This window comes from Vipera ursinii (genome assembly GCF_947247035.1).
Source record: "Vipera ursinii genome assembly, chromosome: 9".
Lineage (NCBI taxonomy): Eukaryota > Metazoa > Chordata > Lepidosauria > Squamata > Viperidae > Vipera > Vipera ursinii.
This window is the reverse complement of record NC_139523.1, coordinates 15,989,361-16,061,449: the sequence shown is the minus strand read 5'-3', so window position 1 is coordinate 16,061,449 and position 72,089 is coordinate 15,989,361.

The following is a 72,089-nucleotide window of genomic DNA, read 5'->3' as shown; positions in this document are numbered from 1 at the left end:
CTTCTTAGAAATGTCCAGTGTTGGAGCCCCCATATCTGGAGGCAAGTCGTTCCACTGATTAATTGTTCTACCTGTCAGGAAATTTCTCCTTAATTATAGGTTGCTTCTCTCCTTGATTAACTTCCATCCATTTCTTCTTGCGTTTGGAGAATAACTTCACCCCCTCTTCTTTCTGGAAGCCCCTTAGACATTGGAACACTACTATCATGTCACCCCTAGTCCTTCTCATTAGACTAGACATATCCATACCATTCTTCATATATGTTAGCCTCCAGTCCTTCTTTCTTCTAATACTTTAGCACAAAATGGCTCTTGACTTACAACATAGTATGATTTGTTATCCTTAAATGCAGCTCTGGCCTCCTCTTCCCTTCTTCCCAGGAAGTCCTTGATAGCACCAGACGTTTCTTCACCTGGAAGTACTAAAGGGGATTGTTGACTTTGCTTCAGGTTTGAGAATGGGAAAGGGACTTGGTCTGTGGACCAACTTTGAAGGAGTACTTTTCTCAACACCAGGCCCTTCTCCTTGTAGCTTGACGGAACCCTAAGCAAGAAGAGATCCATTCAACTGTTGAACAAATGGTTTTATATCTACATAACTAATCCTGATCTGCTCACCTAAAGTCAGAGAAAATAGCTCAAAGGAATATCCCTGGCAGGTGGGATGCTAACTTATTTAAGCAACCATGAAGCACCCCTCTCAATCATACAGACTGGAGCTTGGTTCTGTGTCCCACTGACCTCATATTTCCCCTCTCCATTGATACCACTCCATGATCCTCACTCATTCAATTTAAAACTCCCTCTTACCAGCTTTGGTCCTTAACCTTATGCTCCATAAAGCAATCAGCCAAGAGACCCAGGTGGGATATTAAATTAGATACTTAGACATCAAGTTCCTGCTTCCGTTCAGTTGTTTTTGGAAGACAAGCAAGGCTGCAGGAAGATACAATGTGGAGGTGTTGGGATATGGGATTGGGTGGCCATAGATCACTGTAAGTATATATCATGCCCTGACTATATATATCAAGGATCGGAGGGTTGTTGTTGTTGTTGTTAGCTGCGAAGTCGTGTCCGACCCATCGTGACCCCATGGACAACATTCCTCCAGGCCTTCCTGTCCTCTACCATCTTCTGGAGTCCATTTAAGCTCACACCTTCTGCTTCAGTGACTCCATCCAGCCTCCTCATTCTCTGTCGTCCTCTTCTTCTCTTGCCCTCAATCTTTCCCAGCATTGGGCTCTTCTCCAGTGAGTCCTTCCTTCTCATTGGGTGGCCAAAGCATTTGAGTTTCAACTTCAGGATCTGGCCTTCTAAAGAGCAGTCAGGATTGATCTCCTCTAGGACTGACCGGTTTATTTATTTATTTATTTATTTATTGCATTTACGGTATATACCGCCCTTTCCCTGAGGACTCAGGGCGGTTTACAGGGAGTTAAAAATCAGATCCATACAAAAGTTAAAACCCAATTTAAAAAATATTAAATCAACCCTGTACTATTAAAAATCCCAATTAAAATGAATGTCTCCTCAGCCTGGGCCCGAGAGCTCAAAGAGCCAGGTCTTCAGGCCCCGGCGGAATGATCGGAGGTCGGGAGCAGTCCTCAGCTCCACCGGCAGCTGGTTCCAGAGGTTTGATCGCCTTGCAGTCCAAGGGACTCACAGGAGTCTTCTCCAGCACCATAGTTCAAAGGCCTCAATTCTTTGGTGCTCGGAGGGTTGGGAGTAGTCAAATCAGCTGATTTGGAAGCTTTCATCACAGAAGCAAGTCTAAGTTGATTTGGTGAGACTAAACAACTCTCGCCATTTACCCCAGGCTTGGAGACGATATAGTTGGCTAAAAGATACTTAGTCACTTTCTGTCTAAATTCCATTGTCTTTGAAGTGTTGGAGAAGTAGAGTTGCTCCTTCCAATCTCCAAACACCTTATTCCATTCAGTCTCAAGAGCTTGGTTGCAGAGTTCAACATAGATTGAGCCTTTCTTTAAAATAATAATAATAATAATAATAATAATAATAATAATAATAATAATAATAATAATAATAATAATAATAATAATAATAATAATAATAATAAAATGTTTTTGCAGGAACCATCCAAGTGCTACTTTGGCAGTGTTCAGACCTGGGTTGTTGTTTTTTTAAAAAAAAATTGTGTTCATTCTAAGACTTTAATTGCATCAAAGATTAATATTGCATGCAAAAGTTGATCTGGAAGGATCGAGAAGGTTGTTCATTCAAGACGGATATTGCCAATTTCAGTTAATTTTAAAGAATTAGTAAATACACTGAAAAGACAAAGAAAAACTCTGCTTTTAAAAACTTTTTTTTAAAATGTTATCCTCCATATTTCCAATCCACCAACTTTTTTATTGCTAGTTTGGGAATTCTGGGAGTTGAAATCCACAGATCTTAAAGGTACCAAGTTTGAAAAACACTGATTTAGATGAACTAGGAAAGAATACTGGGCAGAAAATGTCAGGTTATTTTTTTTTAATTATCAGTTCTCATTCAATTTGATTGAAAAGGAAGAAGAAGAAAAAGTAAGATGAAATTAGAGATGAATGGCCATGGAATTTAATGTGAATATGAACGTCCTACCTTTCATTATAGAATGTTTCTCTGGCAAAGTTCAGACTTCCAACCTTCCCAATTCTTCACAAAAGTTGTGCAAGAACATCAGAGCTCACTGTGAAATTTTCACCACCGTTCTGTTTTTCTTTGAAATACTTTTTGAAGCTAAATTCCTGATCATCGGGCTAAATCAGAAATAGGAAGAAATTGTGTGTGTCTCTCTCTGTGTATGTGCATGTATCCTTAATTCTTTTACTACAAAGATAAGAACTTTTCTTCCAAGCTTTAGAATTTCATCAAAATTCTCTTCTCCTTGAAATAAATTTTGAAAGCATATCCACAATCACCACTGACTGAATGAGAATCTTCTGGAAAACGCATACCTGCCCTTAGAAATGTAAAAGATTCAGGCTGAGGAGAGAAGTGCTTCCTCCTTGTAGGAATGAGAATCTGGTGGAGGTCTATCGATCATGTACACTTCAGCTCTATATACTGTACCAATAGAAAAGAATATTTATTAATTTATACTGTATATATTTTGTCTGTATACTGTATTCCCACTGCTTGCCTGCCATTTGAATGTGATCCTTCAATCCTTCAGAAAGCCATGGTAGCACAGTGGTTAGAATGCAGTATTGCAGGCTAATTCTGCTGACTGCCAGCAGTTCAATTCTCACCGGTTCAAGGTTGACTCAGCCTTCCATCCTTCTGAGGTCAGTAAAATACGGATCCAGATTGTTGGGGGCAATAGGCCGACTCTGTAGGCCACTTAGAGAGGGCTGTAAAGCGCTGTGAAACGGTATATAAGTCTAAGTGCTACTGCTATCCTTTCCACAAGTAGCTGTTGAACTATTAGGATACCAACTTGAGAAGTTCAAAGCAATGGTTATGGGTATACAAGGCAAGAATGACAACTGTACATGTGAGAAGCAAAATCTCATATGCTGGAGACATTTATATTCACTTTGCAGATGCCCCAGACCTGCTTGGTTTCTTGTTGCTGTTCGGCTGTCTCTTGCCATGGCACACCTGACTTTGCTGCATCAGCTTTCTTCCCCCAGTTCTCCCATCCCTTTGCTGAATTCTCGTATCTTATTGGTAACAGCCACTTGGTGCACAGAATCATTCTCTGTTTTTTGGTCTGAAGGTTTCGCTGGCGGTCGTAATTCTCCTTTATTTCAAAGCACTTAAACATCCAGCTCTGTAAATTCCTATTACCCTGGATCAGAGAGTGCTCTTTAAATACTGCTTTGAATTAAGGTCCTCAAATATGCATTCAATTTCCCTTTTAAAGGGGTAGTTAACGTATGTTACATAAATAGCTATTATTAAATATGGTCGCTGAAGATTAGCAACCGCTGAGAGTAATGGATACATGTCTAACTCACATGATATATACCGCATTTCCTCATTATGTAGCTGCTGGGTGTGTTTCTGCAGGAACCCTTGAGTAGAGCTTGCATGTGAATACGGGTGGAGAATGGAATATCTTCAAGCTTCCTTTGTTTGTATGTATGTTTTTTCTTCCTGATGGAAACTTGGGTAGAATGCAGCACAGTGTTGCCCTTCTTGACAAGCTGGTTATTTAAATGATACTAAGCCTGGCTCTCCATTCCAGAAGTACAATATTCACTTAATGCATCGGTCAAAATGAAGACAAAAGAGACACGTGCATCTAAAATGTAGAAATGCCAATGAAAAACTATAGATGTGCACTTGGAAAGAAAACAGACAGTGTCAATTATATCCTCGAGATACCTGGGGACTATGGACAAAGGTCGGGAATCATGGATTTTGTGGTTGTAACCTATCTGGATGGGTCCCAGTTAGGAAACCTTGTTTGAAATGGCTTCAACCCATTGAGGAAAAGTGTCACTGACTGAGCATTGTGGCTGCTTAATCTCCTGTTGAAGGATTGAATTTGGGCGGAGGAAGAGAACAAGCCTCTGTTGTTCTTGGGAGGTTTTTTCCCATGCTTTTTCTTGATACATGTTGGAGTTCTAATTAAAATAAAAACTCAGTGTAAATCTTATGAATTATAAGCCTATCTTTCTTTGGTCTATGTTTCTTGGCAAGGGATCCTTGCTATTTCAAACAAAGAAATCTCCCCAAAGATTCTCCTCAAAGAAATGGAAATGCCCTTGGTTGGAAAATATGGGGCTAATCAGAAAGCAACCGTAATCTCCTACAAGAACAGATCAGAAGACAAACAGAATTAGTAAAATGAAACAATATCATCCAATCTTGGATACACTGGACTGGCTATTCTCGTTAGCTCTGGGTCTAGTCCTTCATAGCTGACAAGTCCAAAGAAGAAAGAACAACCCAGAATTCAGAAAGGTGTAAACTTTATAATTTATATATCCTTGTGCTCTGACACTGGAGGTTTTTAAAGAAGAGACTGGACAGCCATTTGTCTGGAATGGTATAGGGTTTCCTGCCTGAGCAGGGGGGTTGGACTAGATGACCTCCAAGGTCCCCTCCAACTCTGTTATCCTGTTATTATGCAACTCTGGGATAAAGGTAGAGCCCTGGAAACTATAATGGGGATGTCCTAACTTCCTTTATACTGAGTTCATTAAGGTGGAGCTTCCTTGAATGTTTTGAAATGCTTGTCCCCAAATCTTTTTTCCTCCTGACCTGTTGCCATTTATCAGATTCTTTATTAATTCCCTTCCCACTGTTATCTTTTCCCCTCCCTGCCTTTTCCATCCATCCTATCCTGTTTCATACACTTGTGGGAACGGGCTCCAGATTGGAAAAGTCTGACTAATTACTCATTTAGATACCTTGAGTGAAAGAGAGAGAGACACCCCCCCCAAACCCTAACCCCCCCCAAACCCTAAGCCAGTAGACATAAAATGGAAAGATCAGAATAATAAAAGAACACGGAACATGTTGCAGAACTGTAAATCGGATGAAGAAATGTTAAAAAGAGGGGAAATCATCAATTAAGTCAAATTCAGAAAATGTCCTTAGTGATAAAAGAAATAAGGCATAAGGCGAAAACCTAGGCAAAATTACAGTAATTAACAGCGTTTACCGTGCTCTGCAGTGGTAAGGAAGATTTCCACATTATACTGAACAATACAACAAACCATAAACTCTTAGTTTTGAAGTATTAACCCATTTAATAGTAACCCATTTTAGGGACTTAAACAATACAGTTGTCTATAACCTCTTAGTTTATGATTTACTGCAGGGGTCTTCAAACTTGACCCTTTTATGACTTGTGGATTTCAACTCCCAGAATTCCTCAGCCAGGCATACTGGCTGAGGAATTCTGGGGGTTGAAGTCCACAAGTCATAAAAGGGCCAAGTTTGAAGGCCCCTGGTTTACTGTGTTGTATAAGTCCCCAAAATGGGTTAATTCAGTAATCAAGCTATGTGAACAAAACAAAACATAGTGCCCCAAAAAGAGTCCATTTGGGAGAAAGCTACATAAATTTCATTAACAAATAAAATAAAACTGTGAGCAGATCGATCCCACAGCATTACATAGTCACTAAGAGATAGTGACACAATGTCACTGAGAATAAATATGGCGAATTGAGAATGTAAATGGTTAATCCAGTAACATTTAGATTAGTCTGGGTGCAGCTAATCAAGAATCGTGAATTAAGCAGGTTGGCATTTTGGTGTGAAGCAGGACCACTGACTTTGTTATAGGGCTGTGCCAATGAATGAACACTGTATAAAAACCAGAAGAGATACGGAATATAACTAGGCTGCAAAAATGCAGATGGCCCGTTAGATGGCAACAAAGAGTCAGGATTTTCTGAATCTCTTTGCTGCCATTTCTGGAGTGCCTGGATTTGTGTGTTGTGATTCAGGGTCAGCCTGTGGGTTCGGCAGTTGGGTCGGATGACTCAGAGGAGGAGGAGGGGGGTGTTGAAGACCTTGCTGAGGGGGTTGAAGATCTTGCTGATGAGAGCCCTCAGCCAGGCCCCTCCCACTTGGTCACCATGGAGACCCAGCTGTGTGAGCCTGACAGCGTGGATGAAGATGACCCACAGCTGGCCCTGTTCAAGGACGCCCGACGCAGGAGGCAGTCAATTAGGAGTAGACAGAGGAAGGCAATGGGGCTTCTCGGAAGGAGGCAGAGAGAAGCCACGCCCTGAACTCTTTATAAAGGGAATGTGTGGGGAGGGCTGGTTTGCTGAAGGCAACCGCTTGGATAGTTCGTGTTTCTTAAAGCTCCGGTTTCTTGGTTCGTGTCTTGTTTGTTTTTGTAGTAATAAATTTGGCAGGCGTAATTCCAGCCTCTTGCCTTATTGTAAAAGGGGTTGTCCCTGCCTTTTCTGCAGGGCCGGTAGCAGGCTGGTACAGAACATTGTGCATGTTTGATACAGGCAGTCCTCAACTTACGACCACAGTTGAACCCAGAAGTTCTGTTGATAAGTGAGAGATTTCTTAAATGGGTTTTGCCTCATTTTACGATCTCTCTTGCCTCAGTTGTTAAGTGAATTACTGCAGTTGTTAAGTTTTTAACAGTTGTCAAATGAATGGCTTCCCCATTGACTTTGCTTGTCAGAAAGTTGCAAAAGGGGATCACATAACACTGGGACACTGCAACCGTCATAAATATGCGTCAGTTGCGAAGCAGCCGAATTTTGATCACATGACCATGCAGTGGTTGTAAGTGTGAAAAATGATATAAGTGACTTTTTTCAGTGCTGTTGTAACTTTGAATTGTCACTAAATGAACTGTTGTAAGTCAAGGACTACCTGTGCTACAAAAGATTGAATTCAAACTTATATTTTGATATTAAGAAACCACCCTAATTCATCTGAGACCAATTCCAGGCCTCCAATTGGACTTAAGGCCCTGATTGGAACAGCTGTGCCTTTCATTAGGCAGAACTCCACGCAATTTATTCGTCTTTATCAGACAAACAAGATAGCAGTATTTCAATGAGTTCTAAAAGGTGCACTATTAAATGTAATCCTAGCATATTTAAATTACTTAAATATGCAAAGACGTATTCTGCATCACAGAGAACTCTAATCACATTTCCTGAACATATTATTGTTCACCACCAATATTTAGAAAGACAAAATCACTAAACACGCACAGGAGTAATCCTAATCACTATGCGTAATTAATATTGTGAAATTCTATGTCATTTTAAGTCAGTTTAAAAGTTTTTTTTTCTTTTTTTGCCCCGATGCTGCATCCAATACAAAAGATAAGTGCAGTGCTCAACCCTGAAAAATATGTGCAGCCTGAATAGATTCCAGCTACTTCTTTTATCCTTATTCGGACAAAGTGAAGTGGTTGGAAAGTGGATGGAAAGTCCTTTTGCTTGAATTTAATTGAATTTCAATTTCTTAGGAAGCCAGTGTCCTCGGATCTATGAATTATGGCTCTAATGTATTTAATATAAATTCTCCTCATCTACAGAAGAGAGGCAGTGCTGTTTCCAACTCATTATAGACAGCTGGGGTAGATGTTTGAAGAAAATTGTGACTAAATCTTCTCAGGAGTTGGGAGCTTGCAAATGTTGCTTTAAAGAAGCTAGTGGACTACAGATAGTGGACAATGTACTCCATTGGCCTTTTGAAGCACACTTATCCAGTCAAATGTTCCTAAACCGGAAGTTAACATTTATGACAAAACATGCACTTGTAAAGTATATTAGTGCAATTTGCACCTCCTATTTAGCCCCCCTTCCTCAAAAGTGTGCAAATCTGTATTACGCTAGAATAGAAATCAACAGGATTGTTGTTGTTTTTTCCCAAGTTGCACAATTTTAGAATTAGAAAGGACTAGAAAACCTGTGACCCACTGGGTCATCATTTCAGAGGTATAACGGTACCTTGGTACTCAACTGCTTAAAAACTCATCAAATTTCATGCTCGACACATTTTGACGTGAAAATGCAGTCCCAGGACTTGGCGTTTGTTTAGTACTCGATGTGCTGTGATAGGAAGAGGGGGACAGCTGTGGAGGACAGATAAGAAGTTGGCCATGCTGGGAAGGTCAGTGACATAGGAAAAGGGACAAACAGTAAGTTATTCCTGGTCTAAACAAAGAGTCACATGATAAGTCACATGGTTTGTTTGGGATTCATCCTTTTTAGGACTTATCACACCTCCTGGAACCAATGAACAAGGTGTTTAGCAAGGTGCCACTGTATTTCTTTACCTAAACACAGAAAAATAGAATGACTATGGTTGGGCAAAAAAGCAATGGAAGTGGGATTGACTTCAGCTTCCCCATTGATTTGTAGGAAACCAATGGAGACCATTGAAAATTATGATCATATGATCACAGCTAATCAAGGCAGCATGAGAGTAGTCATAACTTTGCCAAATTTAAATCTTATGGAAATCATGTCCCAGATTTTGGATGCATTCTGCAATTTAGCCCATTTGAGCTAAGCTGATTTAAAAATTGTTGCCCTATGATGCACTGTTTTGCCCAATTGAAGGTTACAAACAATCAGACACAAGAATTTTAGTAGTATATCGATTCTCATACAGACTGTCTTATGGGAACAGAGGAGTTTTATAACAGGAATGGAAAATGGGACAAGCAAGCAGATATTTACCTTATTACAAACCCTACTAGGTTTGGAATACATAATAGTCAATATGACCAATTTTCAGAGGTCATAGTTTACAACCTGTCTCCCAAAACACATTAATGTAATAGAAACTAAAACTGCAAAATTTAAAAACAAACCAGAATACTGTAATATTTCCTAATGCATTGGTTCCAGACAGCAGTGTAGAGAAGGAAAACTGTGTAGACATTTCTTAAATTAGAACTAGATTCAGTAGGTACTTGTGAGGTTGCCATACAACAGTTGCAAGCATGCCTTGACATCCTGATTGGTACTGAGGGATGCTGAGAATCATGGTTCAATGAAATGACACAGCTGTCCACCTTCGAACTAGCTGACATCATGCTGAAAATTCCATCAAGCCAACAATATTCTGCATAGGCATACTTAATGAAAGTGATTTTTTTTTATGAATTCCTCCTACCCAGTAGGTCTGATCCACTAATGTAGAGATCAGGGCATAGCTGGTGATCAGGTTTCACACTTTGACAAATATTTTGACACTCTTCTCAACGGCTTGTGTACATGCACAGAAATACCTCTTTGAGAGAAAGCACGCATATAAATACTTCTTCTAGCGAGTCCACATTTAGATACTTATTTTGAGAGAACCTATTAAAGAACAAATAAAGTACAATAAAGGAAAGAGGATACAAATATGAGTGAATAATGACTAAAGCAAAATAGGCTCAAAATAGACTGTTTGCCCAGCCCTCAGAAACAGATCTGTTAGGACTTCATTGCAATGCAGCTTTTGTCTGATGGATGGGAAAAGTCGGGCATTGAAATCAACAAATACATGAGTTCAAAATCAGGAAGGGTTGTTATTGTTCTTCCTTTCAGTGTAATAGAAGGTTTAGAGCAGGGGTGTCAAACTGCCGGCCCGCAGGCCGGACGTGTCACGACAAAACCGCGCCCACCCCATTGCCGGCAATGGGGGAAAAGCTCCGATACGTCGCGCGACGTCACGTGACGTCGCGAGTTTGACATGCCTGGTTTAGAGCATCTCAAAGTTGCTTTTCCAAAAGGCAACGGGACTTTTTTTTTGGGGGGGAGGGGTTCTTAAAGAACTGAAGAAGCTTCTTGGATGAGAAGCAAAATGTTTTCAAGGAAAAAAAAACAAGAATATCCAGCTGCCTTTTGGAAAAGCACCTTTGGGACAACTATGACCTGGATGATTGAGAATCTCCGTAGACATTTAGAGTGACTCCTTTTGCTAGGCCTCTTTGCTTGATGCCACTAATGGTTTCACACCATTGTTCAATTTGGTTGCTCTTTATAAGTTTCTTTCAGCTAATTTAGTCTTTGGGGATCCAATTTTAGTTCTTTCCTCAGCTGCCATTACTGGATAGTGTAGATGTGAAATCTGAAAAAATTTAGGAGCAGCCCCTGGTGTTTTAACAAATAAAAGATTGGCTTACTCTGACACTTACCAAAGAGTCCTTGAATTCTTCTTTAGGCTGATTGGAATGTCCATGTGTCTGCTGGTTATTGAGGTAGACCTAAGCAGAGCATCAGCTGAGATGATTCAGTAATAAACCTTTATTGTCAAAGTACAACATGTGTACATTGAGATTAGCTGAGCCTCCCCCCCCCCCGTGCTCTCTCCCCCCAACACACAGTGACAACAAACCCTCCATCCTACCACACCATGTGAACCAACTACACCACACACCAGCCTCCCAAGTCAATTCTGCATAAATTCACAAAGATTATATCCCATTTAAAAGCCTAACAGCCCACGGATAAAAGCTATTTTTCAGCCTGTTGGTACGGCTGGTTATACTCCTATATCTCCTACCGGATGGTAGGAGAGTGAAGAGATACCGTCCAGGGTGTGAGTCATTCCTGAGAATCGTCCTCACTCTTCCAAGGCAACGAGCCCTGGCGATGTCATCCAGTGGTGTCAGGGAACAGCCCACAATGTCTTGTGCTGTGCTCACTACCCTCTGTAATACTTTCCTGTCTGCGGCTGTCAGACCAGCATACCAAACCACAATACCATACGAAAGGATGCTCTCTATAGTAGACTGGTAAAAGAGGGTCATTAGCTGTTGTTCTACCCTGTTCTTCTGCATGACCCTAAGAAAGTGAAGCCTCTGTTGGGCCTTTCTAGCCACCTGGGTTGTGTTAACTTTCCAGGTCAGATCTTCACAGAGATAGACTTCCAGAAATTTAAAGGAGGAAACTCTCTCCACACAGTCCTCCCCGATGTAAAGTGGGGCAGGTTCCTCCTTTTTTCTCCGGAAGTCTAACACCATCTCTTTCGTCTTGCCGATGTTTAGGTGCAAGTTGTTGTTACTACACCATATGGATAGTTTTTGTACCTCCGCCCTATATGCTGTCTCATCCCCACCTGTAATAAGACCCACCACAGTTGTATCATCTGCAAACTTGATTATCGCAGTGGGTGGTTCAGATGATACACAATCATAAGTGTATAAAGAGTACAGGTAGGGGCTAAGCACACAGCCCTGTGGCGTGACGGTGCAAAGCTTCAGGGGGGGTGGACAAAGCAGACCCGACCCTCACTGTTTGTAACCGATCCCTAAGAAAGTCTTGAATCCAATCACAGATGGCGGGGGAGAATTTCAAGTCAGTCAGCTTCTCGATGAGAATGCCCGGCAAAATGGTGTTGAAAGCCAAGCTGTAGTCAACAAAAAGCATCCTGACATAACTTCCAGGTCTCTCGAGATGACTTGCTACAGCCTTGAAGCAAATATTTATTCTGGAAATATTTATTTGTTGATATAGGGGTGGGTAGGGCAGGGGGAGAAGCCCAATTGCATTGTTGTTTTTTCCTCCTTTTCTTGGTAGTCTTTGAATCCTTAAGTATTCATTCTTTTTCAGTTTCCTATTTGGGGCACTTTTAGTTTTTCAGAAAGGCAATAGAATCAGGAGAGGAGGCGATGGTTTCCAAGCCAGAAGGTTTCTGGCTACCAGGATATCACTGAAAAGCTGCTATTGCTTCAAATAAGTCTGCTACCAGTTTTTGGCAGTCTTTTTCCAAGAGGTTGGGGAAATGCAACACGCACACGCACACACATGCTCAATGTTAGGCTTTAAAGAGGGATGGGAGATGAAAATAACTTACTGAGGCACTTCCCATGTGTTGAGAAGATCAAGCGCTAATGATGATTCTGGTACATCGGTGACAGTTGTGTCTGTTGCGTGTATATATGTTTTTAACTGTGAGACCACATGGGAGGCTGTTGATACAGCCAGGGTGCCTTTGACAGCCGCTGTGAACACATTGGATTCTATCTCCTGGCAAAAAGAGTCATCCCATTAAAAGCTGTCGATAAAGGGAAGGGAAATATCAAGGGCGCTTGGAAGGGGGGGGAGGGAAAGCAGCAGCAGGAGGAGACAGGAGCTGCCTCTGCCAATGTCATTACTGGGAATGAGAAGGAGGTTTTGTATAAATGCACCATGTGTTCCATTAACGGCACTAGTGAAGAACTGCTTTGCATTGGCTATGCTTCTCCTGCCCGGGAGAAGAATGAAGGATAAAAGCAAATGCACTCTGTTGTGACTCGGATACAGGAGGGATGAAAAGTCTACTTTGGTAGCTGGCTTCAGAGGTGAGGATAATGGTAAATATAAGATCTTTGGGGAAAAAAACAAGTATCAGACCTGTCTCAACTTGAACCTCTAATTAAGAACCATCCTTACCTCCATTTGTTGAGAAAGATATAGTTCACTAGAAGTCAAGTGAACTCCAGTAGCGCATAGCCAGAACTGAAAACCGTACAACAAAATCCCCAAGCCTGACCCCCCCCTTAGTTGCTTCCCATCACTGCCCCCCCACCACATGTCCAATCATATTCAAATACGATGTCTTCAGAACAGTCACTTCAGGCATATGTATGGTATGTAGATATGGTATCCTGTTTCCAGCTGGTTGAACTTGAAGCTCCTCTCAGAAAGATATAGTGAACTTTTGTTTCTCTTGAAGCATCCCCTCTCCCATCTAGTCCACTTAGAGTTCATGGCGGCTGATACTGAATGGTTGAGAAGCACAAGGATGAGGTGGCAGCTGACATCAAGGACCGGAAATCAAAGAATTGGAACCTTCCCCTAATCATGTTGTTGTTAGTTGCGAAGTCGTGTCCGACCCATTGTGACCCCATGGACAACGTTCCTCCAGGCCTTCCTGTCCTCTACCATCTTCTGGAGTCCATTTAGGCTCACGCCTACTGCTTCAGTGACTCCATCCAGCCACCTCATTCTCTGTCGTCCTGTTCTTCTGTTGCCTCCCCTAATCATGAAAAGGTAAAGGTTCCCCCGCACATGCGTGCTAGTCGTTTCCTACTCTAGGGGCCGGTGCTCATCTCTGTTTCAAAGCCAAACAGCCAGCGCTTGTCCAAGGATGTCTCCATGGTCATGTGGCCAGCATGACTAGACGCCAAAGGCGCACGGAATGCTGTTATCTTCCCACCGTAATGGTCCCTATTTTTCTACTTGCATTTTTACGTGCTTTCGAACGGCTAGGTTGGCAGAAGCTGGGACGAGTAACAGCCGCTCACTCTGTTACGTGGCACTCGGGATTCGACCTGCCAAACTGCCAACCTTCTAATCGACAAGCTCAGCATCCTAACCCACTGAGCCACCGCGTCCCTCCCCTAACCATAGGTCAACCTAAAGTTGTTTTCAAAAAGGAGCAGGAGAAGAATGCTTACATGTTATTCAAAAGCATGGTTTTCTTCTGATCAAAGACCCTGATATGAAGGAATTTGGTTCTCTCCCTCATTATAAGGGAAAGAGAAATTTTCATACTTGCTATGAAAAAAGTTCCCTTTTATCCTGTGGTTCTTGGGCATCTTTGGTATAATACTTAGGGCAGCTCTCTTAAGCATTATTACAGAAAGGGCAGTCCCCTTTAGGAAGTCATCCTCTTTTGAGTTCAACACTTGTCTGTCTATCTATCTATCTGTCTGTCTGTCTGTCTGTCCGTCCGTCCATCCATCCATCCATCCATCCATCCATCCATCCATCCATCCATCCATCCATCCATCTATCTATCTATCTATCTATCTATCTATCTATCTATCTATCTATCTATCTATCTATCTATCTATCTATCTATCTATCACATTTGTTTGCTGCCCATCTCACCTCAAGATGACTCTGAGTGGCTTACAATCTTAAAAAGAATGAAAACATTACAAAAACATGTGCGTTACAAAAAAGATGGAGAGGGAAGGAGCAGGACAAGCAAGTGGGGGGGGGAGGTGAGATCTGTTATTAATCTATCAGCCACCTCCAGCGTCACATTCTCTCATTGGAGACCCAGGCCAACTGGCAAAGCCAGGTCTTAAATGCTCTTGCAAAGGTAAAGAGGGTGGGAAGTCCGGAGGGCAAGATGCTCCCAACAGCAGAAGCAACAGCAGAGAAGGCCCTTTCCTGGACCCCGCCAGGTAAAATACCCTGGCTGGTAGGACCTGCAGCATGCTTCCTCTGCTGCATTTTTTTGGGGGGGGGCAATCCTAGTGGAATGAGACATATGTCTGGGTGTGGCCAATATCTAAAAGGAGGAAGTGGTGTTAAGGACAGCAGATGGAGTAAGAGGGAAGCTGTTAATGGTAGCCCAACTTCAGATTCTCAGTTATGTTCCTTGATATTTTGACCCAGGATTTCCACAGAGGATAGAAGCTGTCCCTGAGCGGTGAGAACACAAAGGCCTCTAGGAGCACTTACAATGCTCTCTACACTTCCTGATTTATGAATAGATGATTATTATTATTATTATTATTATTATTATTATTATTATTATTATTATTATTATTATTATTATTATTGATGGGACTGCTTTCCTATAGTTTCATTAAGAATTTGTCATTGATCAATTTTCCCGAGCAAGGGCTGTGAGCAGAGCTTTGCACTTCTTTTCATAGCTTTCCTTTTCTCAATTTATTATTTATTTTTCAAATTTATATAGCTGCCCATCTCACAAAAAAATAGCTCTGGATGGGGGACATTATTAATAAAGGAGAATATTTGTAGCTCAAGGCTGAAATGAGGGGTCCTTGGGGCTCTCTCAGCTTGGTTGTTTTCTTACAGACATTTCTTTACCCAAACTAAGTAACATCATTGCTGGCACTAATGATGTTTCCTAGGTTGTGTAATGAAATGGGGGACAATATTTTTTGTATCCTTCCTCTTTTTATATTGATTATATTATTATCCTCATTAATAAGCCAGTGCAAAAGTACCAAAAAAATCCCTTCTGACAATATATTGTGACTGGTTGTCCTGCATTTTGCTTAGAATTTTGTTCAGGGTACAAGCACTTGATCAAACCTTGTTAAAGGTGATGTTGGTATAAATGTAAGTAGGGTTGGGTTATGATGCCATATTGAAAAACTTTCCTGATTTACAGAAGTAAATTGAGCATCATCTACAGCTCTGCACAAAAAGAGGCTGATTACATTTATGCATATGCTTGTACCAAAGTAGGGTTGTTGTTTTTTGCCAGCACATATGATAATGTGGAGAGAGATGGGGAATATAAATTGCACATGATTCATTTAATGTAGATATTCCTTTAATTAAAGCTCTATTTGGTAGGGTTGGAAAGCATGCCACTGTCATCAAAACAAAGAAAACAGGTCAATGCCAAATTCACAAAGCACATGCAGGACACACATGACTAGTTTACCAAGATCTAGTAACACTGACTTTAGCCCCAGCTCAGATAGTTGTGTGAACACTAAAACTTATGGATATTGATGAATGATTATCCCCTTGGTAACTGATAAGACTTTTCTTTTGCCTTGCAAATAAGAGGCAAAAGTACTAGCTGTGAATCTTGACTAAATGCACCAGGATAATTTGCAAACCTCCAGGCATGCCAATACCTGTTCTGCTTACTTGCAGGTAAATTGATACACAGGAGGGTAAGGGATACTCTCTCAGGATAAAGAATCTGTTGGCTCATTAAAAAGATGATGCAACAGTATCTCCAAGTTACATTGTGCAAGGCACCTCCTGGCTTTCAAAATGAATAAGCAATTTAACTGCAGTGTAAGACCCAGGTGTCCAGTTACAAGCCCACAATATTTTCCAGATCTTTAAGGTAATTTGGCATTTACAGATACCGGTAGTAACAACTTTGGAAGGTTTCTATGGGTTGCACTCAAAGCCTTGGAAAGCCATGTGTGTCCTTAAGTTCTACCTTCAATCCAGGAGGGTACATAGGGTATCTGTCAAAATTTGAATGAAGCTGATGAATTGTCTATGGAGATTTCAGTCATCCAGATCCTGGTTGTCCCAAAGGTGCTTTTTCAAGAGGCAACTGGACTCCATAAACATTGAGCTATGCACTTTGGGATGAACAACCTTCAAGTGGTGTGGGAATATGAATGGATTTCCAAGCTGATTAATTGTTCTGTCAGGAAATTTCTCCTTAGTTCTAGGTTGCTTCTCTCCTTGATTAGTTTCCATCCATTGTTTCTTGTCTTGCCTTTCAGATGCTTTGGAGAATAGGTTAACCCAGGGGTAGGCAACCTTGGCTCTTTTATGACTCGTGGACATGGCTGGCTCAGGAATTCTGGAGTTGAAGTCCACGAGTCATAAAAGAGCCAAGGTTGCCTACCCCTGGGTTAAACCACCACCACCCTCTTCTTTGTTTAGCCCCTTAGATATTGGAAGACTGCTATCATGTCACCCCTAGTCCTTCTTTTCATTAAATTAGACATATTGTTGCAACTGTTCTTTGTAAGTTTTAGCCTCCAAGCCCCCTAATCATGTTTGTTGCTCTTTGCACTGTTTCCAGAGTCTCAGTATCTTTTTTACATTGGGGTGACAAAAACTGGACGCAGCATTCCAAGTGCGATATTACCAAGGCATTATAAAGCGGTACTAACACTTCACATGTTTTGATTCTATCCCTTTGTTAATGCAGCCTGGGACTATGTTGGCTTTTTTGTCAGCTGCAGCACACTGCTGGCTCATATTTAAGTGATTGTCCACTAGGATTTCAAGATCCCTCTTGCAATTACTGCAGTTGAGCCGGGTGCCACCTATTGTATACTTGTGCATTTGGTTTTTCTTGCCTAAATGTAGAACCTTCCTTTTCTTGTGCCTAGCATCTTGCAGATTGAGTGAGTGGAGCACTAGTATTTCCCTCCAGGAATGTGGGGGGAAAGCTATAAAACTGTATCAATTGCTCCCTGTGGTAAGGAAGGATGGCTAAAAACAGGAACAAAGATTCTAATTCCAATAACTATGGTTGTACTTGAAACAAATGCTTAAAAGACCATGAAGGAGATGTTCAATTACAAACAGAAATGCAAGGAATTAGTTTGGGGACTTCCTATCTGACATTGGCATTACACTCTGCTTAGGATGATTGTAGCCATTAGGTTTATTTTCTTCCACATTCTCTTTCTTTTTTCTTTTTTCTTTTTGGTAAATTCTCAACCTTTTTCTATCCTACTGATGAACAGATGACCTATATCACATTTCTCTATTTCCCCTCCTGTCCATTTTCCTGTTGGGTCTAGTGGTTATGGTGCAAGGCTAGAAACCAAGAGACTGTGAGTTCTACTGCTGCCTTAGGCATGAAAGCCCGCTGGGTGACTTGGAGTCGGTTTCTTCCTCTCAGCCCACGATGCCAGGCTCTGGTGACAAGCCAGTCAGTAATTCAGCCAACCCCAGTAATTCAAAACAATCCCAGTCAGGGGCTGCCACAAAGAAGAGGGAGTCAAGCTGTTCTCCAAAGCACCTGAAGGCAGGACAAGAAGTAATGGATGGAAACTAACCAAGGAGAGAAGCAACCTAGAACTGAGGAGAAATTTCCCGACAGTGAGAACAATTAATCAGTGGAACAACCTGCCTCCAGAAGCGGTGAATGCTCCAACACTGGAAGTTTTTAAAAAGAGACTGGACAGCCATTTGTCTGAAATGGTGTAGGGTTTCCTGCCTAAGCAGGGGGTTGGACTAGATGACCTCCAAGATCCCTTCCAACTCTATTATTATTATTATTATTATTATTATTATTATTATTATTATTATTATTATTGTTGTTGTTGTTGTTGTTGTTGTTGTTGTTGTTGTTGTTGTTGTTATTATTATTATTTGTTTTGTTGTGTTGTTTGTTGTTGTTATTATTATCAGTATTATTATTCCTATTGCAACCAATTCAATTGATAAAAATGAATGAACGAATGAATGAATGAATGCAGACCCTGCACTTGCAGAAAAATTCCAGGAAGGAAAAAAAAATCTCCTATCCTCTTGCTCCATATTAGAATTTGCCATCCCCATTAGCAAGACTGACTACATCATATAAGCAACCAGAAAACAATATTTTCCCCTGCACTGATGATCTTACCTAGCCTGGTAGTAAAATGTCTGCAGGAAAACCACCAAACTCAGAGAACACCAAGAACAACACAATTCTATCCTGAGCTACATACTGTAAGTCATCTACAGTTGAAATCTTAGCTACTGTATCCAACCCCTACTGTCCCTTTGTGATCAGTAGATCAAGAGGTGCTAAAAAGTCAGTGCACTGGATTCACACCTCCCACAGACTATACTTCTAGTGTAGTTATCAGAAATCGTTGGCATAGATTCCTGACATATGGAACATAAATAGCAAGTTATATCCTAAAATAAGAACAGTAGTTTTTTCACAATGAGCCCATCCAGAATGAAGTCTCCAAACCCAAGGGAATCATCCAGAAAACTCTTATCCTTTTCCATATGCACTCAAAGGCTTTGCATCATTGCCTCTTCCTTGCTCTATTCCAAGGGTCTTCAAACTTGGCCCTTTTATGACTTGTGGACTTCAACTCCCAGAATTCCTCAGCCAGCATGCCTGGCTGAGGAATTCTGGGAGTTGAAGTCCACAAGTCATAAAAGGGCCAAGTTTGAAGACCCCTGCTCCCCCACTTCTGCGTCACCAAAAGGATGCTCAGCCAAAGTGTCCCCCTCTTTTCTCTCTCCCTCTCTTTCCCCCTTTGCCTATGAAACCCCCCTGCTTGGGTTAATGGGCATTAAATAATTGTGATCATAACTCACTGCAGAAGATGCAAAAGGTCACAAAGATACTCTGGGAATATCAAAACAAATTGCATTTCCATCAGCTGGCATTTTGAGTTCTCTTTCTGTAGTCGTGGCCTGATGGAATAGGAGGGATAAAAGGAGCTGAAAAGAAGAAGACAAATGGAGGATGCAAAGAAGATCGCTTTGTACTGCTTTCTCCTGTGTCATTGTTAGATGGTATTTGGAGGGACTTCATGTAAATCTAGAACAGGGGTCTTCAAACTTGGCCCTTTTATGTCTTGTGGACTTCAACTCCCAGAATTCTTCAGCCAGCGCGCCTGGCTGAGGAATTCTGGGAGTTGAAGTCCACAAGTCATAGAAGGGCCAAGTTTGAAGACCCCTGTTCTAGAACTTCACTTACTCCAAGAAGACCAAGAGCTTTCCTGGCTAGAATGTGCTGAAAACTGTCGTTTAAAAGTAGTCCTCAATTTACAACCGTTTTTTTAGTGATCATTCGAGGTTACAACAGCGCTGAAAAAAGTGACTTATGATTATTTTCACACTTACGACCATTGCAGCATCCCCAAATCAAGTGATCAGAACTTGGATGTTTGACAAGTGGTTCATACTTATGACGGTTGCAGTGTCCTGGGGGTCATGTGATCACAGTTTGCAGCATTCTGACAAGCAAAATCAATGGGGAAGCTAGATTCACTCAACAACCATGTCACTAACTGAACAACTGCAGCAATTCACTTAACATCTGTGGCAAGAAAGATTGTAAAATGAGGTAAAACTCACTTAACAACTGTCTCACTTAGCAACAGAAATTTTGGCCGAGGACTATCTGTAATTGTTTTCATTTCGGCGAACATTTCTTTTCCTGTGAATAAGCCAGGGATGGTCTGCTAATTTTTATTCTTTAGGTTTTGGTGCAAACATTTCATTGAACTTTGTGTGTGTGTTCTGATGTAATTTCACCCACCATGCACTTTTTGTTTTGTTTTGTTTTGCTTGCAGTTTTACTTAGTGTAGACAATTTGGTAAGCCCATTTGCCTCCTAAAAGGCAATTTTGTACCGACAATACGCTAAAAGGTACATGTTTAAAAGTCTGGTAAACGGAAGTGCAAAATTCAGAGAACTTCAAGTTTCAGGTGACAGCCATTTGTGTATTGGTTCAAAATTTTTGAAATAAAATTCTCCCCCATTCCTAATCTGGAAGATCGCAAGTTCCCTAGCCTTGATGTAAGAGGATCAGAATGGCTTTCAGCCATTGTAACAATGAAAATATTGGAAGTTTACCAACAGAAGTGAATTGAGAAAAGGGTCACTCCTCACTTTGTCTCTGTCTCTCTCTCTGTCTCTCTCTGTCTCTCTGTCTCTCTGTCTCTGTCTCTCTCTCTGTCTCTCTCTCTGTCTCTCTCTCTCTCTCTCTCTCTCTCTCTCTCTCTCTCTCTGTCTCTGTCTCTCTCTGTCTCTCTCTGTCTCTCTCTGTCTCTCTGTCTCTCTCTCTCTCTCTCTCTCTCTCTCTCTCTCTCTCTCACACACACACACACACACACACACACACACACACACACACACACACACATGTACATGTTCTTGCCAATGGGGCTGTTTCTTGTTACCTATTGGAAGCAGTTTCACATCCTTCAAAACATTGGTCCTGCTGGTGCTTGTTGTTATTGTTATTATTGCAGTGTTCCCACTGTGCCTTTTGAAACACACACACACACACACACACACACACACACACAAATCATCCTCTCCTTCCCATTGTGTAGCTCTTCATCCTTGAAACAGCTGTGAAGGCTCTCAGTTAACATCAGGATATCAGATGAACTGAGGTTTCCCCTTCTCCAGAACAAAGGGAGCAGTTTGTTATGTCCAAGATGAAATATCTCAGGGAGAAAGAATAGCAGACATGGGGAAAAATTAAATTAAAAAATGTCTATCTCTCCACTCACTCCATCTCTTCAAAAGCAAAGCAAGCACTCAGCAGAAAAGCGAGACAGCTTGAGGCATCAGGTTTCTGAGACTAAAAGAGCCATAAGAGGATGCCTGAGTTAGGAGGAGAACTCTGTCAGTTTCAGGAATTCTCTGCTTCCCATTTTTATGTATCTGTCAAACTCAGTTCACCACACCTCAATAGTGTATTTTTAAAGTTTCCACTAAAATGGGTCAATATTGGTGCACGCTTCTTCCAACATACAGCTTTTGGGGGGTTTGTTTGTTTTTTGATGTTTTGCCCACTGCAGAAAGGTTTTTGCCAATTATATTCCCCCGATATAGTGCAGTTTTCAACATTTTTTTGGAGATAATTTAATTGTAGATTTATTTTCACAGGCTTTTGTGCTGCTTCAACTGGAATGAATCAAGGCATTTTTGTATGTACACACACACACACACACACACATGTTTTTGTAGATTTTCACGGGTACAGGTATGTAGGTCTTGGTGTATTCGGGTCTTTTCCCGTGTAAGATTGAGGGTGTCTTGGCGATGTTTCGACGAGGTCCCACTCGTCATCTTCAGGCTGGTGTCTTCGGCTTATATGGGATGCGGTGGCTCAGTGGGTTAAGACGCTGAGCCTGTCGATCAGAAGGTCGGCAGTTTGGCAGGTCGAATCCCGAGTGCCGCGTAACAGAGTGAGCGCCTGTTACTCATCCCAGCTTCTGCCAACCTAGCAGTTCGGAAGAATATAAAAATGCAAGTAGAAAAATAGGGACCACAATGGTGGGAAGGTAACAGCGTTCCGTGCACCTTTGGTGTCTAGTCATGCTGGCCACATGATCACGGAGACGTCCTCGGACAAGCGCTGGCTCTTCGGCTTTGAAACGGAGATGAGCACCAGCCCCTAGAATCAGAAACGACTAGCACGCATGTGCGGGGGAACCTTTATATATATATATAACCGCAAATTTGCAGATAAGGATAGGGTTGAGTGATAGCTAAGACTGAACTCATGTACTTCTTCAAAAGCAAGAAACCACAGCCCTTCTGAGCCAGAACCAACTTATATATGAATTATTCACTGGATAAGTAATTTCACATATAATTTCCCAGTGATCAAGTAATGAAACAAAAAATGTAAGAGCAAAAACTGAAGCTTCTAAAATGTTGCCAGATTACATTTCCTATTTTGATTATCAATTAATGGTAATTGATCAAAGCTGGAGGACAACAATATTCAAAGTGTCACAGATTCCCCGAACCTTCTGTGGGACCATATCAAGCCGATCAAATGCAACTGATGTTATAATATAGGCTACCCAGCAATGATTTTCTAAAAATAAATGTAATTGCTTATGCAATTTGATGTAGTGATAATTTGTCTGGGTAAATTGCAGCGTTGATAACATCAAATAATATTAGACATCAAGAACTTCTTTTTCTTTCAGGCAAAAAGATTTTCTAAGAGAAAACTAGGACTTTGTGATGATGACATATTTGCACCAACTTATCTCTTAGATCACAGGAAGGAATCTATGCTCCTTCAAACGCTTCTACACCAGGGGTCTTCAAATTTGGTCCTTTTATGACTTGTGGACTTCAATTCCCAGAATTCCTCAGCCAGCATACCTGGCTGAGGAATTCTGGGTGTTGAAGTCCACAAGTCATAAAAGGGCCAAATTTGAAGATCCCTGTTCTACACTATGACCCATCCAGTAGGGCCAATGTGGCTGTAAATCAAGAGATGTTTGAAGATATCTTCTCTCTTCAGTGGGTTGGAAATAGTTTGTGGATATGCAAATTAAGCCTCATTTAGTACAGAAGCAGTCTTAGGTTCCACAGAAGACTTTCCAGAAGGAACAGCAAGCAGATTGTTAAGCCCACTTGGCGACATCCTTCATCCTTTCCAAACCTATGACTATACAGTATGATTTGGAAATCTAGCTGTTTTTTATTAAGCTTACTTCTATCTTTAGCAAGACACGCAGATTATTTGTCAAGTGAAAAATAAGAGGAATCAGTGAGCATACAACCTTTATATTCCTTCACTGCAATGACCATGGTGCTTTACTGAGAAAATAGCTAAAGAATGATAAGCTCATTCTGATTGAATTCAGAAAATTTTGTTAAGTAACTAGTGGTGTCATTCTCCACCTCTTACAGCACATTGAAATGCACTAAATAGGCACAATTCTGGTTTCACTTGCTCCATTTCAGACCAGAGTAATGTTTTAAGAATTGATTGTTGGTATAAGATTCCAGGGCTTTTTTGTCATAGAACGCTCAGAACGGAGTTCTGGCACCTTTTTTGGATGGAACCTTGTAGGGTAGGCAAGGCGGGTTGTATGACATGTGTGAGTTCCGGCACCTTTTTCTTTTACAAAAAAAGCACTGAGATTAACTAGAGTCTATAAGGAACAGCTGGTCAAAATATTGGGTTGATGCTAATGTTCTCAATATTTCAAAAGGATTATTTGAAACTTTGTTCCCAGTACAGTTCTGGACCAAACACAACACCCTTGATGTCCTCCTCAAGGGGTTAGACCACAAAACCTAGCCAGCTTAGATACTAACTCCTAGCCAACATAGATACTTGAAGGACTCTTATAGGAGCTGCCTTCACCACATAGAGGGCAACAGGTGAGGGGAGACTGATTTGATTGCTATGTAACTCTTCCAACCTCAAAATTATTCTGGATTCTCCCACTCTTCTTCATAATTAATCCAATGGAGAATAAATTTCTTTTGATTATTTCAAAGACCATTTCAGTGCTGGGATCCCTACCTATTCTATTAGATTGCCACTTTCAATCTTAGTTAGTGGAGGTAGATGGAATTCATCACTGCCACTTTCTGTCAAACTCAGCTTCTCCTTTGTAACACAATTATGGTGACCTATCTTGCTGGATTGTGAGCGCCAACCTAATAACAATTTCAGAGCCCTTTGGTCGGGTGTGAGTCTCTCCTACTGAGATACGGCCCAGGGGCGCAGTTGGGCCTGCTGCTGGCGTACCTACCACCTAATCGTGCAGCGGCGGCCCTACCCGAGCTACTCGATGTCCTCTCAGGGTTGGTGGTTGAATTCCCAAGACTCATGGTCTTGGGCGACTTTAATCTACCATCCCTGGGAGGATCGTCCGAACTGGCTCGGGAGTTCATGGCTTCCATGGCGGCCATGGACCTGTTGCAAATAATTTCTGGGCCGACTCATGAGAGAGGCCACAACCCAGACTTGGTGTTCTTGTCTGGACGGTGGCGTGATGATATCAGTGGGGGTGCCACAACTGTTACGCCCCTGTCATGGACCGATCACCACCTCCTGCGGCTAGACTTCCCCCTTGCCACCCCCCACCGTGGGTGCACGGTGCCAGTCAGATGGTACCGCCCTAGGCGCCTAATGGACCCTGATAAGTTCCAGGCAGCGCTTAGGGACACGCATGCACCCCCTGCTCACAGCCCGGCGGATGCCTTAGTGGAAGCCTGGGAAAAGGCAGCCATGGAGGCTCTGGACCGAGTTGTACCCTTGCGGCCTCTGACCCGGCGCAGATCCCAGCGAGCCCCATGGTTCACCGAGGAGCTCCGGGAGATGAAGCGTCGGAGACGGGGCCTAGAGAGCCGTTGGAGATCCAGTCGATCCGAATCCGACCGATTGCGACTAAGAATCCTCACCAGGTCTTATCTCGCTGCGATAAGGGTGGCAAAATCCAACTACTTTTCCACCCTCATCGCGTCCGCAGATAATCGCCCGGCTGCCTTGTTCAGGGTGACTCGCTCCCTATTAAACCAAGAGGTGAGGGAGGAACCCTTGCAGGGTCGAGCCGAGGAATTTGGTCAATATCTGCTGGATAAAATTGCTCGGATTCGAGCTGGCCTGGACTCCAACTGGGCTGAGATGGAAGAACAAGACATGGACAGTCTTGTCGACGTCATCTGGGAAGAATTTGATCCTGTAACTCCTAAGGAAGTGGACAGGATTATGAGAAGGTTGAGCTCCTCCACATGCTTACTGGACCCGTGCCCTTCCTGGCTGGCCTATGCAGCTCGAGAGGGGACGCGAGGCTGGTTCCTAGCGGTCATCTCTGCTTCTCTGAGTGAGGGTCACTTCCCCACCGCCTTGAAGGAGGCGGTGGTGAGACCTCTCCTCAAGAAGCCCACCTTGGACCCATCCTCTTTGAATAACTTTCGTCCAGTCTCCAATCTTCGCTTCCTTGCGAAGGTTGTTGAGAGCGTGGTGGCGCACCAACTTCCTCAGATCCTGGATGAAGCGGTTTATCTAGACCCGTACCAATCGGGTTTCAGGCCGGGCTACAGCACGGAGACGGCATTGGTCGCTCTGATGAATGATCTCTGGAGAGCCCGGGACAGGGGCCATTCCTCTGTCCTAGTCTTATTAGACCTCTCGGCGGCTTTCGATACCATCGACCATGGTATCTTGCTGCGACGCCTCAGGGGACTGGGAGTGGGAGGCACGGTTCTGCGTTGGTTCTCCTCCTTTCTCCAGGGTCGCTCGCAGTCGGTGCTGACAGGGGGACAGAGGTCGACCCCGAGGCCTCTCGCTTGCGGAGTCCCTCAGGGGTCGGTCCTCTCGCCTCTCCTGTTCAACATCTACATGAAACCGCTGGGTGAGATCATTCGCAGTTTTGGAGTAGGGTACCATCAGTATGCTGATGACACCCAGCTTTTTATCTCAACTCCAAACAATATCAGTGATGCCCTAGACGTGATGTCCCGCTGCCTGAAAGCGGTCCGGGAATGGATGGGGAGAAACAGGCTTCAACTGAACCCGGACAAGACTGAATGGCTGTACGTACCGGCAAGCCAGGATATTCAGAACGTCCCACTGCTTAACATTGGGGACAAGTTACTTCCCCCTGTTGATAGGGCCCGCAACCTGGGTGTCCTCCTAGACTCGCAGCTCTCCCTGGAAGACCACATAGGAGCTGTGACCAAGGGGGCCTTCTCCCGGGTTCGACTAGTTCGCCAACTACGGCCTTATCTGGACCTGGATTCCTTACGTACAGTCACCCATGCCCTTGTGACCTCTCGCCTAGACTATTGTAACGCTCTCTACATGGGGCTGCCCTTGAGATCCACTCGGAAGCTTCAACTGGTGCAAAGTGCGGCGGCACGGACACTCTTGGGAGCCTCCCGATACTCCCATATCACACCTCTCCTCCGTGCGCTGCACTGGCTTCCGGTTGCCTTCCGTGTGAAGTTCAAGGTGCTAACAATGACATACAAAGCCCTACATGGCATGGGTCCGGACTACCTACGGGAGCACCTTCTGCCAATGTCAGCACCCCACCGTCCTGTGCGCTCCCACAGAGAGGGCCTCCTCAGGGTGCCACCGCTCAAGGAATGTCGGCTGGTGGCCCCCAGGGGGAGGGCATTCTCAGTGGGTGCGCCAGCCCTCTGGAACAGCTTACCAACCGAAATCCGGATGGCCCCTGACCTCCGTACCTTCCGTCGCGACTTAAAAACTTTCCTGTTCCAGCAGTCCGGCCTGGCATGATAGCGTTAATTGGGGTCCCAGTTTGTTTTCATTAGTGTTTCTTATTATTTTTATTGTTCAATCTGTATACATTCCTTCCTCTGTACACCACCCCGAGTCCCTCGGGAGAAGGGCGGTTTATAAAAACTAATAAATAAATAAATAAATAAATAAAGCAATCCATGCCCCTACTCCTGCTAAGATAGCATCAGGAAAGCAGCCATGGGGTATGAGTGAAGAGCAAATCTTCCATTCTTTAAAATTATAGCAGGGGGTCTTCAAACTTGGCCCTTTGATGACTTGTGGACTTCAACTCCCAGAATTCCTCAGCCAGGGATGCGAAAAAAAATCATTTTTCCCCATCCCCATTTATATCACTTTCACACCCTGCAATTCTTGATATGCTGCCCAGATGAGAAGGGCAGCCATCATTTATTTATTTAACAAATAAGTAAATACAGACACCATTTCTTCAGGTTTCCTCCACTTTTGGTGCTGGTGGACCCATGCTGCTTCTTGCTAGGTCAACTTATAGAAGAATACAGGTACAATTAGTCTTTGACTCACAACCACAGCTGAGCCCTGTATTGCTAAGCAAGACAGTTTTGCCTCATTTGATGTCCTTTCTCACCACCGTTGTTAAGGGAGTGTCTGTAGTTCTTAAGTTAGCAATATGGCTGTTAAGTGAATCTTGCGTCCCCACTGAATTTGCTTTTCAGAATGTTACAACAGGGCAGGGGTAGGCAAACTTGGCTCTTTTATGACTCGTGGACTTCAACTCCCAGAATTCCTGAGCCAGCATGGTTCAGCTTACTGTAGAAACCTCTCCCTTTTCCCTCAGCATGGCTGGCTCAGGAATTCTGGGAGTTGAAGTCCATGAGTCATAAAAGAGCCAAGGTTGCCTACCCCTGCAAAAGGGGATCACATGATCCCAGGACCCTGCAACCATCAGAAATATATGCCAGTTGCCAATTCTCTGGATTTTGACCCCACGACCATACACAATCCTAACTGTGAAAAATAAACATAAGTCACTTTTTCAGTGCCATTGTCATTTTAGATGGTCACTATATGAACTGTTGTAAGTTGAGGATTTCCTGTAGTCTTCACTTAGCAAGTTTGAAGATAATGATAATAATAATAATAACAACAACAATAACAAAATACAAAGACCTAAAAATAGAACAATAGATAGAACAAATAGATAACAAAATACAAAGACCTACAAATAGAAATAGGAAGACTGTGGCAAAGGCAAGCAAGGGTAGTACCAATAGTAATAGGCGCTTTGGGTGCAATCCCAAAACAACTGGAGCACCACTTGAATGCAATTAGCATTGACAAATTAGCCATTAGTCAATTGCAAAAAGCAGCCTTACTAGGAACTGCTTCCATCCTGCGACGATATCTGTAATACCATCAAACATGCACATCTCCCTATCCCAGGTCCTTGTAAGGACTCGATAGGTAGACAAAAATTCCAAATCCAGTCTGAACATCTGGCTGTGTGAATAATAATAATAATAATAATAATAATAATAATAATAATAATAATAATAATAATAATAATAATGATGTTGGAAGGAACTTTGGAGGCCATCTAGTCCAACCCCCTGCTCAGGCAGGAAACCCTATACCATTTCAGACAAATGGCTGTCCAGTCACTTCTTAAAAACTTCCAGTGTTGGAGCATTCACCACCTCTGGAGGCAGGTTGTTCCACTGGTTAATTGTTCTAACTGTCAGGAAATTTCTCCTTAGTTCTAGGTTGCTTCTCTCCTTGACTAGTTTCCATCCGTTGCTTCTTGTTCTGCCTTTGGGCGCTTTGGAGAATAGCTTGACTGCCTCTTCTTTGGGGCAGCCCCTGAGATATTGGAAGATGGCTATCAAGTCGCCCCTCATCCTTCTCTTCATTAAACTCGTCCTTCTCTTCGTTATGACAGATCTCCCCATAGCTTCTTATGGTTGCACGATTGGATTTTGGGTACCTGACAGTCAATTCCCATTTACTTCTGGTTTCCAGCAAAATAAATGGCCATTGGGGAAAAACTGCAGTGTTTGCTTAAAGACAGCCATGTTTGCTTAACAACTGCTATATAAAAGTCCTAAACCAGGTGTGGTCATGTGGTGCTTGCTTAATGACCACAGTGATTTACGCTCACGCTAAATTACAGTTATAAGTTGAGGACTACCTCTTAGTAGTGAGAGGGTCCATGACTACCAGGATTATTCCTTTGGGCAAGGTCTAGTTAGAGAACAAAGACCAGTGTCAAGCATGGGAAATCAGAACTCCAGGTAGTACAAATAAATATAGATTTTTTTTTCTTTTTACAGCTCTGTAATCCCTATATTCAGGGTGGAGTCAGGGCATTTACTGGCTGGATGCCCTTCCTGACGTCTATGCAGTATATGCAGATGTTTTTCCTTTGTGCTCTAATAGAGAAAATCTGTTGCTGCCTAGGATTGAACTCTCAACCTTCCGAGTGGGAGGCAAGCGTCTTTACCTCTAGGCCACCACACCACTCACAAATGAGTATGGATTTATTGCACTTTAATGCTCTTTACAAGAATCTGAACTACCAATGGTCAAATGCAAATTGGCAGTAGCTAAGAGTCAGTGGAATTCAAGTGACTTAGATCTCTTGCGGGCAAAAAAGGACTCCAAACTGATAACACATTTGACTCCTCCCTTGGGCTCAGCCTGGTCATCTCCTACAGGCAACTTTTAGGGATACTAAGCAGTGGTGCACTCTTGGTGCTTCCACCTGAGGATCTACATCTGAAGGCTGATCTTAGTAAATGATGAATTACACATCACTAGCCTGCTGAAAATACAGCCAGTGTGCCTCACCATCTCTAGCCTGGGATTGATGGAACGCTAGTTCAGTCTCATGTTCCCAGATGGGCATTTGAGTCCAGCAAACGGCAAATTGGAACACAGAGTTGGAAACACTGGGGCACAGATCATTTCATTAAAGAGAGATTGTGGGTCTCTGGAGCCTCTCTGTGCTGTTTCCTCCTCCAAATCCTTGATGCAAATGAACCTAAAATTCCCAAAAGAACTACCATCTTCCTTGCTCTCCTACAATCACCTCCCCATCCTCAAACAAAAGTCCTGTCACACACACACACACACACACACACACACACACACTCACACACACAGCATGTTACTTTGGAAAGAAGTTACCATAGTTACTGGCTGCTCACAGCAGCAGTCAGAACTCATTAAAATGATTTGACTGGCTATTCTGTAATCAAGGCATGTGGGCAGGAAGAGTGCCCTAACCATACTCCTGCGATTGACCGAGAACCTGTCCTTCCTTCAGCAGTTGCCCAAGTGTTTGGCAGCACCTGTTACCTGTGCACAGTGCCCAATAGGCACCTGTCCCCTTTCTTGCTTGAGCTTTGGTAAAAGCAAGAACAGGATACCCAGATAACACAGGCAAATTATATCCTGGCATGTAGGAAGTGGCAGCATCTCTTGGCACCTTATAGATATGTTGTTAGAGTATAAACCCAAGCAAAATACTAGCAAAATATCCTTCCATGAAAACTGGGAGGAGGGGGGAGGGCTTGAGAAATGCCCAGTGACTGGACTTCTGATGAGCTGTTGTTTTAAAATGTTTGGTTAAGAAGTTAACCCAAGTATCAATGGAGATTCTCAATCATCCAGATCAGGGTTGTCCCAAAGGTGCTTTTTCCAAAAGGAAGCTGGACTTTCTTGGTGTTTCCCTTGAAAATGTTTTGCTTCTCATCCAAGAACTGAAGAAGCTTAATGGATGAGAAGCGAAACATTTTCAAAGAAAGTCCAGTTGCCTTTTGGAAAAAGCACCTTTGAGACAAATTAACCCAAAGTACTTATTTCAGAACATGTTGCAAAGCCAAATTTAAGCATGACATGCAAATCTTTTGCTCTAGCTGGGATTTTGCATACATGCAACTCTAGGCGCAGTTAATACTGCCTTCCAGTTTTCTAAGAATTTTGTTCAAAAGTTGCTGTTGTTTTTCCTCTTGGTTCTCTAGATGCTTTAGAGTTTCTTTGATGGGCCTTTGAGTTGACTGTAACAGGGAGAATAGTTTGTTTTCTTCCTTTCTTTCTGGGTGTTGGAATGAACCCTCCCAAGCTGCCTACACTTCCTGATCTGAGAAAAAGCGTGTCAACGCTGCTAACATTGGATGTTTTTTGCTTTGACAACATATGGAGATACAACCATATTCCCTCTTATGTTTTACTCTTAGAATTAGAGTTAGAATTAGATGATATTGGGGGAGGGAGAGGAATGTGCATGGGAGTTTAGTTAGACATAACAATACTGCAACTAGTGTGAGAACCAAGGTTATTGAAATAAGAGATGATAAGAATTGGCGGGTTGGAGAACTGCAGGGAAAGCCTGCATTTCAAAATAATTGGAGAATGTGATTTATGACTGTAAATTAGAGGGGGGAATTGTGCTTTGATCAGAAGGTCAGAAGTTTGGCAGGTCGAATCCCGAGTGCCGCGTAGCAGAGCGAGTGCCTGTTACTTGTCCCAGCTTCTGCCAACCTAGCAGTTCAAAAGCACGTAAAAATGCAAGTAGAAAAATAGGGACCACTACGGTGGGAAGGTAACAGCGCTCCGTGCGCCTTTGGCGTCTAGTCATGCCGGCCACATGACCACGGAGACGTCCTCGGACAAGCGCTGGCTCTTCAGCTTAGAAACGGAGATGAGCACCAGCCCCTAGAGTTGGAAACAACTAGCACGCATGTGCGGGGGAACCTTTACCTTTACCTTATGTAAGTGCCGATGCTATGCTTCTCAAAGTAAACAATGCCTCGAAGTTCTTTGAAGGGTTTCATCTGTCGGAACCATGACAAAAGGAGGGAAGAAATGTTCTTGCAAGGCCTTTCCTGAGGGAATGGAAACATGGGGAACCAAGCAAGGTCTGCAGACCCAGAGAAAGGGAATTGACATCCACTTTGGACTTACAGTGAACATTATAATCCCACAATCTGAGTCATGACAATTTATGTTTCTCTTGGGAAAATATCTATGGAGATTCTCCGTCATCTGGGTCACGGTTGTTTTAAAGGTGCTCTTTCAGAAAGCAAATGGATGTTCTTGATTTTAAACCAAGAAAATCCCGTTGTCTTTTAGAAAAGCACTTTGGGATATCGTGGGAAAATACTTCATAAATTAATGTCGCTCGCATCACACTTTAAGCACAGTGCTAAGTAAAGGATGGAGTGCAGGTAATCCTCCATTTACAACGGCTTATTTAGTGACCATTCAGAGTTACAATGGCACTGAAAAAAGTGACTTATGACCGTTTTTCCTACTTATGACCACTGCGGCATCCCCGTGGTCACATGATCAAAATTCAAACGCCTGGCAACTGACTTGTATTTATGACGGTTGCAGTGTCCCTGGGTCATGTGATCCCCTTTGGTCACCTTCTGACAAGCAAAGTCCATGGGGAAGCCAGATTCACATAACAACCGTGTTGCTAACCTAACAACTGCAGTGATTCATTTAACAACTGTGGCAAGAAATGTCATAAAATGGGGCAAAACCCATTTAGCAAATGTTTCACTTAGCAACAGAAATCTTGAGTTCAATTGTGGTTATAAGTCAAGGACCACCTGTATTTCTTGATCATGGCTACAGCAAGTACGGACAGGTGTACAGTGGTATATTTGGAGATGACTCTTGCAAAGGGTGCATTGATTTCATAATCCACTTGTAAATTAGGAAAATTCACTAATTCACTAATGTGTCTGAGAAACACCGGTCTGGCCTCAGTGGGAGAGCATAGCTGCAGAAGGGCCATCCTTACCCTGATCATATTCCAGATCTTTTCAAATCGGTTATTCCAAGAATCTTGGAAAACTGACTAGACTAAATATTGGCTGAATGATCTAATGTGATTTGTCATCCCTATGCAGTATTTTAGGGACGATGGGGGACTCTTATTCCCTCCTCATTTTAGCAATGTACAAAAACAATCTCCCATATATCCAAAAGAAAAAACCCAACAACCCTCCACCAACATTAGCCATTAATGACTCCTGAGGCTGCTATCAGATTACACAATTCTTTTGTCCCTTTTACCCTTTAAAAAATGGACTGAAAGCTATTCTGGTGATTCGAAATGAAAAAAGACCTCATCAAAGTCTTGTTGTATCCAAAGTGGAGCTGAATACCAATGGCTTTCAAAATTCTCCACCAAATTAGTGGGCAGAGAAACAGGGTGAACGAGTTCTTGAAATGTCTCTTTTTCAAAATAATAATTTTACGGAAGATCACAATTAAAAATGACTGCATTTTAGCCAGTCTCAATGAAAGTGGGTTTAGCATTCCTATGACATTAATTTCCTGGTGTGGTCGACCTAGTAGGGCTCACCACTATCTTGGCATTGTCATAACAAGTTGTGTGAGCCAGGCAATCACATTGGACTGCAAGATAGTTTGAGCATTGCATGTTGCAAGTACACAGACATCATCTTTTGTTAATCTGAGTTTAGCGTATTAGGTGAACCCAGCCTTAAAGAGTATTGATCCAAGGAAAAGCTCATAAAAGGAATTTCTTAACAAGCACAATGACAACAGCAGAATAAATGTGATTCCCTGAAAATTAAACAAAGTTGTGCGGTAGTAGCATTTGGCAGCCTGTGCCACTCTGCCCCCCTCCCTCCCTCCACCCACCCCCCCCGCCCACACACACAGAGACAGACCTTCTTAGGCAGCCTCAGCCAAGTCCCATTCCACGTGGAAGAAAATGTCAGATTTTAGATTCCTACTTTTCTCCAACCTTCCTGCCAATCTCTTCTGGGCTCCAGAATAGCCTTGATCTTGGTTCTCCTGCTGCGCAAAGAGCTAAAGGACAAAAGACAATCATTTACTTCCCATTTGCCAATGATTTATTTTATTAAAAATAACTTTGGGAATGCTTTTGTAATTTTTAAGAAGAAGGGAAGCAGCACTTTGGGCTAATTTCAGCTCCCCTACAGAGGCATTTTCAAAGTTCCATAATAGGCACTTAGGAAGTGAGTGGTTATTTCTGTCCCTTTGAGACGTTTGAGAAACTGATGCATTTAACTGGCTGCTGACAAGCTGGCTGAATGCTCAGGTACAGGTGAAAGCCCATTAGAGGTGGAAAGCCAGCACAAGTCACTGTATTTTCAGTTGAAAAGAACCACTTTGGAATATCCCAAAAGGCAACGGGACTTTCTTGTGGTTCCCCCCCCCACTTCTTTGAAAATGTTTTGCTTCTCATCGAGGAAGCTTCTTCGATTCATTTCAGTTTAGTTCAGTTCATTCCTCAGTTCAGAACTGAAAAAGCTTCTTGGATGAGAAGCAAAACGTTTTCAAAGAAGAAGAAAGAAAACCCCAACAAAGTCCAGGTGCCTTTTTGGAAAAGCAGCTTTGGGACAACCACGACCTGGATGATTCAGAATTCCCATAGACCACAGGTCTGCAACCAGCGGCTCCGGAGCCGCATGCAGCTCTTTCAGCCGTCTCCTGCGGCTCCCAGTCCTCTGCCATGTGCAGTCCAAAAAAAAAAAGTGGGACTAAAAAAGTTTAACCAATCAATTCAAATATGCAGGGTAGGTGCATATCTCGCCTTGGCTCCACTCTTCAGTCAAACCCTGTTCTGCGCACGTGCGCATGTACTTGCATGGGCACGCATTTTTTGCGGCTCCCAGTTTATCCTTTTGTGAGGGAACCGGTTCTGAGTGGCTCTTTCTGTTCTGTACCAGCCTGCTACCGGCCCTGCAACAAAAGCAGGGACGACCCCTTTACAAACGGCAAGAGGCTGGAATAACGTCTGCCACATTTATTACTACAAAAACAAACAAGACACGAACCAAGATACAGGAGCTTTGAAACACTATCCGAGCGGTTGCTTTCAGCAAACCAGCCCTCCCCACACATTCCCTTTATAAAGAGTTCAGGGCGTGGCTTCTCTCTCCCTCCTTCCGAGAAGCCCCATTTCCTTCCTCTGTTTACTCCTACTTGACTGCCTCCTGCGTCGGGCGTCCTTGAACAGGGCCAGCTGTGGGTCATCTTCATCCACACTGTCAGGCTCACACAGCTAGGTCTCCATGGTGACCAAGTGGGAGGGGCCTGCCTGAGGGCAATCATCAGCAAGGTCTTCAATCCCCTCAGCAAGGTCTTCAACACCCTCCTCCTCCTCTGAGTCGTCCGACCCAACTGCCGAACCCACAGGCTGACCCTGAATCACAACACTTTCACTGTTTCAGGTTGCTGACCCCTGCCATAGACAATCTGGAACAGGTGGCCATCAGCATGTAACGATTCCACAACCAAGGAGCCTCTTTCACAATCTAATTCCTAAGCCACACTTAACATCCAATTGTTCTAGCAAGAAAATAGTAAAACTATGTTTAGCAACTTTATTTATTTATTTATTTATTTATTTATTTGTTTTTATAAACCGCCCTTCTCCCGAGGGACTCAGGGCGGTGTACAGAATAAGATAGGCATACAGAATGAACCGTAATGAAAAACAAACACTAGTAAAATACAAACTGGGACCCCAATAAGAGCTATCAGGCCAGGCCGGACTGCTGGAACAGGTAAGTTTTTAATTCTCGCCGGAAGGTGCGGAGGTCGGGGGCCATCCGGATTTCGGTTGGCAAGCTGTTCCAGAGGGCTGGCGCACCCACTGAGAATGCCCTCCCCCTGGGGGCCACCAGCCGACATTCCTTGAGCGGTGGCACCCTGAGGAGGCCCTCTCTGTGGGAGCGCACAGGGCGGTGGGGCGCTGACATTGGCAGAAGGTGCTCCCGCAGGTAGTCCGGACCCATGCCATGTAGGGCTTTGTATGTCATTGTCAGCACCTTGAACTTCACACGGAAGGCAACTGGAAGCCAGTGCAGCGCACGGAGGAGAGGTGTGATATGGGAGTATCGGGAGGCTCCCAAGAGTGTCCGCGCCGCTGCACTTTGCACCAGTTGAAGCTTCCGAGTGGATCTCAAGGGCAGCCCCAAGTAGAGAGCGTTACAGTAGTCTAGGCGAGAGGTCACAAGAGCATGGGTGACTGTACGTAAGGCATCCAGGTCCAGATAAGGCCGTAATTGGCGAACTAGTCGAACCCGGGAGAAGGCCCCCTTGGTCACAGCTCCTATGTGATCTTCCAGGGAGAGCTGCGAGTCAAGGAGGACACCCAGGTTGCGGGCCCTATCAACAGGGGGTAGTAACTCGTCCCCGATGTTAAGGGATGGGATGTTCTGAGTATCCTGGCTAGCCGGTACGTACAGCCATTCAGTCTTGTCCGGGTTCAGTTGAAGCCTGTTCCTCCCCATCCATTCCCGGACCGCTTTCAGGCAGCGGGACATCACGTCGAGGGCATCACTGATGTTGTTTGGAGTTGAGATGAAAAGCTGGGTGTCATCAGCATACTGATGGTACCCTACTCCAAAGCTGCGAATGATCTCGCCCAGCGGTTTCATGTAGATGTTGAACAGGAGAGGCGAGAGGACCGACCCCTGAGGTACTCCGCAAGCGAGAGGCCTCGGGGTCGACCTCTGTCCTCCTGCCAACACCGACTGCGAGCGACCCTGGAGAAAGGAGGAGAACCAGCGCAGAACCGTGCCTCCCACTCCCAGTCCCCTGAGGCGTCGCAGCAAGATACCATGGTCGATGGTATCGAAAGCCGCCGAGAGGTCTAATAAGACTAGGACAGAGGAATGGCCCCTGTCCCGGGCTCTCCAGAGATCATTTATCAGAGCGACCAATGCCGTCTCCGTGCTGTACCCCGGCCTGAAGCCCGATTGGTACGGGTCTAGATAAACCGCTTCATCCAGGATCTGAGGGAGTTGGTGCGCCACCACGCTCTCAACAACCTTCGCAAGGAAGCGAAGATTGGAGACTGGACGAAAGTTATTCAATGAGGATGGGTCCAAGGTGGGCTTCTTGAGGAGAGGTCTCACCACCGCCTCCTTCAAGGCGGTGGGGAAGTGACCCTCACTCAGAGAAGCGGAGATGACCGCCAGGAACCAGCCTCGTGTCCCCTCTCGAGCTGCATATGCCAGCCATGAAGGGCACGGGTCCAGTAAGCATGTGGAGGAGCTCAGCCTCCTCATAATCCTGTCCACTTCCTTGGGAGTCACAGGATCAAATTCCTCCCAGGTGACGTCGACAAGACTGTCCATGCCTTGTTCTTCCAACTCAGCCCAGTTGGAGTCCAGGCCGGTTCGGATCCGAGCAATTTTATCCAGCAGATATTGACCGAATTCCTCGGCTCGGCCCTGCAAGGGTTCCTCCCTCACCTCTTGGTTCAGTAGGGAGCGAGTCACCCTGAACAAGGCAGCCGGGCGGTTATCTGCGGACGCGATGAGGGTGGAAAAGTAGTTGGATTTTGCCACCCTTATCGCAGCGAGATAAGACCTGGTGAGGCTTCTTAATCGCAATCGGTCGGATTCGGATCGACTGGATCTCCAATGGCTCTCTAGGCCCCGTCTCCGACGCTTCATTTCCCGGAGCTCCGCGGTGAACCATGGGGCTCGCTGGGATCTGCGCCGGGTCAGAGGCCGCATGGGTGCAACTCGGTCCAGAGCCTCCGTGGCTGCCTTCTCCCAGGCTTCCACTAAGGCATCTGCCGAGCTGTGAGCAGGGAGTGCATGTGCGTCCCCCAGCGCTGCCTGGAACCTATCAGGGTCCATTAGGCGCCTAGGGCGGTACCATCTGGTTGGCACCGTGCACCCACGGCGGGGGGTGGCAAAGGGGAAGTCTAGCCGCACGAGGTGATGATCGGTCCATGACAGGGGCATAACAGTCGTGGCACCCCCACCGATATCATCGCGCCACCGTCCAGACAAGAACACTAAGTCTGGGGTGTGGCCTCTCTCATGAGTCGGTCCAGAAATTATTTGCGACAGGTCCATGGCCGTCATGGAAGCCATGAACTCCCGAGCCAGATCGGACGATCCTCCCAGGGACGGTAGGTTAAAGTCGCCCAAGACCATGAGTCTTGGGAATTCAACCACCAACCCTGAGAGGACATCGAGTAGCTCAGGCAGGGCTGCTGCTGCACGATTAGGTGGTAGGTATGCTAGCAGCAGGCCCAACTGCGCTCCCGGGCCGTATCTCAGTAGGAGAGACTCACACCCGACCATCTGAGGGACAGTGATCTCTCGCGGGCTAAGGGATTCCCTGATGATAACTGCCACTCCCCCGCCCCTCCCGTGGGTCCGAGGCTGGTGCAGCACCTGGAAACCTGGCGGGCAGAGGTCAACCAGAGGGACACCACCCTCTTGGCCCAGCCAGGTTTCCGTGATGCAAGCCAGGTCCGCGTGCTCACTCTCCACTAGGTCACGAACAAGATGTGCCTTGTTAGCTACGGACCTGGCATTCAGGTAGACCAGCCTCAGCATAGGAGGCTGCACACCTTCGCTCCCGGGTCCTCCGGGGAAGTACAGAGGGTCGGAGCGTCTCACCGCTTGTACAGAGCGGAGATGACACTCCCGGTGATGATGCGGCCCTCTGTTTGTGCACCTTCTGCCGTTCCCCACCATCCTGGGAATAGGATGTTCGTCAGTGCACCTTTGGATATTGTCGGCGACTGGTCCTCGTTTCTCACCAAGCCTGGCCTGCGTTATGGCACTCGGAAGGCCTGCCTTCCCCGAGCAGCCATACTCTTTTCCCGCCCCCCTCCCTAACCCAACAAAAAACTTAACAAGAAACTTAACCAGGGGCCTCTTGTTGGTCTTGTAATGGAGGCCCCTGACCCTGCCTGGCCATCTCTCAGAGGCCCAAAGGTCGGGCCCGTCATCGAGGTTTGATGTAATGAAGGCAGGACGAACCCAGGAGAGGGGGGAACTCCTGAGGGCGAGAAGGTCTATGCAAGAATATTGAAGATGCATAGGGAGCATCGGGGAGCATTGGGAAGGCGGTCCCCTGGGTGGAGCATTAGAAGGAGGGTCTAGTCGGGTAGGTGGGTATCTGGACCGTCACCCAGCCACTGCCACTTGGCTGGGTGAACCGCAGAAGCAGGCCACTCCCCCATCCTCTCACGATGGGTTGTGATTCTGCTTCTGGGGGTGGTCCAGGACCCACTCTGGGTGAAGCATACCCCATAGAGCTCTCACCTCTATGGGGCTGCAGGTGTAGGACAGGCCACTCTGCCACCGTGGCTTGCACCCAGGCCCATCATGTCCTGTGGGGCGAGGGAGGGCAGGGGGGGGTTCGGAGCTGGAGGAGGCCAGATGTTGATGGCCTCGGTTGTCTGGTCGCCGTCATCTCCAACGATCAGCTGCATCCTGGCGTCTTTAGGGGTGTTGATCGGCACGGAGATAGTGTCGGCACCCAGGGTGCGGGCCGTGGATGCCCCGCCGCATCTAGTGGTGCTGCTGTCGAGGGGTTTCGGTGAGATTGGGTGACCGGGGCCTGGAGAAGTTTAGCGCCGCTGTCAAAGGCCCCTCGGTGGTGGTCGATCGGGTCCGTACAGCCGGCCTGCGGCATCTCCTTGATCCCAGGGAGAAGCCGCCGTTGATCAGGAGCAGGCCAGGAGGTCGAAGCAGGGCAACGACTCCAGTCCCGGTTGCTGCGGCTGTCTCTTCCGCCGCCTAGCTGATCCATTTGATCCGCGGGGTCTTTCCTGATTCCTGAACATCCCTGACGTCGCTGTTGTCCAGGGAGGCATAATAGGGAGCCGAGGATGGAGGCACCGGCCCCACTCTGGATGGCTGCAGCAGTTGCAGCGGCTCGGGGGCGTGTTAGAGGCGCCCCATCGCCACTGCCCCCGCCGGTGTTCGGGCCCGTGGGGAGATGACAGGCTAGGGCCCCGCGGGGTACTCGCCGTCGCCGCTGCCGACGATGCCGCCGCCTCCGCTACCCAGGTGGTCTGCAGCGCCTCCGTTGGTCGTTTGGGGAAGCCGCCGGAGTCGAACAGGTACGGGGGCTGGGGCAGGGCAGAGATGTTGCCGCAGTCGCCTGGAAGCCGGTCAGGGGGCCGGGGCAGAGCAGAGCCTCCGGCCCCTCCTGGATGCCCGCCAAGGGCCAGGGGGCGGGCCTGGGGAAGCCCTGCCGCCACTGCCATCGTGGCTGCCGGCTCCCCGAATAGGCGACCGATCCTCTTCCATGATCAGGAACTCCAGGTAGATCATTCCTTCCTCACCAGCCTGGTGGGACTCCATGCTGGCTACAGAGAATGGGAAGACACTCAAGGGACACATTTTAAAGGTGTGTGCATTAAAAAAGGAAGGTAAATACTCTAGAATCCTGAGACAGAGATAATGATAATGATAACTTTATTGTCACTTTGAATGTACACCAATCGGCATACATCAAAATGAAATTTCATGGCATACAGCTCTCAAAGGGTCACCACCTCCGATATATACTCCTTGTTCGGGGCCCGCTCAAATTTCACATGGTCCATTTTAGTCTCTAGGGAGTGAACGATGGCACACAGGACAGATGGAAATGGGGCTCCATGTGGATTAGCCCTCAAATTCGCTTGTATTCTGACAACCTCGCCTTCTTTCCTTTTTCTTATCCTGACTCTTCCACCTTTTCCTTAAAGGGGCCTTGCTTCTTTTCGCCCCTGGAGCACGCTCCTGCTGCCGCCACCGACTCCTCCAAAAGCCCCACTCCCTTTCTCTGGGCCAGCCGACAGCCTCATCCAGTTCCTTCGCTCCATAAGCTCCAGGTCGTCTCTGCCTCCTCTGGAAACAGCCCTGATTTGCAGTAGAATCCATCACTGGGCCAGCAGTCAGATCTTGCTGCCGGTAGAACAAATTCAAACAGCGCCAACGACTTTTAACGGTCTCACCAACAGTTCCAAAGCAACTAGAAACTCGCCAGGCCAGCAAAGATTGTCGGTCGTATGTCGTATGTTACCTTAGTTCCACCATGTTGCTCAAACACATTAAAATCTTCCTGATCATGTGGCCTATAGCCCTTACTATCCCTCCCAAAACTATTCGCCTTCAAGAGCCAATGCAGCCGCAGCCATTCCAGGCGCTGCCATCTTAGAATGTCAAAATAGCAACAAGAAAACAAGCTCTTTCTTGAAAAAAATCATCTTTTTAGAATCTGTGTAGATTCTCAGTCATCCAGATCATAGTTGTCTCAAAAGTGCTTTTCCAAAAGGCAACTGGACTGTTTTTTCCTTGAGGAAGAAAAGGGGGGAGGGAACAAGCCATTTTTTTTCCTTCTCCAGGAAGTTTTTTTTTTCCTTCTTAAGGATTTTTTTTCCCCTCAAGGAAAAAACAGTCCACTTGCCTTTTGAAAAAGCACTTTTGAGATCTTCCCTTACCTCCTCCATAAAAGTCTTTAGAAGTTTGCTCCAATATCATGCAAATCACAGCGTGAGCGACTTATACAATATACTGAGCTAGGGCAAAATAGATATGGATAGTCCATGATTACGTCATTATGTGTGATAACTAGTGAATTGTAGGGACTCAGCCCATGTCTTAGTAAGTTGTGTGAACCAGGACATCGTATTAAGCTTTTTAATTCAGACAAAGTATGTTACGTGACATGATCTTGGTTTTGGCAACCCAGATTTAAGCTTTATTATTTTATTTATTTATTTATTTATTTTAATTCCATTTATATCCCGCCCTTCTCCGAAGACTCAGGGCGGCTTACAAGCTTAGCAGTAGCCTTCATTCTATGTCTATGCCTGTTTATTAGGGCTTTTGCCACCCCCCCAAGCGGCATTATTACAAAGTCAGCTTAATTGCCCCCAACAATCTGGGTCCTCATTTTACCTACCTCGGAAGGATGGAAGGCTGAGTCAACCTTGAGTCTGGTGGGACTCGAACCTGCACTAATTGCAGGCAGCTGGTGTTACTTAAGGAGGCATTAGCCCACTGCTCCACCAAGGCTGTGGCTAATTAAGGCTAATTATGTTGTATGCACCTAGGTAAAAGGCAGAGAATGATCATATTCCTTCCTCCCTCTTCTCCCTTCCTGTGCCTCTTTACACCATAAGCTAGGGGTCCCCAACCTTGGCAACTTTAAGACTTGTGGACTTCAACTCCCAGAATTCCCCAGCCAGCCATTCTGAGTGGGGAATTCTGGGAGTTGAAGTCCACAGGTCTTAAAGTTGCCAAGGTTGGGGACCCCTGTCATAAACTATGTGAGACATAGACCGATCCTGCCCTTTCCTTCTAATGGGATGGGGAGAGGAGACTAACCGGAGCATTTGTGAAAAGGAGGAGGTGAATGCCAGTGCAAAAATTGAATTAAAAAGCAATACAATAATGCTGGAAACAAATGAATCCACTGGGTCTCCTGAATCTTCTGCTCAAGGCAGGAATCTGAATCAAAATATCCCAGGCAGGTAGCTTGCCCAGAGTCTAATGGAACACATTCACTAATGGAGAGGCTACCACCTCAGTTCCTTAATCAAAATTTGTGCAATGCATTTGTGCATTTTATATATAACTTATGCCAATGATTCACCACCTCAGTCCCCCTTCTTGGTTCATTCTCTTGTTCCTTGTTGTGGTTGTTCAGTTGCTAAGTTGTGTCCAACTCTTCATGATTCCATGGACCATAGCATGCCAGGCGCTCCTGTTTTCCAGGGGGAAGTTTGGGGGTTTGCAGAAATTCATATTAATTGTGTCAGTCTCTTGTTCCTACTCTCTGCCTAATCTTCCTTGCAGGATTATTGTCAGTTGTACTTAGAATAGAATAGCAGAATTGGAAAGGACCTTGGAGGTCATCTAGTCCAACCCCTTGCTCAGGCAGGAAACCCTATATGATTTCAGACAAATGGCTGTCCAGTCTCTTCTTAAAAATTTCCAGTGTTGGAGCATTCACCGCTTCTGCAGGCAGGTAGTTCCACTGGTTAATTGTTCTAACTGTCAGGAAGTTTCTCCTTAGTTCTAGGTTGCTTCTCTCCTTGATTAGTTTCCATCCATTGCTTCTTGTCCTGCCTTCAGGCGCTTTGGAGAATAGCTTGACTCTCTCTTCTTTGTGGCAGCCCCTGAGATATTGGAGCACTGCTATCATGTCCCCCCCTCGTCCTTCTCTTCATTAAAGTAGACACACCCAGTTCCATCAACCGTTCTTTATATGTTTTAGCCTCCAGTCCCCTGATCATCTTTGTTGCTCTTCTCTGCACTAAATGTTGCTCCGAGGGTGATGTTGGATACTAGAAGGATAGCTTAAGAAGAGCTAAGAAATCAACAAGATAGGAAGAAAAAGTACATTGTATGAGGTCCAGCTATTTCATGCAGTGGAAGCAGTAGCTCATCAAATTATAACTATGCTGATATTTATAGCACAGGCTCCAGAATAGTTGATAGCTCAACCTGCTCTAATTGATGAACAGCTGCTACTTTTCTTTTTTTGTATTGGGGGGGGATGGGTTGTTTTTCCATCAGGTGTACTCCTTCACGAACAAAACAACACAGCTTTCACTCTGCAAAATGTTCTTTGTCTCCAGATAAAATCTTAAACGTATATTCAGGTCCATGGGTTCCTCAGCTTTCTGTTTGAAACAACGGCTTGGTGTTGCTCAGGTCACAAAGCTTTGGACCTTCTGTGTTTTGTTTTGTTTTTCTGATTGCAAACATCTTATTGGAGATTCTTGGTTGTTGGTCAATCTTTGGGGGAGTTTGGTACAACTTGTTTGTTAGGTGTGGCTGATGACTCCTCCGTATTTTAATGAAACACTACAAAGGATAAAACTTGCTATGATTGATCATCATATTTTATCATGGAACCGTGAGTCTTCGGAGAAGGGCGGGATATAAATGGAATTAAAATAAAATAAATAAAAATAAAACTTTCACCAATACACTAAAATAACAAGACTACATGAAGAAAATCACACACACACACACACAGAGAGACACAGAGACACACAGACACACAGACACATAAACCCACAGGGAAACAATTATCACATATTTGTGGGTATGCACTTTTTATATTCTCCACGCACAGAGGTAGGCAACCTCTGCTCTTTTATGACTCATGGACTTCAACTCCCAGAATTCCTGAGTCAGCTCAGGAATTCTGGGAGTTAAAGTCCATGAGTCATAAAAGAGCAGAGGTTGCCTACCCCTGTCCATGCCCATTTTTTAGGGTAGACTCCTATGTTCCTCCAGAGAATTGGTGAGAATCAGTCATGAGAAGCAGAACACTTTTTTTTCTGTCAGTGGGGAAGGAACTCAGGGATACAAAATAAGATGGGATGGGTGGTGTTGGAGCTAATAGAAGTTTTGAAATCGCAGGAAGAGACTCAGGAACAACACCCAGTTTTGCATTTTAAAGCAGGAGCTATTTTGCTTAAAGGAGTCTCAAAAGTGCTTTTTTCAAAACGTAACTGAACATTTTTATTATTTTTTTTTATTTTTTTGAGGGAAGAAGTAGACGTTTCACTTCTCAAAATATCTTCTTTTTCCTGGAGAAAAAAACAGTTCAGGTCTTGAAACTTGCAGAAAGAGGCATGAATCTTGCAATGCCTTTGAGGTTAACACATTTATTATGGCATAACCATTCAGGCACAGAAGTCCACTTCCTCAAGAGCACAAAGGCTGCCCTAAGTGATAAATACACAAATGTGTACAGTCAAGGCAGGGAAGGAGAATATAGAGAAATGGGTTGGGGAAATGAAATATCAGCACAAATGCACAGTGCAAGCTCTTTGTTATTTTTCAAGGCATCTGACCATCTACAAATCTCCAAATTTGTATAAAAAGAGCCTTGTTAAGAGTTAATAATCTGCCGTTTCCTTTCCTTTTGTTGCCAGTTGGCACATATCCTTCAGTAGCCAAAATAGCTTTATTGGTTGATTTTGCCTTCCACCTACTGGGCAATTAAAGAAATAACAAGTAGATCATTTAAAAAAAAAACAATGGGAAAAAATAAAAATAAATGTGGATTAAATTTATGTTTAATTCACAAAACTTGTTAAGCCCTGTGGGAAATATGGTATATGCACTCCTACAAAGGGATATAGACTGGTACAGTCCTTCTGTTCCCCAAGTAATGTGGACTAAGATAGATAATAACTACCATAATTAATGGATCAGGATTAAGGATGAGAATTTTGTTCAAGACATCTTCTGATAAAAAAGCTCTAAAACCCACAAAGTAACATGGAAGAAAGTATTTGAAGTTTTTCAAATATAGAAAAAAATGTCAAGGGCAGGTATTCTATTGTACTAAAGTGGTTAGAAAAAAGAGCAATTGATTGGTGTACCATAAACACAAAGAAGAAAAAAGGATTATATCTTTAGCAGTTCAGATTTTCTTGCTCATGTCTAGCAACCTGTGCAAAATCATACATGGTTCCCCAAAGTCTTATATAACCCTATTCAGAAGTCTTGGATAAAAGTCCCGAAGACTTCTGAATAGATTTATATAAATTATACTATTATAATTTAAATTATAAATAAACTTTTATAAATAAATTATACATATTTTTTTATTGAATGGAAAAAAGCGTAACCATATTTATTTATTTATTTATTTATTTATTTATTTATTTTATTAGCAATCATTTGTTTTAACAATATTTGAAGGTTAATGAAATAGACTGATTTACATTTTGTCCTGATCCCACCCACAGCTCTGTAGGGTGCAACTGTGGGCACTTGACTTCAAAGCTAAATATGTCCAATTTTCTACGCTCTTGTTTTGATCCTTCTCCAGCATCCATTAAAAAGATTTTGGATGGAAGCATTGACAATTCTGTGTCAATGGAACAAATGCTAAGAAAAGCATGTACTGTACAAGCAATCCAAAATAGGTCCCAATATCACAAGTCTGAGGTGTAGATCTCACTTCCCTCCCTCCTTTGTAAAAGAGAGATGGAGACCTCAGCTTGGCATCTTTGCTTTAATCTTAATTTTGCAAGGTCAAAAACATAATAAATAACACCGAGAGTGGTGCACTCATCCACTCTCTTTAATCTTTCTCTGTTGTTCTTTTCTTGATTTTTTTTGGCAACTACCCAACTGGTGCATATGAAATATTAATATTAGTCATTGATGCAAAGAACATGAATTTGGGCAAACTGCAGGAGACAGTGGAGGCCAGGGGACCAGGCATGCTATGGTCTATGGGGTTGCAAAGAGTCAGACACAACTTAGAAACTAAACAACATCAACCTGAAGGCAGGACAAGAAGCAATGGATGGAAACAGATCAAGAAGAGAAGCAACCTAGAACTAAGGTGGAATTTATTGACAATTAGAACAATTAATCAGTGGAACGACTTGCCTCCAGAAAGTGTGGGTACTCCAACACTGGAGTTTTTTAAGAAGAGATTGTATAATCATTTGTCTGAAATAGTATAGGGTTTCCTGCCTGAGCAGGGGGTTGGACTAGAAGACCTCAAAGGTCCCTTCCCACTCTGTTATTCTGTGTTTCCTGTCTCTTCCTCATCTGCATGTAGGGGTACCTTTTTGAAAGATACAGTGCCCTTTCTCCATCTTTCCTTTGAAAGCATATATAAAGGTAAAGGTTCCCCCGCACATGCGTGCTGGTCGTTTCCGACTCTAGGGGCTGGTGCTCATCTCCGTTTCAAAGCCGAAGAGCCAGAGCTTGTCCGAGGACGTCTCCGTGGTCATGTGGCCGGCATGACTAGACGCCAAAGGCGCATGGAACGCTGTTACCTTCCCACCGGAGTGATCCCTATTTTTCTACTTGCATTTTTATGTGCTTTCGAACTGCTAGGTTGGCAGAAGCTGGGACGAGTAACAGGCGCTCACTCTGTTACGCGGCACTCGGGATTCGACCCGCCAAACTGCCGACCTTCTGATCAACAAGCTCAGCGTCCTAACCCACTGAGCCACCGCGTCCCTATTTTAAAGCATATATACACATCTAAAAAAAAATCAAAGTTCTAAGAGTCATTTTGTTGTTATTCTTTTCCAGACTGTTCTATTCATCCATGAATAAGATATATCTTATCTCTATGGTATATCTTATACCATAGATCCCACGCAGTTCTTGGTCTCTTTCCTCACCAAATACTTGGCTACCAAAATATAGCCATCATTATCTTAGGTTGCCAATAGGATCAACTTGTTTGAAACATTAAACAAAAGACAACAAAAAGGCTACTTTGGTAGTCCACACTGTGCCACTCTTCTGGGATATCTCAGCATTACCATTTTACTTAGTCAAAACAACAACCCAGTGGTGTAGCGTGGGTTGTCAGCACCCGGGGCAAGGCAAGTAATTTGCGCCCCCTAACCCGTGGATTTTAGCACCCGAGTCTCTTCCACTAGCTCAGGAATTCTGGGAGTTGAAGTCCATGAGTCATAAAAGAGCCAAGGTTGCCTACCCTTGAGTTAGGTTCAAGGCAAAAAAGGGTCTCTGGAGAAGAGGGAAAATGCTAGTTTAAAACTGAAACAAGGCAACTTTAAGGTGCCTCAGCTGTGATTTAGGATGAGACAAAGAGAGGACATGGCGTTGAAAATGGTTAATGGGGCATGTTTGTTCCACTCTTAGTGGATGTCAAGATAAACCCCACGAGAGAATGACCTTACAACAGATGTGAATAGGCTTGGACTACGTTTGTAGATTGAGTGCATACATCACATGGAGCGATGATGGGCTTCATCAAGATTTATGATCCCACAATTGGCTAGTTTTCTCCATCTTGTCCTAAACCCTGGATACCAACCACGGTTTATGGCTTAGCATGTGGTGTGGGGTGACCCAACATGTTAGGCGACAAACAATGACTTCCAACTTACAATGCCTCAGCTTCCCAAGGTTATTCCAAAGCCGGAAAAGCCAACCAACCCACCCTGCAGCTTTGCCTGCTTAGGCTGAACCCCAGGAGTTCATACTTGCTGTGGCGCCCGACCTATTTTCTGCCCAGACGCTGCTTATCCAAGCCAAGCCGCCTCCTTCTCTTTGGCACCTCGCCCCAAAGATTCGCCGGACTGGCTGGAAACTCTCGCTGCTGGCGACGTGTGTCGGGGGGGGCGGTCCCGATCGCCTCCTGCAGGGGGAACCGAGTGGCCACAGAGAGTCAATACGGCAGGAGGAGGAGGAGGAGCAGCAAGCAGCCGCAGGTGCGGTGGCTGCAGTTGTTACCTTTACCTCCGGGAAAGGAGGAGACGGGGGCGGGAGCTGGGTCGGGGGGGCCGGGCTTGCAGGTTGAGAGCCAAGCGGAGGAGAGCCGCGGCGGGAGAAAGAGAGGGAGGCGAGACGCCGCCAAGCCTCCCCACCCCCACCCGAGAAAGGAGGCGATCCGCAGCCGCGAAAGGACGGGATCCCGCTCTGGCTGGGCACAGCAAATGCGGTTGCTTTCTACGCTCCGCCCACTCGCTCGCTCCTCCAACCCTCGGCGAAGCAGAATCGTCCCCCTCCGGCGAGCTTAATGGGCGCCCCCCCAGATGTTGCGCCCGGTGCGGCCGGCCCCCCCTGCACCCCCCACGCTACGCCACTGCAACAACCTGCCAGGATTTGTCCAGGATACACTCTAAAACATTTTGATTCAGCCAGCCTTGCTATTCTTAAAAACCCCCATTTGCAGAACATTCCCTGATTGTCTTCCAAATGCTGAAATCTTCACCAAAAGGAACCATCATTAATCAATGCTGGGACATCCATTTCTAGCCAGTCTACAGGGTCTTCATATCCTGTTTAATTGCAAAGTGACATTTGAAATCCACCATTGTGCAAAATAACTCCCACCCACAACCAAGGAAAACTATAATGAGAGAGTAGCATAACATTTTGGCACTTAATTTGCTGTAGGAAATAGGAAGAGCATCAGAGACCGGCAGGTTAAGAAATTTCACCCAGGGAACACCACTCTCTCTTAAGTTCCAGCATATCTGTCTGCAAAACTTGCCTTCCCAGGAATTCCCTTTGCACTGCAAAGCTTAATTGGTTCAGTAGCCCAAGACAAACAATGGCATGTGAACACAGAGGCACACCACCAATCTGGACACAGCACAAAGCAACTGTATGGAAACTCCCTAAGCTAAGAATGTGCTCACTCATCTAAATGACAGATGTCCAAAGTGGATGCCAAAAGAGTTCACTAGGAATCCATCTCTATTATTAAACACCTTTGTGCCTAGTAATTGCTCCACAGCCCTTGAATTTAAGGTACTTGAAAGCTCGCTCGCTCTTTTTTAAAATGGCCAATTGGAGACACAACTCACCTATTCATGTTCATTTCCCAACACAAATCAGTGGGAAATTGTGCTGTTTTTATAGGGCGCTTTGCTGACAAATGTTATGTCATGATTGTGGGGGCTCTCTAAAGCTGCAGAAAATAAGTCTGGGGGCTCCATCTGGCCTTGGGACAGTTGGCTGCACACTCCAGTCTAACAAAACAAACAAACAAACACACAAACAAACAAACAAACATGCAAACATCTCTGTTTTCCAACCCTGAAGAGAGAAAAATACTCTTTAGCTTGTGGATTCTTGTTGCTGTTAAATTCACTCCAAATCATGAAAGAGGAATACAGCAGAATTTGCTTCTGGGACTTTGATCCTAAGCAAGCTCAGTTGCAAATGAATGTCCTTTTTGAAGCAGCAAGCATAATTTTTAAACCAAGATGAAACATGACATGTAAGCCTCTAGAACAGAGGTGTCAAACTGCAGGCCCACGGGCTGGATGCGTCATGCCGAAACCGCGCTCATCCCATTGCCGGCAATGGGAAAAAAGTCATGATATGTCGCGACACGTCACGTGACATTGCGAGTTTGACACCCCTGCTATAGGACCACTTAAACATCCATCCCCACAATGAAATTAAGTATTCCACTACGTAATGACAAGTAATAACCATGAAGTTTGCTATTGCGTATTTCATGTTTTTAGATATTTACTTGGTCTCCCTTAGATAATCCTTCTGTGCCCACAGTTTCTGTATAAACCGCAGTTAAATGGCTCCAATCTCTCTGTTTCTGAATGAGATGTTTCCAACTTCTTTTCACCCTGATGAACATTATATCACTAGGATTGTCTGCCAGCGATGACTGAGTTCTTGTAAGGTCTGGCTTGTCTCTTCACTAATATCATCTAAGCCCCTGTGTTTTCCATAAGCCTCTCTTTTGATTGCTTTTAATTTTTTTCCGTTGGATCTGGTCCAATGCCACTTGCAGATATGTCAGCTGTAGCTTCCTTATCACTACTTCCAGCAGGCAATTCTGGTTCAACTTCATCTGGATTAAATGATGGGTTCTTCTTGAGGGCCTGTGTGTGCCCAACCAGTTTCTCCAATATTGCAGTTCAGAGGCGTTTGTTCTTCTTCATTCGGCTTTTCTTTTTATAGCTGTCTGTTACAACTGGCAAAGCCATACTAATCAAATACATGTTTTTTTTTGTTTCATCTGTTCAGTTAAACAAATAAAATTCTATTATTGTGTTATCTTTGCACTGGAATATTTTCTAGAAATATTATCTAGATTTGTCATAGACTTTGTCCCAGATAGATTCAGTCACCATTCCTGTGAATTTTTGAGTCAAGGAGGATAAAATGTGTTACCAACTCCCTGCCTATTTGCTTTTTGATAAGTTTGTCTTTGCCTATTGACATAACCCTAGAGTTTTTTTAAACTCTCTTCTTTTGCCTTTAACAAGAGAAGGTAAATCTTTAAATCTTTCTTGTTTCCAGCCATCAGGGTGGTATTCTCTGCATAATTACTGATGTTTCTACCAGAAATTTTATTTTCTATTCTTATTTCTTCTTTAATTCCAGCTCCTATTTCTTCTATATAGATAATTTCCCCATCTTCTCTAAATAGGTTTAATAATAAGAAAATAATACAGGACGGGTCACATGAAATGTAGTACTGCTTTATACTGCTTTGGCAAGACCACATTTGGAACTGGGTATGTCTAACAAAGAGAAGGCCTAGGGGTGAAATGATAACAGTTTTCCAATATTTTAGGGGCTGTTCCAGAGAAGAGGAGGGTGAACCTGTTCTCCAAAGCACTTGAAAGCAGGACAAGAAATAACAGATGCAAACCTATCAAGGAGAGAAGCAACCTGGAATTAAGGAGAAACTTCCTAATTGTGAGAACCAGTGGAGCAGCTTGCCTTCATAAGTTGTGGGTGCTCCATCACTGGAGGCTTTTAAGAAAATACTGGACAGCTACCTGTCTGAAATGGTATTGGACAGAGGTCCCCAACCCCCTGACTATGGCCCACTACTGGGCTGTGGCCCATTCAAAACAGGGCTGTGCAAGTGGCAGGCAAGCACATGTGCATGCACACAGCTCCATTTGCACAAGCATGCACACCTGCCACTCACAGAGAACTTTCCCCTCTCCCCCATGCTGATTCACCAAGCCAGAAAGGTTGGGGACCACTAATATAGGATCTCCTGCTTGAGCAGGGGGTTGGACTAGAAGACCTCCAAGGATCCTTCCAGCATTGATATTCTGTATACTTGTATTCCCCTGTCCCAATTTTGAACCATATACTTGCTACATACCTATTCTACCCTTGTTGGTTCCTGGAAATCATATAATTCTTCAATAGGCAGATAACATGGTTCAATACCATCACTTAGCCGTGGTGGCACACTAGTTAGAATGCAGTATTGCAGGCTAATTCTGCTGACTGCCAACAGTTCCATCCTCATTGGCTCAATTGTCTCAGCCTTTCATCCTTCTGAGGTTGGTAAAATGAGGAGCCAGATTGTTGGGGGTGATAGGCTGACTGCGTAAATCGCTTATAGAGGGCTGTAAAAGCACTGTGAAGCGGTATATAAGTCTAAGTGCTATTGCTATTACACCCATGTTTTGGGGGCTGGGGCATATTCAGTGAAAGTAAGAGTCAGTGTAGCAGTTGGGTTGGTACTAGAGGAAATCAGGTGCAAGACCACCCGTAGGCATGGTTCTGAACATTAGGGAAACTTACTAGATACATATACTGTAATATATAATTTCACTAGATCAGTTTTTCACCTTGAAGATGTGTCCAGCAGATGGCACTATAAGCTAGATTAATTTTCTAAAATCCTGCTTCAAATCATTTGTACCAAGGAAATGCAGGTGAAGAGACTGTGAGTACACAAACGCACACATACACAATTCCAGTCATTACATACTCCTCATCTAACTAGCATTGCAGATGAAATGACAGATAAATACAACTGAAGCTTAATCTTGCAAGACTACAAATCCTAAATTCCATTCCCTTAAACTCAGAAGTAATGCACATGCTTTTTGGAAGGAAAAAATATCCCCCTTAGATTAAAACAAAGAGAACTCACGCCAATAGGTGTCTCTAATTCAGAATTACCTGAACTGCAAGGCTAATGGCACACATCAGTTTTAGGACTGTCTACCTAATTCAATTTTTATGGTTCCCAGAGACTCGAATTGCCCATAGTTCAAGTGGAATGATTTCAGACAGAAAGATATTTCCTAATATTGTTTTTGCGGTTGTTTCTCCATGTTTAATCCCAAAACGTAAATTACACACAACCGCAGAAGCCAAACAAGATCATTGTTAGATCCAAATAATTCTGCCTTGCTGCCTTTCACATTCTCAATTAAAATTTAACCTGAATTAATCACTTCCCATCTGAAAGACAAAAGACAGCTTGTAGGTAGTGATTTTGTGCAATGGTGTAAGTTTAAAAGAAAGCATGCTTTTAAAAGAAGAAAAGAAACAAAATTGAAGGGCAGTGATCCAATAATGAGGCTGTAATTAATTCTTCAAAAGGGAAACAATTACCCTTTCAGTTCTAAATAGATTATGAGAAAAGGTCAGTAATTTGCAAAACAATAAAAGGAATAAATGGGAGTGGGAAGGGGGAATAAAAAGTTGTTTACGTGAAATTTTTCAGTTTTGGGGTCCTTGGAGAACCATTTCAATTACTTTTCTCCAACCTCTCCTGTTTAGACAATCAGAACTGGCATTGCATTAAATTAATTTCTGGGACAGTTTAGAATTTCTCCTGAATTTCTCTCAAGGATATTTTTCACGTTAAGAAATTGCTAAAGGAGCAATGGGTAAAATGTTTGTTTTGCTAGGGCACAATACCATGTTTTGTGGCCTCCCGGCAATCCTATTTGCCTGCTGATTTTATTTCCATTCCTAAAACGTCTAAATCGTACCTTACTGTACAGACAGCATACAATAAACATAACACAGAAATAATTAAGACATGTAACTATACCTACTCATAACATTAAAAGGGAATAGGCAAATTTCTGGAGGGCAGTCTAGCAAGGTAGAGGTGCTAGAATTACCACATTCAAGTGACCATTAGATGGCAGCAAAGAGATTTTCTGACTCCCTGCTGCCATCTAGTGATGATTTGAACTTTTGCAGATCTTGTACCTCTGCTTTGCAAGATGGTAACAGGATTTGGATTTTCTGTAGCTCTTTGTTTTCTCTGGTGTTTTACAATTCAGCTCCGGTAGCCCTAATTAAGGGCTATTAGAGTCTCTATTTCTTGCTTGTGGGCACCTCAGAGGCATCTGACTGGCCACTTAAACCAAGATGGAGCTTTGGCTTGTGATCCAGCAGAACTATTGTTATGCTTTTTTCCACATATCTTTGTTCCATCAGCTACACTGTGAGATGCCGTGAAGCAGCACAGATTGGGGTGGGGTGAGGGTGGGGGTGAAGCAGAACTAAAATGTATGTTTATTAACCTTATTATTTTGAAATATATAAAAATTTATATTTGTCTGCCTGCCTGTCTGTTTGTCTGTCCATTCCAGCTTGTATGATTTATGGATAGAAAGATAGCTTTAAATTGTGTGTGTGTGTGTGTGTGTGTGTGTGTGTGTGTGTGTGTACTTATAATTTAAAGCTACTTTTCTGTCCATGAATCATTCAAGTTAGCTACTTGCTATTAAAAAAGTCTGAAACAAGCCCAACCCCTAAACCAATGATTAATCTCAAAATGCCCAGCAAATCTGAATTCTTGTGCTGGAAGAAATGAGGACAGAAACCAACAGAATTTCTGAAAGAGTGCATTTCCACACTGGGTGGTGGCACAGGATGTTTTCCAAATTCAGAATACCTGCATAAATGCCATCCCTTTAAAATAAAGGAGAGTAAAGCGAGTAAAGTGACACATAGCAGGGTGTTGTGATTCAGGGTCAGCCTGTGGGTTCGGCAGTTGGGTCGGACGATTCAGAGGAGGAGGAGGGGGGTGTTAGAGAGCTTGCTGAGAATAATATTGAGGCTCCGCAGAGCCCTCAGCCAGGCCCCTCCCATCTGGTCACGACGCAGACCCAGCTGTGTGAGCCTGACAGCGTGGATGAAGATGACCCACAGCTGGCCCTGTTCAAGGACGCCCGACGCAGGAGGCAGTCAATCAGGAGTAAACAGAGGAAGGCAATGGGGCACCTCAGAAGGAGGCAGAGAGAAGCCACGCCCTGAACTGTTTAAAAGGGGAATGCGTGGGAGGGCTGGTTTGCTGAAGGCAACCGTTTGAATAGCTCCTGTTTCATGGTTCGTGTCTTGTTTTGCTCTGTTTTACGTTAATAAATTTGGCAGGCTTAGTTCCAGCCTCTTGCTGTTTGTAAAGGGGTTGTCCCTGCCTTTTCTGCAGGGCCGGTAGTAGGCTGGTACAGAACACAGGGAGACCTGCTTTCTCCTTTACTAAAGCTAAGTAAATTCAGGTAAGATTATTATTAAGATCATTAAGATAAGATTCATTATTCAGATAATTTATCTAAATAAATCCAGACAAGGCTAAATATCAACAATGGGACGTTTTGCTGACAACGCTTGAGAAACAGGCCATAAGTTACTCCTCAAAGTGGCTTGAACTGCACCCTGTTCCCAGAATAAATAATAAGAGGGATTTTTAGATTCAGAAATAGAGGAGTCACAAACATCTTTCTGGGAACAATGAAGTCTCTTTGTTTTCTTACAGTTTTCTTGAAACCCATATTTTGCAGATGCCAGGAGTATCTGGAATATCAAAACACAAATATTTGCCACAGCCATGTGGTCAAAGCCCCGCCCTTTTATTATAGAAGGGGAGGGGCTTTAATCACATGACTGTGGCTGTTGGCTTTAACTTTTATTTATTTATTTATTTTTACAACTAGTCCATCTGGCTTCCCCACTGACTTGGCTTGTCAGAAGGTCGCGAAAGGTGATGGTCACATGACCCCTGGCACGGCAACCATCCGATAAATATATGCCAGCTGAACAATCGTCTGAATATTGATCACGTGACCATGGGGATGCTGCAACGGTCATAAGTGTGAAAAATAGTCATACAACACTTTTTCCAGTGCCGTTGTAACTTTGAATGATCACTAAACAAATGGTTGTAAGTCGAGGATTACTTCTACCCAGTGGTGGGATTCAGAGATATGTGAACAACCGGTTCTCTGTGTGGATGCCACTTCTGGAAGTCCATTCTGGGCCTGGGCAACAAAAAATTAGCTACCGGTTCTGCCGAAGTTGGTGCGAACCGGCTGAATCCCACCACTACTTGTACCTGTGTTTTTCCCCCACCAAACCTTCCTGCAGCCTTTTTAAATTGACTATATATTTTTTTTTACTCATTATGATATCAACAGGGTCTTTTGAGGGCATCCTCAAACTTCTCTGCTCGTAAAACACATCTTCCCACAAATGCTATATGTTATTTCGAAACAACAAAACTGTTTGGCCTGTAAATATTTGGTGGAGTCTTAAAAATATTTAATGGAAGATCTAATCTCAGCATTGCACTTTCTGTCCTTACCTGAATAAACATATCCAGCAAATTACACCACTAGCAAGTGAAGTTAGATGTGAGACCAAGGGTCTTGTCTAGCTGGTTTCATTCAGTCTGGACAAACTGGTTGTTAGATTTATATTTATATTTTGGGTTCCTGCCTGACTTTCTCCCTAGGGAACAGAGTGGAACCTGTTCGTGCAGTTTAGACAGCTAGAGCACCGGTCATCCTGCAGCCTTTCGACATCTGGCAGAACAATGAGAGCCCCCCACTTTGGACAGCGTGGAGTGATGGGCTGAACTAATCAAGGCAAGCAGAAAAAAATAATGATTTCATTTCTCCATTCCTTTTGACCTGACTCATGTTTTCTTACCTGAAGCCTGCATGGTTTTGTGTTTATTTTGTTTATTCATTACTTATCTTTGTTTATTTTATATTTGGCCGCCCATCACAAAATGACTCTGTTCAAAAGCCATGTATCTGTGAATGCCGATCATTAAACATGGAAAACAAAAGAGTATAGAGCTGTTTTCCTTCCTTCCTTCCTTCCTTCCTTCCTTCCTTCCTTTCTTTCTTTCTTTCTTTCTTTCTTTCTTTCTTTCTTTCTTTCTTTCTTTCTTTCTTTCTTCTTTCTTTCTTTCTTTCTTTCTTTTTCTTTCTTTCTTTCTTTCTTTTTTCTTTCTTTCTTTCTTTCTTCCTTCTTCTTTCTTTCTTTCTTTCTTTCTTTCTTTCTTTCTTTCTTTCTTTCTTTCTTTCTTTCTTTCCTTTTTTGTTTCCTTCCTTCCTTCCTTCCTTCTTTAAATTTGTTTGCCACCCATCTTGTCACAAGGTGATTCTTTTTCTTTCCTTTCCTGTCATGGTGACAAAAAGGATTCTAAACTAGCTAAGCTTTTTGACCTATAGGTAGTTTTCGACTTACAACCATCTGTTTAGTGACTATTTGAAGTTACAACGGCACTGAAAAAAGTGACTTATGACTGTTTTTCACACTGCCGTTGCAGTATCCACATGATCATGTGATCGAATTTCAGACACTTGGCAGCTGTCATTCATTTATGACGACTGCGGTGTCCCAGGGTCATGTGATCCCCTTTTGAGACCTTCTGACAAGCAAAGTCAATGGGGAAGCCAGATTCATTTAACAACAGTGTTACTAACTTAACAATTGCAGCGATTCACTTTATAACCGTGGCAAGAAAGGTCGTAAAATGGAGAAAACTCACTTAACAACTGTCTTGCTTAACAACAGAAATTTGGGGTTGTAAGTTGAGGGCTACCTGTATACCTGTATTCCAAAGTGTTTTCTGGCCTTCCATTTCATGTGCTGCTTTTGTCAAAATACTTGATGTCTCCTTAAAGATATTTTGGAGAGTTCAGAGGTTTTCCAGGTATAACTTTAACATGATAGCAACGCCCTCTGAGTTGTAACATCAATAAAGAATTGCAATTGCAGTGTAAAACAATATAGAGGAAGCAGTTAAAGTTAGGCAATTTACAGTAAAGTACTAAGGGATGGAACACACGAGAATAGACTTAGATGAGAACTGAAATATTACCGATGTGCCCTAAAATAATGTTAGAACCAATATGAACTACCGCAATAATAAAATGGCTGCTACTTCTACTGCATTTCAGTATAACTAAAGCTATTCCCACTGAAAGTGTTGCTCCATTAAAGCATGCACACACAATGCTTCTAGACAGATGAGAAAATATCCTGTTGGGCAGAGAGCCAGGCTAATCCTGACCTTTCCTTGCAAGCCAGTTTTCTGCATGCAAGTCACTACATTTCTTTGCAGGGAAGCGTTTTGACCTATCAAATGCTACCTCCAGATTGAAATGGTGCTGCCTGGGAAAGCCAACTTTGCAGGTTTGATTGTTGCTCTGTTTCCTGTCTCTGGAAAGATGTTTGTGGGAATTCACTACCTATGGTCTCTAGGGGCCTCTTGCATAAGTAGGGGGAAAATTCAGGATCGTTAAGCTGGATATCTTGTTAAAATAGCTGAGAACATCTGAGGCTTTCCTAAAAGTATGCTGGCTGGGAGGAGATAACATTTTTATTTCTCCTTATTGATGAGGAGCAATAAATGAATTGTCCTGAAAATTTACCTAATTACCTAATTTTTCCCAGTTTACACCGCCCAACTTCTCCCAGTTATTTCGTATATTATGGACAATGGCATAAGGTCCCCATTTGACTTTTAACCCCACAATTCCCCACTCAGAAACGTCAGACTTTGCACTCACTCTGGTAACATTCCTCCTCCCTTTACTTTTCTGTCCATAAAAAAGAAGAAAAAAAAGAAGGGGGAGTACAATGCTTTTTATTAATCAGTAGGGGGTCTGAAACTTAACATTAAGAAAACCAAGATCATGGCATCTGCCCCTCTCAATTCCTGGCAAATAGATGGGGAAGAAATGGGGGTAGTGACAGATTTTATTTTCCTGGGCTCCAAGATCACTGCAGATGGGGACTGCAGCCAAGAAATTTAAAAGACGCTTGCTCCTGGGGAGGAAAGCCATGGCAAATCTAGACAGCACACTAAAAAGCAGAGACATCACCCTGTCAACAAAAGTGTGTATAGTCAAGGCTATGGTCTTCCCAGTTGCAATGTATGGCAGTGAAAGTTGGACCATAAGAAAGGCTGAGCGCCAAAGAATTGAGGCCTTTGAACTATGGTGCTGGAGAAGTCTTCTGCGAGTTCCTTGGACTGCAAGGCGATCAAACCGGTCAGTCCTAGAGGAGATCAACCCTGACTGCTCTTTAGAAGGCCAGATCCTGAAGCTAAAACTCAAATACTTTGGCCACCTCATGAGAAGGAAGGACTCACTGGAGAAGAGCCTAATGCTGGGGAAGTTTGAGGGCAATAGAAGAAGGGGACGACAGAGAATGAGGTGGCTGGATGGAGTCACTGAAGCAGTAGGCATGAGCTTAAATGGGCTCCAGAATATGGTAGAGGACAGGAAGGCCTGGAGGAACGTTGTCCATGGGGTCGCGATGGGTCGGACACAACTTCGACTTCGCAGCTAACAACAACAAGGGGTCTGATTGATTATATGCCATCAATCTGTGTCAACTCTCAGCAGCTGCATAGATTTTCCCCAGGAGAGCCTTTCAGATCTTCTAATGGTGCACCAATCACCACAATGAAAAAAGCCTTTATGTTTGCACAGGTGAAGGAGAAAAAAAATATTGCTTATTTGGGGAATGAGAGAAATTTTGCCAAGGCCAATTACCCCCCAAATAATAAAATCAAATCTGAAACCAATGGTTTGATTTAACTTTTATAAAATAAAATAAAAATAAAATAATTAAGAGTCCTTTGAGTTTTTGCATTTTACAGAATTGGGTACCACAGCTTTATAAAGTCTCTTGGGACGACAAAGAATGGGAGAAGCCAAAAAGACTGCGGTCACTAGGAAGTAAATTTTACAATAAGTTACAGAACATTTGCCTGTGCATCAAATAAAGTGCACTCCTCAAAGATGCATATTTTATTAGAAAGCATAAGCTTTCATGAGCTAAACGCTTGTGCTTTTAACAAAAAAAAAAGATTTTTTTTTTAGTACTAAGAACTATTGTACCTCTCCTCCTATGAGGAGGATAATGTGCCCTGGATAATTTCCCCCCAAAATGGAAATAAATGGCAAAAAGTTAAATAAGTTTGACCTAAGAAAGTTATAAGTGAATTACAAGTCCAGACAGGCAAAACTTTTACAATACGACTGTGGAAATTATTGTATCAAATAAAAAGCTTTTCACGAGGAAAAAAAATAGTACAAAAATCTGACCTTTGGGCTACTTCAGTGTTATCTTTCAGCTATTTCTGTTCCTTGATTTTGTTGTATATATAAAATGAGGAGCCAGTGCAATTGTGAAATTTTATACAGTCCCACCGCATGCCCTCACCTTCAACTTTTATTAGCTTATGTAAATTTTGTCCTATTCCACAACTGAAGACTTCATCTTAAGGCACTTCAAACTTTGCTAAGATAAAGGATTTGCTGAAAATCTTCTTCAGCTGCCTGGTGCAGGCCTGTGCGTGTGAAAGATTAACAGTTGTAAAGGGTAGGGCAGGTAAGTGACAATATAAAATGAAAAGGATATGGGGTGGGGGGGACATCAATCCACAACTGCTTGAGATTAATTAAGGTGTAACTTACTAAAAAAAAGGCCTTACTTATTTGACCAGAGAGTTAACGAAAGTATTCTCAATTCTGACCACATTATTCTAGAATTTCAAAGCAATTTGCACTCTTAGTCCTAGTGCAGTGCCAGACTCTGTTTCCCCCAAAGTTAACTTCATGTACACAGAATACAGAGTCAGAAGGGGCCTTAGAGGTCATCTAATCTAACCCCTGCTCAAGCAGCAGACCTATACCATTCCAGATAAGGAGCTGTCCAGTCTCTTCTTAAAAGCCTCCAGTGATGGAGCACCCACAACTTGTGAAGGCAAATTATTAAATGTTCTCACTGTTAGGAAATTTATCTTTAGTTCTAGGCTGCTTTTCTCCTTGGTTAGTTTTCATCCATTGTTTCTTCTCTTGCCTTCTGGTGTTTGGGAAATAGGTTGATTCCTTCTTGTTTATAGCAGTCTTCAAATATTGCAGCTCTGTTATCATGTCACCCCTAGTCCTTCTTTTCCCTAGACAAGCCATACCCAATTCCTGCAACTATACATAATGTACAAAACAAGCTTCTGTTTTTCTAATATTGGGATGCTTGAAAATTTCTTTAGAATTCCTACTGGTGGTTCCCACTAGCAGGACAACTCCGCCAGTATGTTTTTCTGTTGACAAAATAATCTGTATCTTTTTTTTTAGCCAAAGTTTGTAGGTTTTCTATTTCTGGAGAACTTTCAAGAAGAAGCTGGACAACTCTCCTAGATGGTTTTCCTGGATATAGCAGAGAGTTGGACTAGTTGATCTTTGTGGCCCCTTCCAACTCTATAGTTGTGTAATTCAGTAATTCTATATCAAAAATGGTCTAAAAAATGTGAATAATGTTTTCAATATAACACTATCTCATCAGCTTCCCTTACCTTGACTATTAGAATCTTTGCTTCACTTTACAGTCTCTCTCTCCTTCTGTAGAGAAAACTAAAGTAGGATGTAGTTATCTGAACCCTGCTCTGAACCCTTCATAAGAGGCATGCCCAATCAATCTGGGTTCCCAAATCCAACTGCTGATTCAAAATGAATACACTTCACAATTTGAATTGGTTGGAGCAGATCTGCAGCTCTAACTAGTCAGTAACATAACCACAGAGGGCAGCAAAGAGCCATGTTTCATGTCACTTATTGGCATATTTGCTCCTTTCCACCCCTGGTGAAAATATTGAGCTCTCCATGGTAGTTGGAAGGGGGGATTTTGTGAGGCAGTATTGAGAATTTCTTTCTAGTGGCAGCCATTGGGTGATTCAAGGAGGGACTTTAATTGTTTGTAAGTGTGGCCCAAAGTAAAGGGAAACCAGGCTGTCAAAGAACACGGAGGCTGGACACCATCAAAGCTGACACCCAGCCATTGTTTGTAAGTGTGGCCCAAAGTAAAGGGAAACCAGGCTGTCAAAGAAAAACGGAGGCTGGACACCATCAAAGCTGACACCCAGCCAGAACATCCAAACACTGCAAGAAATAGTGCAAGATTGGAAGATGTGGAGAGACCTGGCCCATAGGATCGCCAAGAGTCAGACCTGACTGAATGGATGACATCATCATCATCATCATGGCCCAAAGAGGTAGCAAGCTTTAAAATGTTTCAGCTGATGTCTCTTTAGTCTGTGGCTGTTGGAAAACCGAGCATCATCCAGAGTCCTTCTGAGCATTACCCAGAGCTCCTCCAGTGCAAGGTTTGGTCTAGCTTCACTTTACCAGAAGCTGATTCCTAAAATTATGTAGCCTCCTTGCATACCAATGCTGTGGCCTTCCTGATAATCTCCAAGTTTCATGGTTACAACAGTTTTTGATCTCCTTCCCTCAAGTGCTCAAGGCTTCTGCTTGATTTGCATAGTGAAGTGAATTCATCTCATTTGCAATTCCAAAACTAATATGCAGATTTGCAAAGCAATTTACATCCCATTGACCTGCAAGCTTTGTGTTAAAGTGAGCAAAGTAGTTTTTTCTTAGGCACGCCAAAATTCATATGCTAGAAGGAAGTGCTCACAAAAGTATACTTTAGAAGGCCTATGTTGAGCCTAAATTACAAATTCCAAACCACCCCAGTAAGTGGGATCAGACATAGGTCTATCTAAATAGTCTTTGACTTACAGTCACAACTGAGCCCAACATTTCTGTTGCTAAGTGAAGCATTTGTTAAGTGAGTTTTGTCCCATTTTATAACCTTTTCTTGCCACAGTTCCTAAATGAATCATTGCAGTTGTTAAGTTAGTAATAAAAGGTAAAGGTTCCCCCGCACATGCGTGCTAGTCGTTTCCGACTCTAGGGGCCGGTGCTCATCTCTGTTTCAAAGCCGAAGAGCCAGTGCTTGTCCGAGGACATCTCTGTGGTCATGTGGCCGGCATGACTAGACGCCAAAGGCGCACGGAGCGCTGTTACCTTCCCACCGTAGTGGTCCCTATTTTTCTACTTGCATTTTTACGTGCTTTCGAACTGCTAGGTTGGCAGAAGTTGGGACGAGTAACAGGCGCTCACTCTGTTACGCGGCACTCGGGATTCGACCCGCCAAACTGCCGACCTTCTGATCGACAGGCTCAGCGTCCTAACCCACTGAGCCACCGCGTCCCTAAGTTAGTAATACACATACATATATAATGGTTTTGTTTTATTAAAGGGGATATTGTATTATTAAGTAGATGATTCAATATTGTGGGAAATAGATAACTTTTAGGAAATAGAACAAGATTACATTCAAATAGATAAAATGTGTATTTTGGATATTATATTTTGTTGTTATGAAGTGAGACAAGGGAAATCATGGTTACCCAAAGTCTGCAAATTATAAATATTAAAGGTTAAATTGGAATATTGATGAGAAACTAACAATTGGTAAAAATTAACAACAGGATATGGATTGTTTATGAAGATTGACTGTAATTAAGATACATATAAACCAAAAATTTATTGATAAATGTAATAATGATGTATTTATTGAGTTGATATTATCAGAATTGTACTAGCTTGAATACGAGATAGTAAATGTTAAGGGGAAAAGACAAGAAATATCTGATGTTGTAACCTGAGATTTACACTAAAGATTTTGTTATTGAACTATTGATTAACTCAGTCACCACGTTGCTTTTTAAATACTCAAATGTAAAATTGGAAAATTAATAAAATATTAATAAAAAAAGTTAGTAACACAGCTGTAAAGTTAATCTGGCTCCCGCACTGACTTTGCTTGTCAGAAGGTCACAAAAGGTGGTCACATGACCTTGGCACACTGCAACCATCATAAATATGAACCAGTTGCCAAGCATTCGAATTTTAATCATATAACCATATGAGGATACTGCAGTGGTTGTTAAGTGTGAAAAATGGTCATGTCACTTTTTTTTCAATGCCATTGTAACTTTGAATGATCATTAAATAAATGATTGTAAATTGAGGACTACTTGTACAACACGTGCATCCTATAGTGCAGGGCTTTTCAACCTTTTCACCCATTGTACCACTTTTAGGATATGGCAACATCCGAGTACCACCAGTCGCCTAGCAAGGAGTCAAAAACTTAATGACCAAAAAAAAGAGGGAAAAAGTAATGAAGTACAGGTAGTCCTCGACTTACAACAGTTCGCTTAGTGACTGTTCGAAGTTACAATAGCACTGAAAAAAGTGCCCCCCAAGCCACAGCCGAGCAAGACACCTGCTTGCCCACCTGGGGCGCTCTTCCTCCTGCCCAAGGTTTTCATTGTTGTGAGCATTTCTGTTGAGGATTGACAGCAGGGCTGGTGTGTGTGTGTGTGTGTGGGTGGGTGGGGGGTGTTTGGTTTTTATTTCCCCCGTCTGCTGGGTGGTTGCAGCAGGTTTTGGTCACTTCACATGACCCTGGGACACTGTGACCGTCATAAATATGAATCAGTTGCCAAGCATCTGAACGTAAATCACAAGGCCCTGGAGATGCTGCAATATTCCAGCTGATCGGCGCTTCTTCTGGGCTCAGAAGCTCCAGAATCAGCGCCAAACTCCAGCTGGAGCCTGGCGCTGATCCTGGCGTTTCCGCTGAGCCCTGACAGCCCTGCAGCTCCAGCCGTCTCTCACTCAGGCTTGTGTGGTGCTGCTACTGGTTCAGCTCATTCCCCTCCCCAGCTACCACTTTTCTAGGATGGTCGCATACCACCTGCCAGGTGCCAATGTACCACAGGTAGTACCCATACCACTGGTTGAAAAGCCCTGCTATAGTGGCCACTCAAAACTCATGGAAAACTCATAAGCAGAAAATATGTAGAACAGGATTTTGCTATTTGTGTTCCCCATCTGGAAAAACAGGTGGGTAATACTTAAGTCTGTGAATCCAGCCTAATCCCGTTCATTAACCTAATTTGGGTGACTGTTTTAGGTAATCAATCCAAGATGGTGGTACACACTGACGATTCGACCAGGGGTCTTCAAACTTGGCCCTTTTATGACTTATGGACTTCAACTCCCAGAATTCCTCAGCCAGGGAGTTGAAGTCCACAAGTCAGAAAAGGGCCAGGTTTGAAGACCCCTGGATTAGACACTCCCAAGAATGTTGGCTGGGTTATAGCCTTACGACATGCTGATGTCATACATGATCTCTTAAGTAGAGGGGGAAAGTGCCTTGTATGTCATTCAAAATGGTTGCCTGCATGGCTAACGTGAGGTAGATTGCTGGCTGAGGAATTCTGAGAGTTAAACTTATAGTTGCCCAGTTTGAAAAACAGTAATGTACAGTTAGTCCTCAACTTACAGCCACAATTGAGCCCAAATGTTTTTGTTGCTAAGTGAAAGAGTGTTTAGGTGAATTTTGTCCCATTTTATGACTGTTCTTGCCTCCGTTGCTAAGTGAATCACTGCAGTTGTTAAGTTAGTAACATGGTTGTTAAGGGAATCCAGCTTCCCCATTGACTTTATTGATCAGACAGTCACAAAAGGGGAGATCACATGACCCCAGGACACTGCAACCGTCATAAATATGAACCAGTTGCCAAGTGTCCGAATGTAAATCACGTGACCATGGGGCTGCTGCAACGGTTGTAAGTGTGAAAAACGGTCATAAGCCACTTCTTTCAGTGTTGTTCTAGCTTCAAACGGTCACTAGATAAACCATTGTAAGTCGAGGACTACCTGTAGCTGCTACTTAGGGAAGAAAAGATGAATTATATGCAATTTATTTACATTTAACTAAATTGAAGCTTAAATTTTAAATGACTTTAAGTATGACTGGGGGGGGCATTAGTCCTGGCTCCACCCCACTGTTGCTACACGGTTGCTGGCTTAGCTCTCAGGCCCAAGAAAGCTTGTGCACCCTTGTTGATTACATATCTGATGTAGCTCTCTTGTTTGTTTTTGTATATTAAAAGGGACCGATAAAGATTTCACGCAGGCAGAAATGTTCTCCTTTGGTTATTAATGTTTTGAATCATGCTGAACAGAGAAATTATCCATTTGCTTCTGTCAGTGCTTGTCTGGTTTTATGAAAAAGAATTTGCTTTTGAAATTTGTTGCAAAGAAAAAGTGATGTACAGGGTCTTATACCATGAACGAGTGGCATTAGTCTGCAATACTTGGTTAGACTGCAGCATTGCAGGCTAATTCTGCTGACTGCCAGCAGTTCGATTCTCACCAGCTCAAGGTTGACTCAGCCTTCCATCCTTCCGAGGTCAGTAAAATGAACACCCAGACTGTTGGGGGCAATATGCTGATTCTGTAAACCTCTTAGAGAGGGCTGTAAAGCATTGTGAAGTGGTATATAAGCCTAATTGCTACTGCTATTGTATTCCACTGTTTATTTCATATTTCACCAGTGATGTTCAGTCTCACTGGCTCCATTAATTCCCAAAGAAATGGCATCATGGGGGGCACATGACTTCTAAGTGGGACAATTTCTGGAGAATTTCAAATTGTTAAAGAATTTCTCCTTCTTCTGGAGAAACATGGAGAAACCATCCATCCAATTTCTCTTCCCCCCCTCCCCCAGTTCTGAAAAGGATGCTAGAACTCAGCTCTAGTATGACCTAGCTCAGGGGTAGGCAACCTCAGCTCTTTTATGACTCATGGACTGGGAGTTGAAGTCCATAAGTCATAAAAGAGCCGAGGTTGCCTACCCCTGACCTAGCTGCTTGATTTGGGATCCTGGAGATGTTGGGATATTGCAGAGCCTATGAGCTCTATGAAAAAATAAAGTTGGTGCTGCTTCATGAGAGTAGGGGATCTGCTCTGCAAGAAGTCCATGCTGTGCAATTGTCCACAGTAGCATCCATTCCTCAGTGAAAATGTGTAATGATCTGCAACTAGAACAAAGGGACTCTGTGGGAAAAAGCAAAACAAAAACCTACCTGGTGCTAGTCAAGCCAGTTTAGAATAGAAGTAGCGATGTTCAAGAGCTCACGAAATATTTAAATGAAATATTTGGCTTGCAGGACCTAACCTAGTTTATGCCGGACGCTCCTAGCAAGGGCAAGGAGCTCACCAAAACCAAAACAGCTCCACCCCCCTTCCTTCTTGATGGGTTTGTTCAATGCTGTATAGCTCTCCTAGAAATTTCCACACTGAGAATAGACTGCTCGTAAATCATGAGAACTGAAGACATGTGAAGTGTGTCAAGTTGCAAAAGTTTTTGCAACTTGAACATCCGGCGGTGCAAATAAACATCAGGAATTTTTGGTGCCAACTCACTCCCTTGTATAATCCATACACTATGCCTCTCTGACAATATGTAGCAGCCTCCTAATAGCAAGCAGGCCTTCTAACCAGCTCCTTGGAGATAACCAAGTTTATATTCTTATGTTAGTTATTCCATCCATGGGAATGGATCAAAGTTTGTCCCTTCATTTTTTTAAAATAAAAATAATACCAATCAATACTTTTTTCCCCCTGTTTCTTTTCTGATCATCTGTGTTGTACAGGCTCACTAAGGACACTCTGTAGTCTCTTTCTTTTTGCTTTGTTTTGTTTTCATTTTTATTTTATATCCGGAACATAGTACATATAAAAGATAACAATAAGATAATCTCTCTGGAATGTTTTTGAGTGAACATCTCTTTAATGAGCACCTGTAAAAGAAGTGTACTTGAGAAAGGGTGTAAAGGTCTAGTTCCTTTTACGTCCTGGTTTATCAATGTGCACCACCAAGTATGCATTTATATATATATATACATATATCACTCAATATACAATGTGCACCACCAAGTATGCATTTATATATATATATATATCACTCAAAGCAAACTTGATGTAAATACGCACTCAATTGCATAATAGGGCTCGGGGGGGGGGGGGGAGGTAATGAAAACAAAGGATCTTTTCTAATAGAGTTGGCCTCCAATAGCTTTTCAGACAAAAGACTATTCTCTGGATAATTACAGGAATACCCTAATACTAAGGTATTCGTATAGTGTGTGTGTGTGTGTGTGTGTGTGTGTGTGTGTGTGTGTGTGTGCCTGTGTCTCTGTGTTGCAATAGGTAACATGCTTCCTTCTAGCCTTTGCTTATCAAAGTAATCAGAATGAATTCTGTGTGCTCTGCAAAAGTTCCCCCATTGTTCATTCCCAGGTCCAATATAAACAGAGACTTGGCAAAACCCTTTGAACCCCAAACAATGATGGCTGCCTTTGAAGTCTCCCCCACTGCTTGATTTCCCTTATTACTGTTCACGATGATATGCAGTTTCTTTTCCCTTTTCCTGGCTGACCCTGTTCCTGCCACTTCAAGTTTGGAATTCCTGCCCCTTGTATTCGCAAATCACAATGAAAAGAATTTCATGAGTTTTTATTATGACTTGCAAGAACTTCCTCCTTGCATCTGTTTACAGAGCTGGCTGCCTGAAGAGGCCATTGCCAGAGGTCACAGTGGAAGCAACTGGCTGGTTGGATTTCAGTTCAGTCCAATTTTACTGACAGCTCTCCCATCTTCATCTCTTTTAAATGGAGACTTTCGTTAGGAAGTCTCTTCTTCACTGGCCAGGCGGAAGGCACACTCAAACAGGCTTTCCACCTAGCCTTTCCACAGCATGGAATGATTCTGAAGATGCTACCCAGACACAACTATGGCTTTGAAAGGTCCATTGTCTTTCCTTCCTTCTGTTGAAGACAGCATGTTGTTTTTTTTTGAGGCCATTCCAACTTTGCTCAGCTATGCTGAGATCCTATGCCAGTTCTAAGCCTATTCCATCTTCTCCGAAATTCTGTTTCAATAAGCAATATCATTTGTTATGTCTGTTCATTCCTACTCATCCTCCCAGGACCTACACACATCATCTTCTCTAACAAATGTTGCAGGAGCCGTGGAGGTGCAGTGCTTGGAATACAGTATTGCAGCCTAACTCTGCCCATGGCCATGAGATCGATCCTGACCAGCACAAAGTTGACTCAGCCTGACATCCTTCCAGGGTCAGTAAAATGAGGACCCAGATTTTTGGGGGCAATAGGCTGACTCTATAGACCACTTAGAGAGGGCTGTAAAGCACTGTGGTATTGCTCCATGGAACTGCTAGTCCATAGTCTGTCTCTTACATATCAGGCATAGTGGATCTAGAGCCTATATTTCCACTGCTGCCATAACTTAAACAATTGACAATTATTATAGTTGAGTGGATTGCAGATCAACTGAACAGCTATCTGAGTAGGTTAGATGATGCCCATCATTTCTCCTCTCTGTCTTTCCTAACATGTAGCTCTCTAAATGGTTGATCATCATTTAGGAATGATTGTGTTGTGATTCAGTGTCAGCCTGTACTCCCAGCAGCTGAGTCCGATGAATCTGAGAAGGAGGGGTTTGGAGAGCCTTTGGTGTCAGAGGGAGGCTCTGATGCACTGCAGAACTCTCAGCCTGGCCCCTCCAGTCATGTTCCTTATGAGGCTCAGCTGTGTGAGTACAAGGTGCCGGACTTAGAGGAGTCACAGCTGAATCTGTTCAGAGACGCTAGAAGCAGAAGGCAATCCAGCAGAGCAGAGCAGAGAAAATCAATGAGGCAACTCAGTGAGAGGAGAAGAAGGCATTGAGAAGCCACGCCTTGGGACTGATAATAAAAGGGGAAGGTGTGGGTGGGGCTGGTTGCTGAAGGCAACCCTTTGGAGACTTTCTAAGAGAATCCTGGTCTGTTCTTGCTACTTCTGTTTAACTTTTGTTTGTTGACTCTTGTTTGATATTTTGATTCATTTATTGAAGGAAATATTCTGTTGCTTTTTTGTTTGAACTGTAAATAAATTTGGGTTGGGTTTTTCCAGCCTATTGACTGTAAAAAGGAAAAAGGGGTTGTCCCTGATACACAAACAGGACCGGTTGTAGGCTGGAACAGAACAGGTTGGTAGAAGTTGTAGTCACATATGTCTGGAGAGTTCCATGATGGGAAAGCTGTTCTTGATAGGCCTGTAAAGAATGTAGGATGAGGTATATCAGTCAGATTATTTATCTATGATTTTAATAATGTACATAGTTCATTTTATTGATAGGGTTATTTATTAGTGCTTACCAAAAGAAGGTGCTCAAGCAATGATTCTGGTTGTTAAGCAGGCAGAAACTAGTGGCATACATATAAAATAAAGATTGCAAATCTCTTTGGATATGATTAGCCAAGGCCCATAGCCTTAACCATTGGTTAGACCTGCTATCAGAATGGTGAGCATTATTGTTTGTCCACCTTTGCTGTTGTCAGGTCATCAGTGTATAACTGCAGTCTGAGAAAGATTGCAGTAAACATAATGGGTTGGTAAACTCTTTGGTCAAAACACCACTTAAAAAGCTAATCTCACCCTTTGAACTAATTGGCAATGATCCTTCTACCAACTAGAGATTCCAAATCTGCCTAGGATCACATCCCATCTGTTTGGACATATTTGTGGTTTTTTGATAACATAAATCAAACAGATTGTAGTGTTACTTTCTTCCTTGTTGGTTGGTCTCCCTTGTTCTGCAACAAGTCAAGCCCATTCCCCCACTCCCGTCTACGAATACAAAAAGGACAAGATTCAAACAAAAATAGGTATTATTTTTGGCTTCAGTGAGAAAGTGTTACATAAATAGTATGACTACAGTGAATACAGAAGAGATCTGGGCGGTCTTCTAGTCCAACAACCTGCTCAAGTAAGAGACCCTATACCAGAGGTCTTCAAACCTGGCAACCCTGGCTAAGGAATTCTGGGTGTTGAAGTCCACAAGTCATAAAAGGGCCAAGTTTGAAGACCCCTGCCCTATACCCTTTCGGACAAACGGTTGTCCAATCTCTTCTTAAAAACCTCCAGTGTTGGAGCATCCACAACTTCTGGAGGCAAGTTGTTCCATTGATTAATTGTTCTTGTGGTCAGGAAATTTCCTCTCAGTTCTAGGTTGCTCCTCTCTTTGATTAGTTTCCATCCTTCTTATACTGCCCTCAGGAACTTTGAAGAACAGGTTGACCTCATCTCTCTGTGACAGCCCCTCATATATTGGAAGACTGCTGTCATGTCACCTCTGGTCTTTCTAGTAAATTCTACTTTCTAGAGCTGCCACCTTGAGCTTCCAGAAATGTGCCTTCTTTCAGATGTCCAATATGGACAAGGCTGAATCTAGAAAAGCCAGGGGAAATGAGGCCAGAGGAAATTAGTGCAAATCAGTGATTGCAAATGTCAACATCTGACTGGCTGAGTTCTTTTTTCTTCTCCCTCTTATTTCTACATGATTCCTTTCTGCTCATGAAAGAAAGCGATGATCACCTTCTCTGAGAAAAGAGCCATATTGCACGATCACTCTCCAAGTGATGGAGAGAGAAACACAAATATTACATTCGTCACCAGAAAATATTAGAATGATATATATGGTCCCTTAAGCTCTCAGAACACAAAGATATAGGTATTATGGCATGCTCAATGTGGCTGAAAACCCCAATACCAGAAGATCAGAGGAGGAATGAGAATGTGCCTATTATTAGGGTTTTGAAGAATTTGGGGAGGGGAAAGACCTAGTTTCCTATCTTTGCTGTCATTACTAGTTTTCCTGTTAATAGTAGTACTGTAGTTACTACTACTGACAAATACTGCAGCCTGTCAGGACTTGTTTATAAACAGGGATTTGTTTTCCTGCGTCTCTAAAACAGGGATTTGTTTTCAGCAAAAATAATAATAATAATAGTAATAGTAATAATAATAATAATAATAATAATAATAATAATAATAATAATAATAATAATAAGAAGAAGAAGAAGAAGAAGAAGAAGAAGAAGAAGAAGAAGAAGAAGAAGAAGAAGAAGAAGAAGAAGAAGAAGAAGAAGAAGAAGAAGAAGAAGTTGGAAGGGACCTTGGAGGTCATCTAGTCCAACCCCCTGCTAAGGCAGGAAACCCTATACCATTTCAGACAAATGGCTGTCCACTCTCTTCTTAAAAACTTCCAGTGTTGGAGCATTCACCACTTCTGGAGGCAGGTTGTTCCACTGGTTAGTTGTTCTAACTGTCAGGAAGTTTCTCCTTAGTTCTAGGTTGCTTCTCTCCTTAACTAGTTTCCATCCATTGCTTCTTGTCCTGCTTTCAGGTGCTTTGGAGAATAGCTTGGCTCCCTCTTCTTTGGGGCAGCCCCTGAGATATTGGAACACTGCTATCATGTCACCCCTCACCCTTCTCTTCATTAAACTACACATACCCAATTCCAGCAACCGTTCCCTATATGTTTTAGCCTCCAGTCCCCCAATCATCTTTGTTGCTCTTCTCTGTACTCTTTCTAGAGTCTCGACATCTGTCCCAGCTGAGACTCTATAGAGTTATATCATATCACATATGCGCCTTGTATAATTATCACACAAATACTGCTTTTATAAAGTTTCTATAAAGAAAGTTTGCACTGTCATTCGTTGCTATCGTGGCTTGCAAAATATACAATGCACGTTATGTATGTTTATACCTTCAGTCATCCAAGTTCTTAGAGCAGATCAGAATAATAAAGACTTATCATTGTTTTTAATAAGATAGCTGGTTGAACATTACCTTGAGTTTTATTGTTCTGGTACATTTGTGAGTGAAGTCCATTTCTTTACAAGCAAAAAGCCCATTCAGTCTGCCCTTCCCCCCCCCTTAATTTTAAAGAAATGTCAGGAACTTGGAGGACCTGATGCTCCCCAAGGTAGCATCAGAAGAAAGTCTGTGCAGGTTGGCTTCAGAGGTACCCTCAGAGGAGGGTCCATAAAAGGCAAGATGGCAATGGCATCCATGTGATTGAAGACCCTTTCCTTTTTACATAGGTTGTGTACACGGTGTACTTTTAAAAAGGGTGGAGCTTTGATTGCATCTCTTGGCCACCGTCTTGAATTCTGACCTCAGATGTCTCTGCTTTGGGGAATGGAATGTGTAGGATTTGCTGCCTAGTATGGTTTAGCCGCCATTTCAAACCGAAAAAGAATTGTTTCCCCAGGTTCTGCTGGGAGAAGCATAGTGTTTTTATTTAGAAAACAGAGCGACCAAAGGGGATGAGTCAGTCTCCTGTTATTACTAGAATTAATACTCCTGTGTCCTGGGATTGCACCGGTCAGTTCACTTTCCAGCAGCCTCCAATCTCCCTGGCTTTCCACCTCTCCAATCTCTTTAGTCTCTCTAGTTTTCCAGACTTTCCTTTGATCCCTATGAAAAACAACAAGGGCTTTTATTAAAGCATTGTTTCTGTCACTGCTAAGGGAACCCTGCAGTTTGAGATGAGGTGGAAGAATTTCTCCCTCCTCTCCCAGAGGAATTACAAACCCCCACCCACCCACCCCAACTGCTCTGCCCACAAGTTTAGCCAAGATTATTATGTTGTTGTTAGTTGCGAAGTCGT